Below are 72,089 nucleotides of genomic sequence, written 5' to 3'. Positions count from 1 at the left end.
ATTGTTTTATAGGTCCTGTGAGATTTATGCTTTAAGGAGATTCTATTTTGGTGTATTTTGAAGATTTGTTTCAAGACTTAGAGCTCTTTTTAGCAGCTTTTGCAGTACTGGCTTGGTAGTGGCAAATTCTCAGCATTTGTTTGTCTGGAAAAGACTGAATCTTTCCTTCATTTGTGCAGCTTAGTTTTGCTGTATACAAAATTCTTGGCTGATAATTCTTTCATTTAAGGAGGCTAAAATTAGGACCCCAGTCCTTTCTAGCATGTAGTGTTTCTGCTGAGAAATCTGCTGTTAATCTGACAGGTTTTCCTTTATAGGTTACCTGATGCTTTGCTTCATAGCTCTCAAAATTATTTCTTTTGTCTTGACTTTAGATTACTTGATGACTATGTGCCTAGGCAATGATCTTTTTGCAATGAATTTCCCAGGTGTTCTTTGAGCTTCTTGTATTTGAATGTCTAGATATCTAGCAAGGCTGGAGAAGTTTTCCTCAATTATTCCCTCAGATATATCTTCCAAATTTATATTTCTATTCTTCCTTGGGAACACCAATTATTCCTAGGTTTGGACTTAACATAGTCCCAAACTTCTTGAAGGCATTGTTCATTTTAAAAATTCTTTTTTCTTTGTCTTTGAAAGATTGGGTTAACTTGAAAGTCTTGTCTTCAAGCTCTGAATTTATTTTTTCTGCTGGTTTTATTCAATTACTGAGGCTTTCCAGTGCATTTTGCATTTTTCTAAGTGTGTCTTTGACTTCCAGAAGTTGTGATTGTTTTTAATCTGTGCTATTTCACTGAAGAATTTTGATTTCATATCCTTTATTTATTTAAGGTAGATTTCACCTTTCTCTGGTGCCTCCTTGATTTGCTCAATAATCAATCTTCTGAATTCTTTTTCTGGCAATTCAGAGTTTTCTACTTGGTTTAGATCCATTGCTGGTGAGCTGGTATGATCTTTCACGTGTTAAAGAAGCTTATTTTGTCATATTACCATAATTCTTTTTCTGGTTCCTTCTCATTTGAGTAGACTATGTCAGAGGGAAAATCTGGGATTCAAGGGCTGCTGTTTAGGTTATTTGTCCCACAGGGTGCTCCCTTGATGTGGTGTTCTCCCCATTCCCCTAGGAATGAGGCTTCCTGAGAGCTGAACTGTAGTGATTGTTTTTGCTCTTCTGGGTCTAGCCATCCAGCAGAGCTACCAGGCCCCAGGCTGGTACTGGGGAGTGTCTACAAAAACACTACAAAGATCGCTTCCTGTGATGCGACCTGTCTCAGGTCTTGCAGCCATGGATACCAGCAGCTGCTCTGGTGGAGGCAGCAGGGAAGTGAAGTGAACTCTATGAAGGTCTTTGGTTGTGTTTTTGTTTAGTGTGCTGGTTTTGTGCTGACTGGCCTCCAGCCAGGAGGTGGCACTTTCAAGAGTGCATCACTGTGGCCCTATAAGAAGGCTACAGGTTTGCCATGGGGATATCTGGTTAAGTGTTTGTGTTTCTCAGGCAGTGGGCAGGGCCTTAGCGCTGCCAAGAGATTATGACCTTTGTCTTTGGCTACCAGGTCGGGTAGAGAAAGACCACCAGGTGACAGCAGAGGTAGGAGTGTCTGAGTTCAGCCTCTCCTTAGGGCTTACTGTGGCTGCTGTGGGGCATAAGGGTGTGGTTCCCAGTCCAGTGGAGTTATATTCCCAAGGGGATTATGGCTGCCTCTGCTGAGTCATGCAGGTCACCAGGAAGGTGGGGGAAAGCTGGCAGTCACAGGACTCACCCCACTCCCACACAGCTTGCAGTCTTAAAGGCTGGTCTCACTATCCCTGTACATCCCCACAACAGCAGCAAGTCTATGTCCAGGTAGCCCATCACCAGGGCTGAGAACTTGCCTCAAATCATGAGCCTCCCCACTGAGAAGGAAAGCAGACTCACAGGTTTTCAGTGTCTCAGGGAGCCTGTAGCAGTGATCCAGTTTCTTCAAAGGGTCTGTGGATTCTCTTAGCTTTCTTGGTACATTCCTGTGGTAGTTCTTGGAGCAAAAGTTCAGTCTGTGAGTCTCCACGTGATGCTCTGCCCATCCGAGTGGGAGCTACAAGCGAATCCTATCTCCTATCCAACATCTTAATCCTTCTTAACCTTTTTAGCAACTCAAGTAAGATTTAAAATGAATGGTCATCAAATTTGTAAATTATTAAAACCTATGAGAGAAATAATGAATAATTTGGATACAAGATTCAGGATTGCAAAAATCCTATTGTTTGATCTCTAAGTAAAAGAAATTTGAATATAGGTCAATAGAATAGTGGAATATGACCATTTAAATACCTAATTGGGTCACACAATGCATCATTAGAAATATATATCAGAGATGAAAGATAAGATAGCCTAGTTTCATTCTGTTTGAAGGTAGACCAACTTGACAGATTACATTCAATTTAGGCTCATAATGCTTTGAAAATTTCTGTGTCACACTGAAGGAGTTTGGTTGCATGTATAATTAGTGAAATAGTTTTAAACTAGATGATGTAAATAATGTCATAAACAAAACTAGATAAGTTTTGTTTGTAGCAGGAGAAACTCACTGAGAAAACATGTAGAGATGATTTTTGTATGGAAGGTGGTTGAAACTTTTTTTGTGTTGCAACAGGGTAATAAGATATAGCTTGCTTAGCACAAAGTTTAATTATGTGGAATGATAAGCAATAAGTGTAATGGGGTGTTAAATCAAAACAGAATCATATTAGTGGGGAATCACCAACATTTATTCAATTTGATGGAGAAACCTTCTTTGGGTGATGTGACTTCAGAAGTTATTTTAATTACAGGTCGAAGAGGAATACCAAACTGTAGGAAAGGTAAAACAAGAAAAACATTAGCAGGAATAAAGGGTGGAAAAAATAGCGCATCAACTTAACAAAAAAGGGATTGTAAGTTAATTAGAAGATGAGAGAGTAGAGAGGTTTTTGAAGTAAAGGCAAACATTTCTCAGAGAAGGTAGTGAAGAGAATGAAAGTCTTGGACTGGAAGAAACAAGGCCCTCTATAGAGAAGCAGCAGATACTCACTTTGAATAATGACAAGACTCGGGCAGAGCTGGAGGGATAGAATCTTATATGAAGGTTGCAACAGTTCAGAACATCAAAAGCCTCTCAAAAGTATCTACTTTATTTTTCAAATATTCATTGTGAACATATACACTTCAGATGTGAATTCAGTGTTTAAAACTGTCCTGAGGGTGAGCGTTCATGATGTTTGCCATTTTAGAACATTTGCCAGTGACAATACATGACTACTTAATGAAAAGATCATAAATTTTAAGTGGCATAGAATCAATTTCACTGGTTACTTATTTATCTGTTAATTTATCTTGAACAGCGACTGCTGAAAATTTTTGAGGGACATAATATTGGACACATTTTTTAAAATAATAGTCTCAATGATCATTACATTCCTGGAAGTTACTGAACATCTTGGAGTTAGAATGGGCCTTGGAGATCAAATGTATCTGTCTTACAAATTCAGAATACTACCTAAGCCCTTCATAGGTGTTTACCTACTGCCTGCCTGAAAAGTATCAGTGACTTCATTGACATTAGTGTCCACTGTTACATAATGATATTGATGCAATTTATTCCTTAATTTTGTAAGTAATTATCATTTAAAACCAACTTGCACCTGGACACAGTGGCTCACGCTTGTAATCCCAGCACTTTGGGAGGCTGAGGTGGGTGGATCACTTGAAGTCATGAGTTTGAGACCAGCCTGGCCAACATGGTGAAACCGTATCTCTACTAAAAACACACACACACAAAAATTAGCCAGGTGTGGTTGTGGGTGCCTGTAGTCCCAGCTCTTGAGAGGCTGAGGCAGGACAATGACTTGAACCTGGGAGTCAGAGGTTGCATTAAGCCACTGCACTCCAGCCTGGGCAATAGAGTGAGACTCTGTCTTAAAACAAAACAAAACAAAACAGAAAGCCAACTTGCATTTTTTGATTCAACCATTTGCCAATTCACTAAAATGTATCCCAAGTGTGAAAAATAAAATCAATATGCGTTACTAATAATTGAAACTTGCAATTTAATTTTTTTTACTTGCCATTTGGAATGTATTTTACTCCCAGAGGAAACCTATCCACCCTGCATTCTGATAGCAAGACAGTCTCTCAAAACAGTGGTTCCCAGTCATTCTAATGTTTCTGAATCATTGAAAAGCTAATTCCATAATCTGAAAAATGTTGAAAGCTATGAGCCTTTATCTGAGAACAAATGGCCATAAGATTAAGATTTGCATATACTGTCAGTACAATGTCAAATGGACTGAATCCATTGTGAACTTCCAGTTAAGAATGCTTTGGATGTATGGGGAATTGAAATCTCCTAACTGGATCAGGTTAGAGATAAAGATTGCTCTCCCTGTGTGCTGGAGCATTTCCAGTTTCTCTCTTTGGGTCATTGTGTGGTTCCTCTGAATTTACCTTTTCAAGATAGTGATGGGCTTTATCAATATGAATGTTTGAAAGAATAAAATAGTATTAGTCATTCTATATAATTTTGCCATAAACATTTATGTAATAGAGTTTTTCTCTTGTTCCTAACAAGACTTACAAATTCAATATGGAACAGAGGTAAGGTAAAACATTATTTAAATGTAAACACAGAAGCCTATCTTAACTGCTGCTAAATAATTACAAAATTGGCCATAGATCCGAATATAAACTCTTTGCTTTGGGCCAGGCGCCGTGGCTCACGCCTGTAATCCCAGCACTTTGGGAGGCTGAGGTGGGTGGATCACAAGGTCAGGAGTTCAAGACCAGCCTGGCCAAGATGGTGAAACCCTGTCTCTATTAAGAATACAAAAATTAGCTGGGTGTGGTGGTGGGTGCCTATAGTCCCAGCTTCTTGGGAGGCTGAGGCAGAGAATTGCTTGAACTTGGGAGGCAGAGGTTGCAGTGAGCAGAGATCGCACCATTGCACTCCAGCCTGGGAGACACAGCCAGACTCCGTCTCAAAAACGAACAAACAAACAAACAAACAAAACTTTGCTTTGTAAAGAACAAATATAAAATAATTACAGTGGCATAAAATTGTAATAAAATTTAGTAGAAATTAATAACATATAAATTTTCACTTAAAAACACAATTAGCTGTAACCATATTTGCCCTTTAAAGGCAGGGGCCATCAGCTATCTTCATAGTCTTCTGTTTTCTTTGCAGAAATGATAGGAACAGGTTGAGAACTGGAGCACATCTTCATTGTTTAGAAAGGATGGAATGAAGTGCATTTTTGTTTTGATTTGTTATGTTTTCATGTGCAGTTCATATCTTGAAAGTTGGTGATCGAAAGAGCTAATTCTTTTTCTATAAGATGGGAATTTTTTTTTCTTTTCATTACCTTCTTTTGTTTTCGTAAAGGGCACAGACCAGGAAAAGAGAGGCAATAAAAGAAGGATGAATTTAGTAATGTAAAGCACAAGTAAATAGAAATGGTTTACAGGCTGTAAAGTAAGAGGTAAGTTAAGTATTCAATTTTAAGTTGGTTTCGTTACTTTAAATGTGAACTCCCTTCACCTTTCCTATGCTTGATATAAGTGGAACGTTATAAAATCAAAGCCAAAAGATAAAGTAATCTATCTGAATTAACAGGATGTACAGAATCGGGAACAGTTATGGGGAATGTGATAATATTGAGGACACCTTGTGGAAGCTGGAATTCGTAGACCAAAATGCCCATGAGCAAGTAAACCCTGAAAAATACATGGAATTCATCAAAAGAACAAGATTAGAGTGTTGCTACTAATACTTGAGTTACATATAGATAAAATGTATATGTGACATTAATTAATCTAGCATAACTATTCCATATTCTGAAATTATTAAATTTGAGCATTGGATTTTTCTAAAATAATTAAAAAGTTTATTCTCCTTATGAAAATATTAATCTATCTCTCATAAAAATTTGTCTGCAAGAATTAGGCAATAATTATAAAAATATGGCCTTCTTTAAGCTCTACCAGCAAACAAGGTGAGTAGCATCACTCAGAAAAATATTTCATTCAATTTAAAGATTCAAAAGTAATAACTAACATTCCCAAAGGAGAATTATTCCCAAAGGAGAAAAAGTAAATAGACCCTTTTAGATCTATATCAACATATATCTATAACATGTATCTTAGTGTAATCAGTTCTTCTGGTGTCAGAAATTTTTGTAAACACCTTTTATATAATGACCTATTTGTCTAAGATTTTTTAAAAAATAGACATTGTTATTTAATGGTCATATTTAAATTAGAAATATTCTGCTTTCTGGATACATTAAATGATTCCTTTTATATGAAATATCTAGACTAGGCAAATCCATAGAGTCAGAAGGTAACTAAGTGGTGCTTGGGGGCTGGGGGGGAGGAGCAAATGTGGATTGACTGCCTGGGAATATGGGTTTCTCTGGAGGGTGATGAAAATATTCTAAAAGTAGGCAATAGTGATGGTGACACAACTCTATGAGTCTACTAAAAATAACACTGAATTATATACTTTAAAGAAAGAATTTTATGGTATGTGAATTATATCTGAATATTGGTGCATAAAAATTTAAATAAACATTACAGACATCAAAGGCAAGGTGAACTCCTACAATCTGCTAACGTGGCCACCGACTCCATCAACACGTATTGCTGTGATTATAAATGTCTTGCAATGTGTTCTCTATCAGTTAAATGATCTAATCTTTATATCTTAACTAAAATAAGTACAATAAAAATAAAAATATATTTGTGATTTTTAAAAGGGATTAAAAAACCGGAAATATGTATACTGCTAAAGGGTCTGTCACCATTTTTCAGAGTTTGGATTTGACAGCTGTTTAGGCTATATTTTCTTTGAAGTGCAGAGTTAACCCGTGTAAATCTCAGACTCCAGCAGAAGACTGGCTTGTACTTCTTAACAAGTTTTTAAATATGTGGACCTCTGGGGATGTGTATGCATGCATGCTGATCTAATTGTGCATGTTAGCTATGTACTCTACAAGAAAGTTAAAATTTATACAGTGTGTGCTCAGAATGGCATTTGCAAATATTTAGAAATTTAATCAAATATATATAAAATACACACAATCTCAGGCATCTTATCTTCAACAAAGTATCACTTAAGTATTACAATTGTTTTTCTGTTTTTACTTTTTTCAATGAGGAGAGTATTTTAATCTTGGGTCATATATTTTTTATTCAGTCTGTTTCTTCATCTGTGTTTTAAGTGGCTTTCTTTGTGCAGTATGTAGTGATCTTGACAGAGAAAAGAATGAACAACAAAAATACATCTATCTCTGTTTACCTACCACAAAGCCTTGAAGGGTTTTGAAATAGCAACGGAATTAGATTGAAGGCCAGAGGAGTAAGATGAAGCTTGCAACTCTTTCTTAATATCACACTTTGAATATACTTCCTTCAAGAGTATACTAGAACAATCAATTAAATAGAGGGAGGGGAGGTGGATACTCTCTTTACTATTACATGCCTTTTTTTCCTTTCACAGATGATGTCTCATTATGTTGCCCAGGCTAGAGTGCAGTGGCACAGTCACAGCTCACTGTAAGCTGAAACTCCTGGTCTCAAGTGACCCTCCTGCCGAATCCTCCCGAGTAACTGAGACCACAGGCGCGTGGCTTTACGTATTTTTGAAGGTGGTATTCCACATGTGTGAGGTCTGTATCCTTTCTTTTATCTGGAATAAATATAAAGCTCATATGAGGTATCATGCAGTTTCAGAAGGCTATTAGGAATATTGTTATTTTTTTTTCCTATTTTGCCAAGTGACAAGGAAAGTATTTGGAATCTGTTAAGTCTCCTTTTGCTAAATCATAGATCCATTTTCAGAAATGAGGCGTGCTAAAAGGGTATGACATGAAAATGTCTATCTAAGTTTTCATGTTCAGAAATGAAGAATTGTGATTTCAAGATGGGTTAAGTGAGTGGCAGGTTGTATATTCCCAAAGTATGCAACCATTTTCCATTAAATGTCTCTAACATCATAAAAAAAATTAAAAATAAGGCTCTAAATATATAACATGGATACATATATAATATAGGTATTACCAAATTTTTTATTTTTTTATTTTGGCTTTTGGCATTATTAATATTAAATGTCTTATTTTAAAATGATGACTTTTTACCCTCAAAACCATGCACACGCACTGCCATGCACACAGAGACACAGAAATATACACACCCACACACATATGCATGCCCAACATGCATAAACACACATATGGATGCACACATATACACAGGCACTACTCTCTTGCACTCGTATCTTGGATTTTAAATGGAGACTACTGCAAATCAACAGATGCTTTATTCTGCAGGACCTTGCCTTTTGAGTGAACGTTTCTGGGTTCCAAATCTCCAGCACTCTCTATCATACTAGGCTCAGTTTCCACAAACTGAAGTCCAAAATACTTTGGCTTTTTCTAACTTCAACAGTAATAAAATAAATAATATTTGTCTAACATGGATTTGTGGTGAGACCTTGATTATATCACTCCTCTGTGCCAAACCAAGTCTTATCTGTCGTTCAGGATGAGCTCAGGTGGGCCCTCATGTCCCGCTCTCATGCCTACAACAAAGGTGCTGAGAACGGGTCAAACTACACAGCCCATTACAGTTTATTGCCCTGTACTTTTCTAAGAATGGCATCTTCATTAAATTTTTCTCTAAGAGGCAATTGAGAGCCTCTCCCAACTTACCCATTGCCTTGGCACAGAGCTAGGTATGCTGTAGAGACTATATTAGCCAAGGGGAATTTATTATTTTAGAAAGATCAGTCTCCCAATATGAAAACTTGAAGATTAATGCAGATATCAAAAGCTACTGAACAGAATCTAATAATTTTAAAATTATGAATTTGAAGGTAAAAGATTATTTGGCAATTTTATTAAGCCAAATATTTCATTCCTATTTAATTTCTAGGTGAATGTAGACAATGCATTCAATGCTTTATAATTTTAACATTAAAAAATGGATTAGCAGTGAAATTATTTTCTATTATTACCTACTATTTTATGTAATAGCTATTTTTTTGAAAACTGAAGTCCTGATAAATGATGTAATTATTACTATAGACAACTTTCTTATATGTTACCATAAAGTGGTGAAATGTTGTCCTGAGATTTTTCTATCATTGAAATAAAAATAAAATGGATATATTGCTTTGCTAAAGTGACTATTCCCATCTTTCCATATATTGTAAAACTTTCCCTATGGATTTTACTTTCTTCCATTCATTTCTACTGTTCGACTTACTTGAATTTTGTCTTAAAAGATAATAATCTTTATGAAAATATCTTATAAAATCAGAAATGGAAACCCATATATTAATTTTAAAATATAGTTGCTTGGCCACTACCAATATTCTAATATAAGATTAAATACATACATAGTCATACTTACTCTAATTATGTAACTATTAAAGATGATGCACAAAACTATATTTCGCTGCAATTCCCTTATCTTTGTGTCTATTTAGCCCATAATTCTCTTTTGAAAGTGCAAAATAATAATAATTATTATTAATAGTAAAAATTTTAAAACCTGGATTATATAGGTAGTATTTTATAATCTTTATGTTCTCACTGATGACCTATTTTGATTTTGGCCACATAGGAAATAAACTGTTATTTCTGTGAAATTGGTATGCTTTATTAGAGTTACATTTTTGTAATTACTTTATTAGAGAACATAGTGGAACATATACTATATGTTTTGACAATTTTATTCTTGGAAGAAAATGCAATAGAATATCTCTGCATGACACATTTTGGCTATTAAATCTTGTCTATAGAACTGGGTTCTATAAATTTAATGAATTGAGTTGATTCTTAATTAATTAAAAGCTCTAAGTACAGTTTTACTAGTTTTCTTTGGTTTTGTTATCACTGACATTTTTATGGGATTGGTTGGAGTACATAATCTAACAAGAATCCAGATGTCTAGAGCTCTCAAAAGTGTGTAAAACTTCTGGATTTCAAGTACAAATCATTCTGCTGTAAAGAATCCTAGGTCCTGGCCCCTTTTGCCTTCTCTAGCTGTTCTACTCTCCTGCGTGATCTCATTTGGTCTCATATTAATTGTTAACTTTAGGCTCATTACACATGCACACACACACACAGACACACACACACACACATATTTTTTTCAGCCTTATGTCATAGACTTCCATATTCTATTCTCTGCCAGGCTGTTTATTTGAATGTTGTGTAGATACCTGTTTTTATTTATTGTTTTCTGCCTGCCTCAAATCCCTTCCTCTGATTTCAAGTAAAGTAATTCTTCTTTTACTTTAAAATACTTCCTCAAATAAATTGGGACAGAAAACTAAAAACCCACATTTGCCACCAAAAAAGGGAAAAGGTGATCTAAGCAACATAGAGCCTTTTTGTTGTTGTTGTTAATTACAGACATAACTATTGCCATAGATTATTTTAAAACCAATCAACTGTATCGTAAAAATTACACCCATGTTACTGAAAATGATGGTTATAAACCGTGGTTGCGTTAGACTGAAATTATTACAAAATAAGTCGCTAGTATTTTCTTAGAATTCCCAACAAAATCAGCCCCATTCATTTACTAAATACTGTCATGGGCTAAAGTATAAATCAAGGGCTAAGTTTCATGTCATTCCAGATCCCAAGTCTCTTGCAGGCGCAGCCACATGCTTATTTTATACTGCAAGGTTGTACTGCTAGTGTTTGCGTTGTATTTTATCTTTAAGTAATACCCATCTTTCTCCCTTCAGTAAAATCCTAGTAAGTTAAATAGCTTTCTAATCCCAATTTTCTGCACTATTTGGTAAATCTCTTTTGTATTTATCTGTGGGGCCTGGCAGTTAGAGAGCACCTGTGCTAATTACATTTTTCCACTTAGAAATTCCCATTGACTTCACCTGGGGGACCTTACTTCTCTCATGAATTTATTCCTGGTGCTCTTACTGCCAACATCCTACACCATTGACCTTGGGCTTCCTTAGCTCCTTTCTGGAGGATCATACTTGTTAGAGTCTCTTGGGTCAATGTGCATTCTTTGTTTCACTCCTTTTTCTTAGCATCATGAACTACTTGTTGAGTCTGTTTATCTATTATTTTAAACCATACTATCTGACAGAGGTCTTTGCCATCCTGTCCCTTGCTTTTAGAAGACCCTTCTAAGTGTCCGTTATGAGCCAATAAGTCTTTTTCTTCAGAATACTTCTTTTCAGTAAAGACAAGTTTGGTTTTCATAAGACAATAGATGTGCCAATTTTGTCCCACTCTCTCTTAGAGCATTTTGGCCAGTATTGGTTTATCCACACTTGCTGCTTGCTGTCATTGAATGCTTATTGAGAATATTTTGAGTATATATTTCGGACAATAGAATTGTGATGTAAAATTTGAAGTTCCCTTGGAGGCTCTGTGTACTTGCTTGCTTATCTTGTTTAGGGAGGTATAGATTAATGGTTCTTTCTGGTTCAACTGCTTATCAGCCTAGCTTTAGTTACAGGAACGTGGATATTAAGAGACTCCTCAATAGGCTTATTCCAGGGAGCTAGCTTACCTAAAACTGAGGTATGTCTTACTGATCACAGGGGCTCATTATTCAAAGACAAAGAACATCCACTGTAGCTGAGAAAGGACCCTAATGAGCAGTGCATGGCAGTGTATTAATCTCTCCCTAATTGCCTGCTCTGTCTTTTCTCTGTTGTGCTATATCTTTTATGGATATTTATTAAAGCATTGTACATGTAAAACCTGTGTACTCTCAATTATTGGACACTGAATAAGTGATGTAAAATTCAGAGAGGTGGCTGGTTTTAGGTATAACTCAAACCAAGGGCTTGAATATCCCTCTGATCTTTTGTGTTTTGAGCTAATCTAACAGAAAAAAAGTCCATATTCATATCCTTATCTTGCCCTCAATTGAACTAGGATGATGTTGAGTTCACAGACAGTATCACATGGGTAGTAGACATCCATAAATATAGTTCAAACATGCCAAAGGGCTTCCATAGGCACTCTTGGTGATCACTGTGACCATGTTTGGGCCACCTTTCCTCCATTGTGTTGGCAAATATGGGTTGTTATATTTACTGTCACACTTGGTTTGAGGGGAAGTTCCAGAGTAAAAGAATAATTTTTTACTAGAAATCAGGGGGGAATAGATGCTGGGCAAGCAGAAAGAAAAAGGAAAATTTAAAAAGTGATATTTACTACCACATTTAAAGAAATAGATTAGGGAGAGAATGGGAAAGAAGGGTCTAGGGCTATCAGTGGTGGATATATAAATCCACTGTGTCACATCTAAACTGACATTGATCTCCATTTGCTTAGGATTCCTTTTTCCTTGTTACTTTGCATCCACAATAAGATTATCTGTAAGTATTAAGGCATATGATACTATGACAAATATGGCCCATAACAGATATCTGAACTTGTTTTATTAAGAGATCATCACCTAGATTAATAGACACACAATGGATTATAATCCCATTGAAGTACAAAGTCTTTTGAACGTATTTGAGAGGCAACAGTTCCTGTGTGTTACTTTACAAGATGGATTCTCCACAATAGATATATCTGCAAAACAGAGACCAAAAGACAAAGCAGCATTAGTATTTCAATTGTTCATGTACAAGTGTGATATTATGATTGATTCATATATATATATGTGTGTGTATGTATGTATACATATATGTGAATACATATATATGCACACATATAGGTATATATAGGTTTTTGTTCATGATTCCTGGCTCGTAACTCCCATAACCCTTGTTATAGTAAATAGAGTCTCTCTGTGATTTCTTGCCCTCCTTTTACCCGTCCAAGACAGAGCTCTAATCTTATTATATGACTATGGATCAGTCATAAGACACTCCTTTAAGAGGAGGTCCTATCCCATAACCTGGAGGAAGAAATGATGCAGAGAGAGGCCAAGAAGACCCTGAACAGATAGTCCTTGCTGTGTTTAGATCGTACCTTTTTTGTCCAGTCACATTTCTGCATGGCTGTCAATTGTGCCTATCCAATGAAGTCTCCATAAAAAGCCCAAGAGGACAGGATCCAGAAAGCCTCCAGATAGCTGAACACATTGAGGCTCCTGGAGTGTGGTGCACCCAGGGAGGGCATGGAAGCTTTGCACCCCTTCCCCCATACTTTGTTCTATGCATCTCTTCATCTGCATCCTTTGTAACATCCTTTTTAATAAACTAGTAAATATAAGTGTTTCCCTGAGTTTTGTGAGCCACTCTAACTAATTTATCAAACACAAAGTGGGGGTCATGGGAACCCCACCTTGAAACCAGTTGGTCAGAAGTTTCACAGGCCTGGACTTGCAACTGGTCTGAAGGAGGGGAGCAGTTTTAGAGACTGAGCCCTCAAACTGTGGGATCTGACACTACCTTCAGGTAGCTTTTCGTGTCCTCTGTAGAACTGATTGCTTGCTTGGTGCTGGGGAAAGACTCCCTCCCACACACACATTTGTTCACAGAAGTCTTCTGTGTTGATGATTGTTGTGGTATGAGAGCAGAGGAAGAAATGGTTTGAGTTTTTTTCAAACAAGATTATGTTAATGTCATTGAGATATATCACTGGATAACTCCAGGTTGAGAGATTATGAATGTTATTTACTTTTGTTTATTATAACTGCAAAGAATGAGTTTTAAAAGGAGTAATATAATTTGTTAAAAATTTGACAATATTGGATTAATTTGGGCAGATTTATTTATAAGATGGAAAAAGACTGGTGAATAATTTACTACAAAATGTTACACAGATGATATACATAAAAAGTAAAATTAGAATTTAATTTATACTCATTAAAATGACAGTGAAATCATTGTCTTTAAAGTGGGGAAGGAGAACAAAAGCCTTATTTCATGGCAGGTTTATAATGGTGATTGATTCAAGTAAATGTTGATTATTATATAAAATATATTTGACCAGTGGAAATGAAAAATGATAAGGACTGTAAATAAATCAATCATAATTATTTAATCTGTATAAATGAAATACACGTATTTTTAAAACATTCTCTTTAAATCTACAGCTTCAAACAAAAAAGATGTTTTCTGCATTCCAAGAGCTTCGCCCTTATTGGTATCTGCAAATATGCCATATAATCTCAAGACATACTAGATATTGTTGACGTCACATTTTTGCAATATCCAAATGGCTTTCTTTTAATTTGCAATCACATTCTCTTCTTTCTATTTGTAATTAATTTTCACCAGATCCTCCCTTCTAGGGTAGGACTGTCAGGTTCAGCAGGAGGACTGATCCATGGAACTGGCAGTATGAATATGGCTAATCATTTTCCGTTTGACCATTCTTAGTCGTGTGGAGTAATGTTAGACAAGTATAAACTTATGGTACTCTGGTCTGCTAGCTAAGAAAGAGACAGAAAATGTTAATTTTATCTTAAACTGTTAAAAAGAAGCAATAGCAATTTTGAACTCGTCATTCCTTTAGAAAATCTGGCATATCACTTAGAGGTATTGTGATGGTATCATGTGTAGTAATTGATTCTTCCTAAAGTGCAAATGTAACCCAGGTTTTGGCATTACAGAATCAGGCACAGGAAAAAAATTGCTTGCATTCTCAATATTTCAACAGCCTCAGAACTATTACATTTAATATCTAATGGTAGAGTAGTAAACTTCCTCTTCAATGTATGTGTTGCTTAATGCTGCACTTATTGAACAAAAGAGATTGAATGTTTTTCAGAACATCTATATTTCTGAAAAAGCTGCAGCTTACTGGGAGTCCTAAGTAAGATACAAACTGCGCAGAATCTAAAGTAAAGGAAACAGTCATTGGATTTTCCATTGGGTAGAATCTAAAGTAAAGGAAACAGTCCCTGGATCTCTCATGCGTAAAGTTCACTTTAATAGAAGCTTATCAGGAAGTTGCTGATAATCCATAAAATGGCATAGTTTTCGACTGAATATTCTCCTGTTTTAGTAATCTCTTGATTTTCTTTCTGTGAGAATTGTGAAAACATTTTGGTGATTATTGGTCAGACGAGGACCATATTCCATTCATTGGAGTATTGGTCCAACTTCATTTGGCAATCAAAATCTCCTTTACATATTGAATCACTAGCCATTACTTGGAAATTTTACCAACCTCAGGCTGCTTCTCAAGTATTTTCATTTTTGCCAAAGGAGCAAGGAGCAGCTACAATTCTTATTCTTGGCTGATTTCCTGTGTTTGAATTTCCTTTGTAATCTCCTTAACTGTTTTTACCAACCCTGGATTTACTATCTCCACCCCCAATTGATAAGCTTTTCTTCCCATTCATAATTGCACCACTTGGGCAACTTCACCCCAAGAGTAGGCAGCGACACATCCTCAGTTAAGGATCACCAGAATCCTGTTTCCTTTCCTTTCTTCTGAACAAAGCCTTAGCCATCATTTGAATTATAGATTAAAGTATTATTTAAAATATTCTGCTCACAGCATCAACTGCAAAAACTACACAGAGTTGGATAATTTTCAAAACTCAGAAGACTCCCTAGGTATACCTCTATAAGGCTTTAATGAGGGGTTTGGCACTACAGTTAAGAAAATGCAGGCAATTATCAGAGTATTCCAAAACTTCCAGTCAATGCTGCCTATGGTCATTTTAGTGGCAGAGAGCACAATTTGTCTTCAGATTTTGAACCACCAAGATATGTGAAAGTTATTTTAGATTCAGAGGTGTCTGGGACAATGTTTAGTGAAAGGTCTCTTATACACCAAAATCACATAGCAAATACCAGGCTGAGAATTGCTTAAACCAGGTATAAACCATTAATCTACACATCCTTAAGAGGACGTAGTTACACTAATGTTGGTTGCCCCAGGGGAGTTTTAAGCTTTAAACTATACAATAAACATTACTAAGTAGCACATTTCATTTTCTTTGTGCCCAACACTCCTTGACTTCCAGATTATCACTGAAAAGGTGAGAGTTGACTCAATTCAGCTGTGAAATAAGCCTATTCTTATACAACTTTTCATTTACATAAGTAAGGAAATTATAAATTTTGCTTAGCTGGTGTTGCAGACAGACTTTAAGGTCTCCACATGATCTTTGTCATGGTGTATTCACCCTTATATAATCCTCTTCTTTGAGTGTAGGTGGGACCTGTGACTTGCTTATAAACATTCTGTAATTGTGTTACATTATATAACACTCATTTTGATAGCAGACCCACTGACAAGTTTTGCTCCCCTTGCTAGCTTTGAAGAAACAAACTGCCATGCATACAACATCTACAGGGAAATTAATTCTGCCAAGAACCTAAATGAGCTCATGTGCAGACCTTCCCCAGCTGAGCCTCCAGATGAGACTACATACCTTGCTCCCATCTTGATTACAGTCTTGCAGATGAACTAGCTAAACGTTTCTTAGACTGCAGATTCACCAAAAACATGCAATAATAGTGTGTGTTTCTTTAAGCCACCAAGTTCATTGTAACTTGCTATGCAATATATAAAAACAAATGCAGGTAGTATGATGGGCTTATGTCACTTGCAACTAAAAAAAGTACTATCAAATAGAAATGTCTACTGGAATTCTTAAATGTAGCATGTCAAAAACAAAACTCTGGGATTTCCCTACAAAGCCCTTTATTCTTAAGTCTTCTTCATCTCAGTAAATAGCATCACCAACAAATAGATTTTCAGGCCAAAAATTTATGACTCCTTTTTGATTCCTACTTTTCTTCAGGTACTACACAAAATCTATTAGTAAAACATGTAATTTTCTTGCTCTTCATTTCCTATATATTAATCTAAGCATTTTCATTTTTGGCAATTTGATGTCAATCAAATCATATTACCTTAATGCTTAAAATTCTTCAATGGCTTCTCATTATTCTTTTTTTTTTTTTTTTTTTTTTGAGATGGAGTCTTGCTCTGTCACCCAGGCTGGAGTGCAGTGGCGCAATCTCGGCTCACTGCAAGCTCCGCCTCCCAGGTTCATGCCATTCTTCCTCAGCCTCCCAAGTAGCTGGGACTACAGGCACCCACCACCATGCCTGGCTAATTTTGTTTTCATATTTTTAGTAGAGATGGGTTTTCACCGTGTTAGCCAGGATGGTCTGGATCTCCTGACCTCGTGATCTGCACACCTCAGCCTCCCAAAGTGCTAGGATTACAGGCATGAGCCACTGTGCCCGGTCTGTTCTTAAAATAAAATCTTTTAATCTTTCACAGGCTCCTCAGGACCTGCTTGATTTGGCTTTCACCTACCACCTTGTCTCATTTCATACTATTCTTCTCATTTTTTGTTGAACTCCACCTATTCAGGCTGCCTTTCTACAAATTAGTTCTTGATCTTTTCTCCTTCTGAAATACTCTTTGAAGCTCTGCCCAGTTATTACCAGAACAAAGAAGCCCAATTTTATTTTCTCTATCACACTTTATTTTCTCTGTTAAAATGGGCACAGTCTGGTTTTTCTTTTTGTTTCTGAATGTGTTGCTTGTCTTTTATCTGTGAAGGTTTTCACTATAATTTCTGTTCCATGAAGTCAACACCCTAATCTTGTTTGTTCACTTTGGTATCTTCATTCTTACCTCTGTTTCTATGTGCCTAGCTTCATAATAATACCTTCTGTCTCTCCCTCTCTCCTCTCTTTCTTCCTCTCTCTCTCTCACACACACACATACACACACATATGTATTTGAACATGTATATTCAAACATCTTTTAAGACTATCCTTAAACATTGTGGGCAGTTCTATCAATTCTTCTCATTGTCTGGTGAGCTTTGAAGCCACATATTTCAGATGATGTCTCTACAAGAAAGGTAAGGGTCACAGGTTTAAGATAAAACTACATGTAACCAATAAACAACCTTTTATAGTCAATCACTGAAAATTTATTATTGATTTATTGTAACCCCATATTCTAGCCTAATATTAATACAGAGTGCCCAATCGATTACATATCTTAATGAATGTGCTAATCCTGCTTGGAAAGCAGAAAGTGTGTCTGATATTTCTTATTCTTCCTGCTTAGTACTCATATGTTCATGCTCATTCAAACCCTGGTTTCTTTATAAAGGCTTTTATAAACTCACAAGTTAAGGTAAGAGCCATATTTCATTTTAGTAAGAGACAACAATCTTAGCACCTGCAGGACTTTAGATAAATTACCAATTTATGTGTTTATAGAAGCTACTAGTTCCAGGGCAGGTACAGGTCAGAAACTGAAAAGAAACTTAAGGAAAACTCCTGCTTCTGATCATGACAGAATAAGTGGGAATGGACTTCACCGTCTTGGCAGAAAACTAAGAAACCTGATAAAATATATGAAACATATATTTTGAGATATTGGACACAACCACTGGACTGTGATTCCTAAAACAAAGAGAAACACAAAAAAGTAAATGCTATAGTTGTCTTGGATATCTTCTTGGAAGCACTTTTGGGTTCATGGTGGAGGAAAAGGAAACTTTGATTTGAGGAAACAGATCAGAGTTTAGGGAGAATGAGAAAGATAAAATTTGTGGAAAATATGCAGATGGGAGAGGGAAATGGCAAGTTATTTAATGGGTATGGAGTTTTAAAATTACAATATGAAAATCTCCTAGAGATATGTTACAATGTGAATATACTTTACAGTATTGAACTATACATTTAAAATTATTAAGATGGTAAATTTTGTAGTATGTATGTTTAACCACAATTTTAATAAGAAATAGGACAAGATGAAAAAAGAAACAAATAACAGATGGAACGGATGGAAAAATATTAGCAAGATGGCAATTTTGAACCCAACCATATTGGTTACACACATTGAATATAAATGGCTTAAACATTCTCATTTAAAGGCAAGGATTGGCAGACTAAATAAAATAGCAAGACTCAACTAATGTGGTATATATATATGGGCAAAGTCAGGTTAAAAGTAAAAGGATGGAAAAAGAATGGTTCAATGGTAATCAGAAATTGGATGCTGAGGGTCCTCATCCACGCTCACTGATTTTTGGCAGAATTTGATTTCTTATAGTTGTAAAACTAGAGTCTCAATTTTTATGTTGGCTTCTGGTCCTGGACTGCTCTACCTCTTAGAGGCTGCCCTGGGGTCCTTTCCACATGTCCTCTCCACAAGCAGTTCATTTAGAGCATGGCTGATTGCTTCTTTGAGGCCAAAAAGGGAAGGGAATATCTGTCTTTCTCTGTCTCTGTCTGTCTCTCTTTCTCTCTCTGTCTCTTTCTCTCACTTCCTCTCTCTCTTTCTCACTTCATCTCTCTCTCTCTTTCTCTCTCTCCTTCTTCCTCACCCTCTCTCCTCTTTCTCATGTCTATTTTTCTTTCTTCTTTTTAATCTTTCTGACTTATCTCTAACCTCCTAATTCTCTTTTAAAGTATTCTCATCTGATTAAGTCACACACATCCAAGAGAGTTCCTTTAATTAGCTTAAAGTGAACTGATTAGGGACTTGAATTATATCTGAAAAATCCCTTCATCTTCATCATATAATATAACATAACATAATCATGAAAATTATAGGACATTACAATCACAGTCAAGTAGAGAGGATTATCTAGGGTGTGCACACCAGAGGTCAAGAATTTTGGTAGCCATCTTAGAGTTCTGCCTACCACAGCCAATATGCTTATTTTCTGGTCCTGAATAGCTTTACTGTTCCCCCCCTTTCTCCATATATGTCTCCATTATATTAACTAAATCTTAGATTTCTTTTGGACAAGGCTGGAGAATGAAATTGCACTAGACACTAACATTAGACTTAAAACAAGAAAGTGCCTAACGTTTAGTAAGCGTATTAGGGACAATTAATGCAAAGATGGTAAATGAAACACCAAATCGACTAAAAAGTTTAAAAGCTCCTAAAATTTATAATAATATTTACTAGCCTAGACCAAATTTTATTTTAACTTGTTTTTATTTTTGTTTTTGTTTTGAGACAAGGTCTCTCACTGTTGCCCAGGCTACGGTACAGTGGCACGATCATGGCTCACTGCAGCCTCAACCTCCCAGGCTCAAGTGATCCTTCTGCCTCAGCCTCCCACGTAGCTAGGAAAACAGCTGTGTGTCACCACACCCACCTAATTTTTTATTTCTATTTTTTGTATAAATGTGCCTCACTGTATTGCCTAGGCTTCAATTTGGTCTTATATGTTATTGTAGAGTGGTGTGTGGACCAGCAAGTACAAAATTTTTCAAAATAATTCTTATAACAGACTTATTAAGGATGGGCAGAGACAAAGTTTGATCAATTTCAACCTTTCCCATTTTCCTACTTTTCATTTCTAGAGTAGCCCCCTTCTATTTCTGAACAGTCTCCATTTAGGAATGCTGTCTCATATTACAAATTTAATGACAATGGCATTGACTCTCAGTCCCTCCAGGTTCCCAAGCTCCTTTGTAATATGTGTTTGGAGAATAAGATAGGAGAGACTAGAAGTGGAGTGCTCAGAGTTTTAGGGTCTTCTGCACAGGATGGATATAACTGAAACTTTCAAAGGGCCACCCTGTCTCCCGCTGTGTCCCAGCAAGGCTAGTTTTCTATTGGCCCAGCTAACCAAATGTTACATCAGAAGGTACAACTTATTACGTATGCTTGAACTCAGTTAAAGTTTTCAGCTGAAATTGATTTTTATTTTCTATTTACCATTTAGACATTATCCAGAATGAAAAATCTATGTGATTGTGTCACTATTTTAGGCTTGTTCTAGTGAATTTAACTAACTCATGATTTTAAATACTGAATCTTTGATTTTTTCCCTTTTCGTAGCCTCTTCTCCTTTTTATATATTGGTTTGTTCTTTATGACTTTAATAGTTCTCTCACTTTTATTCTTATTCTTCTTGCTTCCTTTTCGATTCATTTTTCTTATTATAGCTTTTCCTTTAACTTGTTGCTTTCTGTTACCAATATCCTATGCAGTTAATGAAAACATCTTCTTTCCTATGGATATTTATTAGACAAAATGTGTACCTTAGCTTCTCTGTGTCTTCTAAGAGCAAGAACATAGTTGGAGAAGAAGGCAGGTCTTTTCCCTACTGTTTTATGAGAATTAACCACATTTCTATCAGCCCAGATCAAAGGTAGATGTCATACATACATTAAACAATTTCAACACATATACTAAACAATTTCACCATCCAAATCTTACAAGTGAAATCAGTAATTATTCATTGAAGGCATACTCTGTGCCTTACAGTGGGTTTTTAAGCCTGGGAAACTTGAGGGAAAAAAAAGCATGAGAAAGTTTCACTTCTTTCAAGAAATGTATTGTTTTATTTGAGAGAAATAAAGATAATTTTTTACCAAAACAGTCTAGATTAATGTGAGTGTTTAACTCATATTACCATGCAGATTACAGGTCATGAAAACACTTATAAGAGAGAAAATAACATATCACAAAATGTAAATGTCATAACCAAATCAAGTGAGTAAACATTTTAATGCCCCTAAAACAATGGGGAAGGAAAGTCTTCAGACTAAAAATTTAGAAACATACCATAGTTTGAAGCATGAGAATAGGCTAAAATTAAACTTTCAAGGAGTTTTTTGGACCTTTAGTTTTGTAAAGGCTATTTGATTTATCCCACTATCTATCTTTACATCATTTCCCCTGATTCCATTTATTCTCAAAAAGAATCCAGCTACTAAACAATAAAAAAGACAAAAAAATCAGAAATTTTTATCTGTTCCAAGGCAACAGGTGAACATTTTTTCAGACCCTGGGGAATCCTATTAATATCAAAAAGGACACCGGAGACAACATGTTATTCCACCTGTGAGTGCTGCAGGTAAAGACTGGCCAAAATCTTCAATAAAAATATGAAGAAAACACACACAAACACCCACATCACACACACACAGCTGTATTGCTATGTACACACCAAACATACATATACACACAGACTCATGCATGGATAACCACCGCACAGCACATGCACGCATATGCGTCAAAACCACACACAACACACCATACATCACATATATACATACTCCCAAATTCTCCAGAGATCAAATGACTAAGACTAAAATATGTGTTTTCTTCCTTAATTATAGATGAAATGCTATAGTTTTGGAAAGTCAAGTAGATAATTTTAACTAAAAGTGCATGAATTCTCATTCATAGAAAATGTATTTTATTTTCTACATCTGTATATTAAAGTGAGCTAAAGTGCTTTATTCTTGTGATTTTTACAATGCATCTGTAACATAAGTATGTAGATCAATAGAAGAAGTACACTTTAAAATAAATGATAGAAGCAGGTACTCAGTCAATCAGAAAAAGAAGACTTATTAAAGAGATAAATATCATATGGCATCCTTTCATGGCTGAGGAAGTTTAAAAGCTGTTAGGTCACAGAGAATTTACAAGCTTTATCCCTGACATCAAAAGTTACCTTTTTACTGTGTCTTAAAGGCCAGAAGAGTTAATGGAAGTCCTAGAGAGTTGTTTAGGCACTAAAAGAAGTCGTTTGGGCTAAGAATTCCTAGGTGCAAGCTGAAAGGGCAATACTTATTCTCTAGTTTCCTAAATTATCAATGTCATATCATTTAACTGCATATTGACCCAGGCAACTTAGATTAACTGACTGCAATCTAGGACCTAATGTCAACAAATATGATCTAAGGCCCTGGAATTTCCCAAACTAATCTGAGCACAAGAATCATCTTGGACATGAAAATAAATATGTCAAGGCTTTTAGAATCTCTGATTCACTTAGTCTGTGTTGATCCTAGAAATCTTTATTTATAACAAGTTCCCAAGGTAATCAGTAAGACCGGGCAAGTCCAATCACACTGCAAATAGCTGTTATCAGATGTTTAGCAGGATTATGTTATTAATATCTTTCCCTAAAATTCCAGCCCTGGCAATATCCTCCTTGTTTATTCTTTCCCTGCTCCACATTTCACTTATTTTTCTACCACTTCTTTCAATTTGATTCTGACTGTTAGTTGATCTGATAGATTTTCAACGGCCTCTCAGAGTCACAAAGTTTTTATCTACCTATTTTAAGGAAAATCAACTAAAATTTGATGATACTGCCTTATAAACCCAACAAACTCCCACCAGGTTGCTCTACAGACAAAAGGGCAAAGTGATGGTGGACAGTTCTCTGAGTGGCCCTGGACTGACCCAGTTCTCCCCAATACCCTTACTTTTCTGCATGTAGCTCTCAAAATATCCACAGCCCAGGCTTTGATCTCTCCCCTAAAGCAGGATGCCCTTTAAAGTTTTGCCCAGTTCGTCGTGTAGCCCCTGAGGATGGTCTGCCTTTTGGAGTCCTTCAGCTGTGGTGCAAGTGGTACATATGCAGTGAAGACTCCATCCACCCTGCACAGCTTTCTTGAGCCTTGGGAGACAAGCTCACGATGGCTCTGAGTCTTCTTTTGTCCCTTGCTGTGTATTTTTAAGTAGTGACCCACTTTCTACAACTTGATATGTATGAGTGCGTTCTGTGTCTCTGGACTCAGGCAATTGGTGAAGCTGTAGCCCAAATTGCAGTGGGCAGAAATGTTTGTACTTTTATTCCTGGATGTTGGCATAGTGAGGATCTTTGCTAACTTTTATGAAGGGGAAGTCCTCTCTTTGGACTGGTAATTAGAGAAATCTCTATTAAGTGACACAGTCAAGACTGCTGAGGATGGCGAGGCATAAAAATATTTGTAATTATTCTTGTCTGTCCAGCATCCGAACCTCCATCTTAAGTTTGTAAAATCCCTTTCCTTATTAGACAGAGCCTGGGTTTTGTTTGTTTGTTTGTTTTTTGAGACAGAGTCTCACTCTGTTGGTCAGGCTGGAGTGCAATGGTGTGATCTTGGTTTACTGCAGGCTTCGCATCATGGGTTCAAGTGATTCTCCTGCTTCAGCCACCCAAGTATCTGGGATTACAGGTGTGTGCCACCATGGCAGTGGATTTTTAATAGAAATGGGGTTACATCATGTTGACCAGGCTGGTCTCAAACTCCTGACATCAAGTGGTCCGCCTACCACAGCCTCCCAAAGTGCTAGGATTACAGGTGGGAGCCACCATGCCCAGCCCCCTGGTTTTCAATATAGATACTGAAAGTACCAGATAGTTCTCTTTCTAGCCTTTCTGTAGCTACGGCCCAGGCACATGAATCAGGGCCCTCCGGTCAGACCCATCCACAATAGTGGGAGTGGTAGTGGCCTCAGAGCTTGTGGCAACATCTTGCTTTTAAGAAGCATTGGGGACAGTGGTCCTAGCAAAAGCATCCATGTGGTATATGCAGTGGTCCATTTCCCAGTCTCTGGATTAGACTTCAATAGGTGCTAATGGAAGAATTTACTGCCCAAGCTTCAGAAGTAAAGATGAAGATTAGTACTTTCCTTTCCAACTCGATATCTCTCATTTTCCTAGAACCTCTGATCTGAGACCTTTGTCTCTCATCCTCTGGTAGGTCTCAAACTTGGTTTTGCAAATTGGCCCTTAATTCATTGTATGCAGCAAACAATAAGGGTAAACAAGAGCTAGTGAAAAAATATTTTTTATTTTCAAATGGCAAACTGATAAAACAATAAGAAATTAAAAAGGATTAACTATTACTGTTATTACTGCTAATAACATTTTTTAATTTTTCCAAGTATTATTTATATATATTCTTCATATTGACTGCCTGTAGTTCACCAATTGTTAAGATAATTTTGTGCATGTGTTTTCATTTTAGAAAACTGGATTGCTAGAAGTTTCTTCATGTTGTAAATATATAGTGTTATTTTACATTTTCATTTCAACATGATTTTAATTTAAATTAAAAGACATCTAAATTGGCAAAGCCTAAAAATATATTCAGAAGAAATATTCAGTAACAACAATGATGTGATATATAAGATAATTTATATTCTTTGCTCATATCCTTTCTCTCTCCCTCTTTTCCACCTTTCTCTAGCTCTCTCTTTCTATCTCTCTCTGTTACTGACCCCATTCTCTGACACACACATACACACACACACGCACACACAAATAGCCTGCCTTCCGGAGGCACAAATTCTCTCTTCCTATAAGTAGTGCCCTCTTGGGCCGTCTATGGTTTTATAATACTGGCTGCGACTAAATAAGACTGACTAATTGACAAAAGAAGTACATGTATACAATAAACCTAAGTTCATATTTTCCTTCTGCTTTATCCATAATAAAAATATATTTTGATATCCATCAATCTGACTCCTTTGTCATCTCATAAATGATTCAAAATCTGGCTGGGAAAGACGGATATTATATATAAGATCTCTCATATCCCCAGACTAATAGAGAACTCTGGGGCAGGCAGGGAGTCAGAACATTTTTGGTTTTTTATTAGCCTAGCCTCATAGAAGAAGACTGTGTCACTGGTCCTCCTTGTCCTTGTGGCATCTCCTGCTAGCCACTGCTGAGATGTAGCTGTTCCTTGTGTGTGTGGTTTCTCAGCATTAACATCCGTCACTGGGTCCTGACAGCATTCAGTCACTGTCCATACAGGCAGTCTGCATGCTGCTTATCCAGATCCCAGACAGTTACATCCCTTGCCCCATTCTATGATATGTACCCAGCTCTTTTAAACGGGGCTATAGGAACCTGTGGCTGCATCTGCCATTTCAAGTTAGGATGTTCTCTTATTGATCTCAGGACATCTTTTAGAAGCAAATATTCAATTATTCTGAATCTATGCTCTATGTAGACATTCTTCAAGAGGTTTTCAGTCTTCCTAGCTACATTCATGAAAATCAATTCTTTTCTATTCATTACACATATTGTTTTCCGGAGAAGAGTGCTTTTCAAACTGAAAGTTGTAGCTCATGACGTCAACCTATTGGGTCATACAGTTTAACCAAAATTTAGAAAATAGCCCGGGAAACACCATATTTGTCACTGTAGGACCAACAGGATGTTTTGTAAAATGACTGTTTTGGGAGTTTTTTGTTTTGTTTTGTTTTTGTATTGGGTTGAATTGTTAGGTGAATTCTAACTCTTGGTCCTGGCCAAAAATTTTTTTAAAGGTGATGTAAACTACCTTATACTTTAGAATTTAACTCCAGTAATGGGCATACTGCTGAGCTCACACAGAAATACTCAAAACCACCATTATCCCCCTATATTACTCTCCTTTGCTTATTCTCTTTCTTCTCACCTAGGGGATTGTTGCTGCAGCAAGGTCTGAAATCATTTTGCATCTTTCCCCACTTAGTGGTTTATGATGCAAACAGTAGATTCTGAATTCTCCAAAATCTTTGATACACATATATATGTGTGTGTGTGTATATATATACACACATATATATGTGTGTGTGTGTATCTCAAACAAAAAAATGCCAAAAAAATATTATTTTCAAGAATTTTCTAAGAGCACAACAAATGGACTTTGGCTTTCTAGTCAGTTCACTTTCCCTAAACTGTAACCATGCAGTAGAAAAGAAACTTAAGGGCAAAAGAAAAAAAATGCAGAAGAGAAAAACATTTTTTAATTCATTCTTTTCCTCTTCATATCTAATAACACTGATTTTGTTCAGACCCTCATAATCTCTCATTTGAATTTCTCTGAGGGCCTCCTTATATCATTACAGTATTCATACTCAAACCCAGTGATTATATTCTTCCCAGTGTCACAAAGGCCAAGGGCATTGTATTAGTCCATTCTCATACCGCTATGACCAAGACTGGGTAATTTATAAAGGAAAGAGATTTAATTGACTCACAGTTCCTCATGGCTGGGTAGACCTCAGGAAACTTACAAATAGGGTGGAAGGCACCTCTTCCTGGACTGGCAGGAGAGAGAATGAGTGCCCAGCAGCCCTTTATAAAACCATTAAATCTTGTGAGAACTAATTCATTACCACAAGAACAGGATGGGGAAAACTGCCTCCGTGATTCAATTATCTCCACCTGTTTTCTCTTACAACACATGCGGATTATGGGAGCTATAATTCAAGATGATATTTCGGTGGGGTCAGCCAAACCATATCAGGGATAGATATGTATAGTATGAAAATCAGATCTTGTCACTTCTTTTAATTAAGTTATTTATTGTTAAAGAACACACTATCCCAAAACTTAGCGTGTTGAAACAACTGTTCTTTTTTAATAAAATATTCTAACATTACTGGTCCCAAATTCAGGCAAGGCTGAGATAAATGATTCTCGTTTACATCTAATGTTGGTGGCCTTCACTGTGGGCTTAATTTTAGGAGATGTTCTAATCTAGAGAATCCCAGCCATTGTCATTCACACGTCTGGTACCAGGGTGGAGAAAACAGAAAGACTGGGCTCAGCTGGGATCATCAGCCAGAGCATCTGGGAGAGGCCTTTTCTGCATAGTCAGACTTCTTTCAGCGAGGCTTGGGGCTCCCAGAAAGTGTCCCAAGGGATTGGAAGTGGTTACTAACAATCCATTAATGCCTGGGCGCCAAAACTGGCACATACATTCTGCCACATTCCTCTCATCAAGGTTGTCACTAAAGCCAGCCTAGATTCAAGAGGAGTGGAATTAATATACTCCACTCGGAAATGGGAAGAGTGACAAAAGATTTTAGTTATCTTTAATCTACCACATCACCACTCTGCTCAAAATAACTTTTCTTTTCTATTTATCTTTTTAAAGAAATTGAAAACATTTATGATCTGGCCAACTTGTCTCATGACCTTTTAAATTTTTGTGTTTCAGAAAACTTGAAGTTTCCAAATTTTGTTTACTTATTTTTGTTTAACAAACACTTAGACATGCACTGTTATAAACAGTTCACATGCATTAACTCATGCTATCCTCATGATAACTCTATGATGCAGTTCCTATTTTATAAATGAGGAAACAGAGGCTTAGAGAGTTTACGTAACTTTTCCTAAGTTTTCACTTAGTAAGTTGTGGAGTTACATCTGAACCTAAAAACTGTGGTCTCAAAGTCCTGGCTTGTAACCATTACTATTGGCTGCTAAAAAAGTCTCTTTCCTCTGAGTGTTTATGTTTTCCTCTGAGTGATATGTTTTCCTCTCTCTTGGCTTATCCATGTGGCAAAAGCAATGTATTTTTTTCAATACCAGCTTAGTTAACACCTCCTCTCTGAGATGTCTTTGGTGCTTTCCATGTACATCTAGTTTAGCAATGATTGTGTTTTCTGCTATACATTTTGCCTGTTTGCACAGTAGCAGGCAGCAAATTTGTCCTCTAATTTCCATACTCCAAATTTCAGCATAGTGCCAGGCACGTGATTTATGCTCCGTAATTACTTATGTAAAAAAATGAATGACAAGACATTTCTCAGTGAATGGCCCTTTCATTCTGTACCTCGAAAGCTGACACTGAAGCCAGAACAAGTTTTCTGCCATTCTATTCATACTAGAACATATTTTAAGAATACCTATGAGGAGATGGACAAATATTCTCCTTTGGTCTGAATCATAATGTATACATTTTATAAATCTTATGAATTTTCCTTCATGTGAGTAATGCTTAAAGTGTTCACTTTTGAAAGGAAAGTTTTATTTTAGGAGCTCCCATTTCGTGTGAAGAGATCATAAATGTTGTACGTTTCTAGCTGAGGTTTCACAGTGAGACATTGACTCTATAAAAATTCAGTGGCATTGGAGAATACTAAGAATATTATTACAGTCAGGGTAGCTATCTGGAGAATGAGCTAAGTATAAAAGAAAATCCATATTTAATTAAAACTAAAATTGCAGGGCATATTATGTGTAAGAAAGAAATGATATACATGCACAGTACTCATTTAATGCTTAATGAGAACATCTGGTCATATTTCTAGATTTTAAATTTAGACTGCAGAGTAGGGAAAGGCCTTCTTTCCCACAGGCTACAATAGAAAGTCAAAGCTTAAATGATATAATGAGTAGATTTATGCAATCCAATTGTGGTGTCTCTAAACCTTAACATGAAATTATACTGCAGAGGATGAAAGGTGTTCAAAGAAGACAGGAACCAATATTTATCTGGTAATCAAGAAGCTATAGACAAAAAAAAATGCACAATACAGACAAACTCTCACCAGATTATTTATTTTGGTCAGTAATTCTGCATGAAGAAATAGAGAATTTAAGAGAGTTTAGTGATAACAAAAAGAGAAGAGAGAGCTCATAGAATTATATTCCCAAAGTGGTGATTTTTTTTAGTGACTTGGACTTCGCTAACAGGATATGTGTGCAACAATATAGACACATCTTTCCCAGGACAAACTTAATAGAAATGCTTGGGAATATCCAGATGTGATTTTTGAAATAACCTATCACACAAGTGGTGTTAATTCATGGTAAAATAAAATTAGTGGTGGCAAATATAATGGATTTTTAAATATTATAGGAGATAAAAATTTTAAATTATTTCTCAAAATTCCAATATAAAAAAAGAATAAAATTTGATATAAAGTAATGGTGGTAATCTTTACTTTGGTAATGAGGATAATATTTTATACAGAGAACAAACTAAACACAAAATGCTTCTGTATTTAGGTTTATGTAGAATAATTTTTCAGTGGAATCTGTCCTGCAATACTCTTATATTTTATATGTTTAGTAGATCAATGAGTAAATTACACAAGCAATTTAAAATCATAATCTTAATAACCAAGAACTAGAATAATCGAGGGAAAGACATCAATTTTATTATTCATTCTTTAAGTAGCCATCTTTCTCATTAAATTTTAAATACAAAGCTTATAAAAATAATTTTATAAAAATTATCTAGTTAAAAAATGCTTACGGTAGGTTAAGCAAATGAAAGATATAATTAGCATTTATTTTGGTTAACATAAACAAACTTAGACCAATTATTGCTTACATTTTTTCACTTATCAATTCAGTGTATTTAGGAAATAATTTGTATAAATTCAGAGTTTTATTTTTTTATTTTATTGAATGAAGGATTTTACAAATTACCTTTCAAATTATATTTCAGGGTTCCTGTGCTTTGCCAATTGTCTAAATTTAAACAGAAGGAAAGGTTTCCTTCATTTTAGAAAGTCCATAAAAGTTTAACATTTGAAACTATTATTTTAGTTATTTTAATCAAAATATATTTGGCCTAGAAAAATACTAATAGTAACAAAATTGACGTCTTCCTTTTACCACATTTAGATTAAAAATAATCAAAGTGGACTACTTATGCCCAATCATACCTTTGCTCTTTTCTTTAAAAGGGGTGAAAAATTAATAAGTAAAGAAAGTAAGTGCCACGTTCACTGATCATGGATATTTTATTTAGATACGTTTTATTTAGATTAAATAGCCCCTATACCCACCACAGCAGTTGCTCAATAAATATTTATTGAAAGTCGAAGTGAATAAATGACATAAGCAAGGAATTCTGATTAAATTCTAGGAAACTATTTTAAGGAGCTTAAAATGAGGTCCACAAAATACCAGGCTTTTGCCCAGGGTGGCTGGCTATACTGGTTTACTTAAAGGTGTGGTTAACCTTTGTGAGTTTTTGGTAAGAATGTTTTTTTCAGTTCACTTATTACTACATAAAGTTTACCATTGGGGAAATTATTTAGTGATAATTATCATTATTATTATTATTTGCTGAAAGTGTTAGTTTCATTAGTCAAGTGTTTCATTGCAAAGTCTATTCTATGACTTCTGCTTGCATCCATTTCTATACTAGTGTTTTGAGAATGAAGTTCTTGCATCCAGGTCTTGGGCAGTCTTTTGGACAGTGGATTCATTGCCTACTTGAACAAGTCCCTTTTAAAATATGCCTTATTTTTATACACCTGTAAAACTTCATTAAATTATATCCTGGCCTGAAAAATTCTCTATTTCTTAAGATTACTTTATGTATTTCCAAGTATGTATATTTATTGTTGCTCTTCTAGCTTCACTTTTGATTATAGATATCATTTCTCTTATTTTGTTGGGGGTGAATGACTTATTTATTTCTTACGAGAGAAAGAAAGAAAGAAGGAAGGAAGGAAGGAAGGAAAGAAAGAAAGAAAGAAAGAAAGAAAGAGAAAGAAAGAGGGAGGGAGGGAAGGAGGGAGGGAGGAAGGAAGGGAAAAGAGAGAAAGAAAGAGAGAAAGAGAAAGAGGCAGGCTCAGAGAGACACACACACATACAGAGAGAGAATGCATGTATTAATATACACTTACCCACATACAATTTGGCAGGGGTTTTGTGAACATACTAAAGTTTATATTTATATCTTATGTCATGGAAGTTGAGGGAACTGCAACCTGCGTGAAGAAATTTAGTATCTACTGAAGATGAAAGAAGGGAATATAAAAGAGTGAAGGAGAAACATGAGAAGAACACAGCAAAGGAAACCTCTCCTGCGATATCATGGGACCAAAGTGTTCTGTAGTCAAGCACCACATTTTCTTTCTTCCAGAAATTTAAAACATATTTCCTCCCCGCATCACCACATCTTAACATTTCCTACTTTCAGAAAATTCATGAGTGTTCAGGAACAAAGACATATGTAGGTATATTTTGGCCAAAGATCAAGACAGACTACTTTTTCCTTGCCAGGACCCAGCTTAATCAAAAGTAGCATATGAGAGCTTTAGAACTCCAAGGGACAGGTATGAATACAAACAGATTTTCAGTAAAACCTCTTTATTCTCTTACTCAAGTTTAGTTAAATAAAATCACATACTAATTTGCAATAATTGCTCAGGTATTGCTCTACTCAAACAGCTTTGAAGCTCTAAACAGAATGGGAAAACACTCCCTGTGTTTTGTCTCAGCAAGGCCTTCTGTTCTTTCGAGCTCCAAAAATGAGACGGGGTCACCATTTTGCCTCCTTCTGTTGACTATTCTATACTCATGATTGTTTGGCGTTGGTAACACACAATTATAATGTTGCCTTGTTAATTTCAGGAATTGCAAAGTTTTCTTTATTCTTTAACAAATATATTACAAAGCAACAAGCATGTATATTTTCTCCCATGTTGGTCCAAGTTTTACAAACAAAAGATGTATTATGTGTAGATTCACTTTTCTTGTTTTAACATATGCATTACCTCAAGTGTGATGTATCTTGCTTTAACTTTTTTACTTTTTTAACTTTTAAGTTCAGGTTTGTTATATAGGCAAACTTGTGTTATAGGGTTTTGTTGTACAGATTATTTCATCACCAAAGTATTCAGGATAGTATGCACTAGTTGTTTTTCCTAATCCTCTTTCTTCTCCTACTCTCCACCCTCTGATAGGCCTGGTGTCTGTTGTTGTCTTCCACGTGTCCATGTTCACATCAGAAGACATGGTATTTGTTTTCTGTTCCTGTGTTAGTTTGCTAAGGATAATAGCCTCCAGCTCCATCCATGTTCCTATAAAGGACATGATGTCATTCTTTTTTATGGCTACATAGTATTCCATGGTGTATATGCACTACATTTTTTTAATCTATTCTACCTAATGGTGGTTTACAAACTATATGTTCACGAATGAACAAATTATTTTCTCATGAGGAACGCTCAAGAATTCCCCTCTATCCATTGAGATGGGACCATTCGAGAGGATCCCTGCCACAGGGGTTTGGGGATAAAAGAAAAAATTACACAGCTTGTCTAACTCCTGCATTTAGGTTTCAATAAATTACTAAATTTTATCTATCACCCAAGACAAACTTAAAGTGATTGAATCTTACCAAGTGATCGATTAAATAGAAATTAAGCCAAATTCCTTTGTTTGCTGTACAGAATTTGATTCATTATGAGTGAAATGATGATGTAAAGGAGAAATAAAACTGAAAAAAAAGAATAAACATTGCTAAATATAAACATAATCTGTTGCTACCAGGCCAACTGAAGACAAATAAGCCTACCACATTAATAACTAAAGGTAACACTAAAAACTATGTGAAAGGAATCTGACCTACAAACAACTTGAATATTTATCACACAAAGGCATTTCTTTTCATTTGTTGGTAATAATAAAATATTAATAATAATAGTAACAAAATGTAACAATTTTCAGGCTTTTCGTAAAGCAACCACAGAGGAAAATATCCGTGAATTATTATTATAAGAATGCAGGACTAATTCACTAAATCTTGCACTCTTCGTTGGACTGTCTCAGGTTCACAGAGCTCTACTTTGTGGAGGAAAGTCCTTGTATATATATCATTTTATATGCCACAGTCTTCCAACTTCCAATTGGGACAGAATTTCATCTCCTATTTTCCTCTGTGTATTTGATCATATCACCATTTCCAACAAATGTGTTACCTTCAAGAAAACTATTGTTATTATCTGAAGTAACACTGAATATCAACCTCCACCATCACCTAAAAAGGATTGTAATATTTTTTCAAATTGGAACAAAATACATTAAAATTAATAAATACTGTTTACAGTCAATAGTATACTGACAACATAGACTTGTTTGTTTATTTCTAATAAGCCTACATTATGGACTCTGGGCCAGAAGCCCTCAGTGTTAATATGGAAACGCTGCCTCAATACAAAGAGCGTCTGTTGGATGGCAGATCGTGGTACTTAGGAATATACCAGTGATGCTGCCTTTTTCCTTTTTACCCTTCACAAAGACAATAGTGAATGACAAAAGCTTTTTCTATGACTACTATATGCATAACTTTAAGAACTAGAATCAGCATAACCAAAAATATGAGCAAGTCATTCCTCCTCTCATGGAGTGGATATCAAATGAGACCTGATGGTTTGGCAGTGTTCCCACCCAAATCTCATCTTGAATTATAGTTCCCATAATCCCCATGTGTCATGGGAGGGACCCGGTAGGAGGTAATTGAATCATGGGGGTGGTTACACTCATGCTGTTTTCATAATAATGAGTTCTCATGAGATCTGATGCTTGGCACTTCTGCTTGGCACTTCTTTCTCTTGCCACCATGTGAAGAAAGATGTGTCTGCTTCCCCTTCTGCCACGATTGTAAGTTTCCTGAGGCCTCCCCAGCCATGCAGAACTGTGAGTCAATTAAACCTCTTTCCTTTATAAATTTCCCAGTCTCAGGTATGTCTTTATTAGCAGCATGAGAATGGACTAATACAGTAAATTGGTACCGCAGAGAGTGGGGTACTGCTATACGGATACCCAAACATGCAGAAATGACTTCGGAACTGTGTAACAGGCAGAGATAGAACAGTTTGGAGGGCTCAGAAGAAGACAGAAAAATGTGAGAAAGTTTGGAAATTCCTAGAGAGTTGGAGGGCTCAGAAGACAAGAAGATGTGGGAAAGCTTGTAACTTCCAGCCAGGCATGGTGGCTTATGGCTGTAATCCCAGCAATTTGGGAGGCTGAGGCAGACAGATCACCTAAGTTCTGGAGTTGAAGACCAGCCTGGCCAACATGGTAAAACCCTGTCTCTACAAAAATACAAAAATGAGCCAGGCATGATAGTGGGTATCTGTAATCGCAGCTACTTGGGAGGTTGAGGGTGGAGAATTGCTTGAACCTGGGAGGTGGAAGTTGCAGTGAGCCGACATCACACCATTGAACTCCAGCCTGGGCAACATAGTGAGACTCTGTCTGAAAAGAAAAGAAAAGTTTGAAACTTCCTAGAGATTTGTTGAATGGCTTTGACCAAAATGCTGATAGTAATATGGACAATTAGGTTGTCTCAGATGGAGGTGAGGAACTTATTGAAAACTGAAGTAAAGGTCATTCTTGCTACTCAAAGAGAGTGACAGCATTTTGCCCCTGCCCTAGAGATCTGTGGAACTTTGAACTTGACAGAGATAATTTAGGGTATCTGGCAGAAGAAGTTTCTGTGCAGCAAAGTGTCCAAGAGGAAGCAGAGTTTGGAAACTTTGCAGCCTGACAATGCACTAGAAAGAAAACCTTATTTTCTGAGAAGAAATTTCAAGCTGGCTGCAGAAATTTGGGTAAGTATTGAGGAGCCAAATGTTAATCACCAAGCCAATGGGGAAAATTTATCCAGGACAAGTCAGAGACCCTCACAGCAGCCTCTCCTTTCACAGGCCCAGAGGCCTAGGAGGGAAACATGGTTTTGTGTTCCAGGCCTAGGGCCCCCTGCCCTATGCAGCCTCGGGACATGGTGCCCTGAGTGGTAGCTGCTTCAGCTCCAACTGTGGCTTAAGAGGCCAACGTACAGTTCAGGCCATTGCTTCAGAGGGTATAAGCCCCATGCCTTGGCAGCTTACATGTGGTTTTTAGCCTGTGGGTGCACAGAAGACAAGAACTGAGGTTTGAAAATCTCTGCCTAGTTTTCAGAAAATGTATGGAAATGCCTGGATGTCCAGGCAGAAGTTTGCTACAGGGGTGGATCCCTTATGCTAGGGCACTAGCCCTTATGCTAGGGCACCTATGCTAGGGCACTGCAGATGAGAAATGTGGGGTTGGAAACCTCACACAAGAGTCCACACTGGGTCACTGCCTGGTGGAGCTGTGAAAAGAGGACCACCATCCTTCAGACCCCAGAATGGTAAATCCACTGACACCTTGCACTGAGGGCCTGGAAAAGCCGCAGACACTCAACTCCAGCTGATGAAAGCATCTGGGAGTGGGGCTGTACCCTGCAAAACCACAGGGTTGGATCTGCCCAAGGCCATGGGAGCCCACCTCTTGCTTCAGCGTGACCTGGATGTGAGACACAGAGTCAAAGGAGACCATTTTGGAACTTTAAGGTTTAATGACTGCCCTATTGGATTTCGGACTTGCATGGGGCCTGTGGCCCCTTTATTTTGGCCAATTTCTCCCATTTGAAATGTGAATATTTGCCCAATGTCTATACCCCCATTGTATCTTGAAAATAACTAACTTGTTTTTTATTTTACTGGCTCATAGATGAAAGGGACTTGACTTGTCTCAGGTGGAACTTTGGACTTGGACTGTTGAGCTAATGCTGGAATGAGTTAAGGCTTTGTGGGACTTTTGGAAGGGCAAGATTGTGTTTTGAATTGTGAGGACATAAGATTTGGGCAGGTCCAGGGCAGAATGATATGGTTTGGCTGTGTCCTCCCCCAAATCTCATCTTGAATTGTAGCTCCCATAATCCCCATGTGTCATGGGAGGGACCTAGTGGGAGGTAATTGAATCATGTGGGTGGTTACCCTTATGCTATTCTTGTGATAGTGAGTAACTTCTCATGAGATCTGATTGTTTTATAAGGGGCTTTTCCTCCTTTTGCTTGGCACTTCTTTCTCTTGTCACCATGTGAAGAAGGACATGTTTGCTTCCCCTTCAACCATAATTGTATGTTTCCTGAGGCCTCTCCAGCCCTACAAAACTCTGAGTCAATTAAACTTATTTCTTTTTAGAAATTACCCAGTCTCAGATATTTATTCATAGCAGCATGAGAAAGGACTAATACAAGACCCAAACTCTTTCTCTACACATAAAGGTATCAGAAGGGAAGAAATAGTTTCTCACCCTACAAAGAATCACAGTTAACATGTAGTGAGCCCTTACCATAAGCTAAATACCTTATGTAAGAGACTGAAGCAACTTATACATTTATATACCCTGCTATAGATTTTGTATTCCCCTCTGAAGTCTACCCAAAGACACACAACTATAAATAGTAAAGAATGATCTCTTATCAATAATTCCACATCAATATCTACCACTTCTGTAATTTGAATTTTTCCCACACCACTCCACAGAAATGGTTCTCACTAAGGGTACCAGTAAAATTGTTCATTTCCTAAACCAATAAGTAACTATTTTTCTTTCATTTGGAGTATTCCACAGAATGTGCTCTTATTAATTTTTCTAGTTGAAAATTTATTCTTTTGATTTTCATGACAGTAGCATTTTTTGCCCCTTTCCATATACTAAGATGCTACTTGTTTAAGGAGTTCACTTTTTTTCACACTCCTAAAATATTGGAAGAACCCTGTAATACTTTGTCAGGCTTAACCTGGGAACTATTACCTATACGTTAATGATAATTCTCAGATCTGCATATCTAGGTCAGATCTTTTGTATGATCTTTAAATCAATTAACATAACTACTATGTTATATCACTACTTGAAATTCACAGAATCATCACAAATACAAAATGTCACAAATAGCATCATCCTTTGAAACTTACTTGCCCTGCTTCTAGTCCATACACTTAGCCTAATGAATGAAAACATCATTCATGCATTTGCTCAAGAGATATTTTTGGAGGGTTATTGCTTTTCCCTTACCAAATATCTCCTCTGTGTCTTGTTAATGTTCAGCGCCCCACATTTCATATAAGGCATTGTTAACACTGTGCCATCATAACCCTAATGTCCTTCTAGAAATTCTAAGAGAGGTAAGAGTTGTGTACTTGAATATGTAAAGAGACAAGTTGATGCTTTTCAGACAATCAATATCTAGAAAACACCTTCTGGAGTCAGTAATTTTGACAGAGAGTTATATTAAGCTAAATGTGAAATAGTCTACTTTAGGGTATATCTATATGGAACAGAAGTTGTTACAGTTTTTTGAGAGGAAAACAAAATCAAAATATTTTTGAACTTATTGAGGAGGTGCTAGAATATTGGCAATGAAGAAACCTGAGTTTATAAGAAATTAAGCAAAAGTCCAAACAAACTTACCAAAAACTTAAAATTCAGACTTACTTTGACACTGAAACTAGGCTTCCAAACCAAGATATAAATTAAATGTAAAAAGGCATGCCTTATTAAGAAAAGATATAATTATCACACTCTTTATCTTTATTCTTTAAAACTGTTTCAAAAAATTATCTTTGAGCACATTGCATGAAGTTTAATTTCAAATGTTTTTAAAGGTTATCCAGTTCTTTGGATATAAAGTTACATGTATTCTAATATCTAATACCTAGGGACCTATTCACTGCCATCTGGTGTTAATGTAATCAAATTGCAATGGCAGGTCCTTAGACTAACACATTTTTTACCTCTTATGAGTTGAGACTGCAAAAATAAATATGCAAAGAGACAAGCTTGACATTAAACGTTCTACTACACTCAAAAGTATTATAAGTTTAAGCAAAGACAGACAATTAAATCATTTTCTTATAGTGCCGTACAATGCAGCACAAGCACAGTGAAGTAACATTTATGTTATTGAAAGGCAATGGCACAGTAAATCCTACTTCATTGCCAATAAACTGAAGATCAAAACAATCAACCAAGCTCCACTGGTAATAAATTGAAAGTCAGTGGACCACAAAATGTATTACTGTTAGAATTAATTTTGGCACAAAATGAGTTGTTGAGTTTCCGCTTTTCTTAAGGCAAATCAACCCCAAGCAAATAGTTAATAGACTTGAAAGGTAAATTCAATCTGCTCATGATATTCTGATGAAATTCCAATTTTACATTTGATTTTTAAGCACAATGTAATCATTTGGACTCCATTTTAAATCTGTTTTGGAGAAATTTTTTACCATAGCTTCATGAATAACTTGCATCTTACAAAGTCTATTGAATTGCGTATAAATTGTTTTCACACATTTACCAAAAGCTTTTAGTTTTCCAACACTTACCAAAAAGCTTTTAGGGACCAGCAGTCAGTCAAATCTCTGATTATAATAAGCTAGATTGATATTTTATAGACTTCTGTGATTTAAAATTTACTAACAAAATAAAACTATGCCAGAGGAAGTTGTTTGGATACTGAGAGAGTTTATAGCCATACAATATGAAGCCAAATGAAGACTCCTTACATGTTTTTAGGATCCTCTGGAAGTGTAGAAATGAGAGAGCGAATCTCAGGCACTATGGTGAACTTAAGATTCTGGTAGAAATTGCGGAGATGAGGCAAGTTTATCACTCTACGGCTACTGGTTATCACCAGACTTTCATTGCTTCTATTCTATTTCCTTTTGCTCAAGACTAGCATTTGAGCAGTGTCATTTCGAAAGACACTCCATTACTTAATTTTTACCATTAAAATAAAACTGTTGCCATTGATGAGGAGGTCTCTATCTGTATTTATTTGGAGATGATAATTTCCTCTAATATCTAAAATAATAGACACACATTTTATCTACTGACCTTTAAGTAAATGAATTATAGAAAAAAATATTTAATATTAAACATAATGTAGAAAGTCTAATAAAATAATCTATAGGGAAAGAGAAGGTTTTTTTTCTTTCTAATCTTCCTCTGACACTGTCTGGTCACATCTCTTTTTCAAAGACTTTCTGCAGAAGTAGAGATTTCCAAGTACATAACTCAGTTTGTTATTGAACCCAAGTTCCTTAGGTCCATAAAAATCACATAAGAGTGATGCCATGTTTTAAAGTTCATAAATGTGCCATATGGATCATAAATTGTCTTTCTGCACCTCACTAAACCCAATAGAATAAACCATGAGTCTCTCGGAAATAGTTGCATGATATTACACTGACTAGGCTAGCCTCTCCGATTTACTATCGGTAGTAGAGAGAGCCTTAAGTAATCAGTGGGAGAATATTTAGGGTTTTTTTTTTAATCACTTTGAGAAAATAAAATTGTCGTTCAAAAATTCCTAAATATTATGATGAGAGTAATTGCTAGAGAAGTATATCTATTTCCAGAGTTGGGAGAGATTTTCATTCAATATTTTCATTCAGAATGAGGTAACTAACATGTTCAAGCCCATATGGTAGCAGATTCAGAATTTTACCTCAAAATTCATAACTCACACAAAGATTACTTTTAGGTACAAAACATCTCTCATGAAGTAACCCTCATTCTGAGCATATTTTAAGCATTTGGTAGTACCTGGTTTACATCATAAAAATTCACGACAGATATACTTTTACTTCAAACTCTTTTTTTCTCATATTCTAAAGCTGAATCAGTTGCTTGTAAATTTTTGTAAAGTACAGAGGAGATTACTATATTATATAAATCCATTTGGAAATCATTCATGATTTTATTTATTCATGTCTACAAAGTTAAAACTGCTCCTTGATCACAGAGAGAATTGACGTCCATGGTTACATTAGGATATGGTTTAGTCTTGTTAAAGGTAGATAGCAAGGTGTGTTTACTGATAATGGTATTATAATCAGTCATAAATAATCCTTACAAAGAATAATCTATTTTAAAAAGTACATCTGGTTTTCCTCCATCTGGTTTTTATGGTAAGGTAGAGTATGTAAACTTAAGTATCTGGACCTACAAGGCAGGAGCTATTAATCAGGGGCTTTATTGACTTGGTAAAATGATCTCTTCAAAATAAGTCTACACTCTTGTGATAGTGATGATCATGATGACAGCTACCAATAATAAGATGGAATTTGTCCTTCTAAGTTATGGATAAGTTTCCATATATTTATCTTGGTATGACTTTCAAGCAATCACCTTAACCGTAAATAAACAGATATCCAGAAATAATATAAAACATTACTAATAACTGATACTGCTACCAATTGCTGACAAATATTGGCAGGCATAATTTTTGTTTTTTTTAGATAGAGTCTCTTTCTGTTGCCCAGGCTAGAGTGCAGTGGTGTGATCTCGGCTGTCTGCAACCTCCGCCTCCTGGGTTCAAGCAATTGTCCTGCCTCAGCCTCCCAAGTAGCCAGGACTACAGGCATGCGCCACCACGCCTGACTAATTTTTTTGTATTTTTAATAGATACATGGTTTTGCCATGTTGGCCAGGCTGATCTCGAACTCCTGACCTCAGGTGATCTGCCCACCTTGGCCCCCACAAAGTGTTGGGATTACAGGCATGAGCCACCGTGCCTTGCCAGTAGGCATAATTTTTATAAGAATTGTTGACATTTCATAGCATTTTAAAATTACTTATTTTGAACAAAATAATTTATAGAATGTGTATGAATAGTATGCTTTTCAGTAAACAATGCAAGAAATTACTAAATTTCTTTATTCTCTTATCCATACCTTAAATATTTTAAGAAGAGTAAAAATGGTTGAAATGAGTGAGAGTTCTGAGAACTCATACAAATAATGCTAATAGGTCATTACAGGAAAGATCAAATAGACTACTATTGAAATAAAAGCCTAAATAGAATGAAGCTGAACAAAGAGCCTTGGAAAATGAGAAAAGAGATTAGAAGTGAGATAAAGAGCAAAGTGTTATAAGGCTAATCAAATCATATACTTGATTCGAATAACCAAGAAGATTTAATCAATGTAGAAGGGCACGACATAGAAAAATGGTCTTATAACTGTGACTATTGCAATAAACTTACATCCTGTTCTTCTAGAACATCTACTTTTCATTCTCATCTGACAAAAAAATGGATATCCTATTCTACAGGCTATCAACAAATCACTTTACAGTCTCTGCATGTATATTCCTAAGAATGTATTTGATCACTTTGCTCTCTTAAGAGTGCAAACATCATACTTCTAAGTGTCATACTTGAAAAACAAATTAATATGCTTATAAAATCTAAGTTAATTAAATTCTTAAAACTTTTTAAGTACCCATTTAAAACTGCTGGAATGACATATGTTGTATGCCATACAACATACAACGTATTTTCAAGCATAAAGGTATATAATTATAAACGCCATTCTTTGGTGTTCTGATAACACATTTTAATTCCTACTTACATAGATCTGTTTCTTGGATGTGATGCAAACCTTAATAAATGCAGCTATGGAAAAATTCCCCAATCTCCAAATGCCTTTCTCTCATGTTTGACAGAGCTCTTTATTGTATCTTACTACAGAACAAGTCCAAGGATGAGATCTATCTTATATTTAGTGTCATCAGTTGCAAGAATCACTTAGTCATGTCATTTGTCATTACTGTGTTTGCTGTGAATGTTATAGGTTAACTTTAAACATGGTTTTTAATAATTGATTTTTATGAAACGATTTCATCTAATAAGTGATGCAAAATTTTTACTGCCTTCATTAACCACTAAAGCAGCAATTGCTTCTCTTTTTTCATAATTTATGAGTTCTTTGTCAATGTGTTATTTTTGTGCTATGATCAGCATTTCTTTAAGATGAAAAACATTTGTCAATTATTTTTAGTCTTGAAATCACAAAATGCAGTTTTATTATTTGATCTCTGTGTGGAAAAAGTCATATCCTAATATTTCAGCTAAAAATAGATTCCTGAGTTGTTAATTGACATATTTGTATGATACAACATTTCACTGGTAACAACATTTCAGTTATTATCTTACATTTTTCTGTATATGAAATAAAAGTAATTCACTCTGCCATTCTATATCTCATCCACTTGACACACATAAATATTCACGTGTACATACACACACTCACAATTTATCTCAGGAGAAAAGATAGTACATAAAGAAAATTGAACGATATAATATCAGAATTGATAAGTTCAGTGAATACACTAAAACAGAATGATGTAATAGACAGTGATTGGGAAAGAGGTAATTTAAACTAGATGGTAAAGGCATTTTTAAGGAAGTGTAACTTATGTTAAGACTGGTGTAACTTGTCATTGTGAATAGTGCTGTGATGAATATACAATTGCACATGTATTTATGGTAGAATGATTTATTTTCCATTGGGTATATACCCAGTAATGGGATTGCTGGGTTGAAGGGTAGTTTTGTTTTAAGTTATTTGAGAAATCTCCAAACTTTTTTTCACAGTGGCTGAATTAATTTGCATGGAATTAACCTACATATTAATCAATGGTGGATTGGATAAAGACAATGTAATACACATACATCATGGAATATTACGCAGTCATAAAAAAGAACAGAATCATGTCTTTGCAGCAACATGGATGCAGCTGGGGACCATTATCCTCAGTGAATTAAGAGAGAATTAGGGCAGGAACAAAAAACCAAATACCACATATTCTCATGTATAAGTGGGAGCTAAGCACTGGGTACATGTGGACATAAAGATAGACACTGGGAACTACTACAGAGGACAGAGAGGTAGTGAAGGAAGGGTTAGAAACTTCCTATTGGATATTATGCTCATTACCTGAGTGACAGGATCATTTGTACCCCAAGCCTCAGCATCACTCAATTTACTCATGCAATAAACCTACACATGTACCCCTTGAATCTAAAAGTTGAAATCACTTAAAAAAGAGAGAGAGAGAGAGACTGGTATACCACAAAGAGTTTATTGAAACAAAAATCTGTTGACAGTGCATTACAAATTAAACACACACACAGACACACACACACACATAGCAAAAACAGAAGTTTTAAATGAATAGCACAGTTTCAAAATACAAGTAATTAAATATGATATAAATAATCCAAAGTAAAAGTCCTATCATCTTTAAGTACTTGATCTTCTTAAAAGGTACTTGCTTTGCAATGCATCTGGAAATATTCTGTGAATCTGTGCTATCTGAGTGCGGTAGAGAAAACTTAGCTCTCTATGTACATAAGAGTATTTCATTCTATTTCTGATTATGGTATTAAAAGCTGTTGTTCCCATCTTTGTGTGTTTACATTGGTATGACTGTTATGTCACCACTTTTCTCCTGTCTTTCAAGTTAAACTAAGCCTGAAATTCTCCTGAAAACACTTGTAGCTGGAGAATGTTGCACATTTCATGGCCTTGGCCTCATGCAAGCACCATTAAGAAGACACTCTGTTGTCATCACTTGCATTCACCTCATTAAAAGAAAACTGCAGATGAAGGAACTTTATGAAAGAATATATAAAATACTTAAACTATTAGCAAACATTTAAATGTAATATATAGATAAATACATCATGAACAATTGAGCTTCATATAATAAAAAATAATATAATAAAAAAGTTGATTTCAACATTTGAACATAGAGAGATGCATTTCCTTATATCCATATATAAAAGATGCACTTCATTATACCAATACACTTCATTATATCAATACATGAAAAAAACACTCATGTGATTATCTCAACAGATACAGAGAAAAGATTTGAGAAAAATTGACCATCCTTTGTGATCATCATTTTCAACAAACAAACAATAGAGGAGAGCTTCCTCAAGGTGATGAGGCACATCTACACAACAGCAACAGGTAACACATTTAATGATGAAACACTGAATATTTTCCCCAAAGATACTGAAGAAGAGAAGGATGTCTGACCAATCCTATTCAGCATTGTTGTTGTACTGAGATTCTATACAGTACAATAAAGAAAGTGTGAAGAAAAAGGAAGGAAAGACATGGATATGAGAAAGAAAGAGAGAAGTAAAAATATTTTATTTACAGACAACCTGATCCTCTGTGTGCAAATATCCTTAAAAATCTACAAAAATTTCACTGAAGTTAATTATCTGAGTTGAGCACAAGATACTAGACCAAACAATTGCATTTCTATACAATAGCTAATAGCAATCAGAAATTAAAACTAAAACAACCATTTATAAAATAAAATACTTAAGGATAAATATTGGCAGAATTTACACAATGCAAACTACAAAAACTCTGATGAAAGCTTAATGAATACTTAATAAAATGAAAGTATCGACCATGTTTACGGGTTTAAGCAAAGACTTTTATATGAGAGACAATATTTTAATTGATAAATTGGACATAATCAAAATTAAAACATCTGGTCTTTGTAAGACACTGTATAAAAATGAAATGAATCTGTCAGCTGAGGGAAAATATTTTTAAAACACATATCTGACACAGGACTCGTATTCAGAATTAAAACAAATGCTTACAGCATATTAATAAGACAACAAGCATTCCAACTGAAAAGACAAAACTATCTGAACAATTACTTCAAAAAGAACAGTACAGATGGCAAATAAACATATAGAAAATATAATTAACAATATTGTCATTAGGGAAATATAAATTAGAATCGCTATTCAATACCTGAATATAAAAATTATCCATCCTATTAGAATGAATACATTTTAAAGTAAAACTGACAACTTCAAGTTCAGGCAAGTATGTAAAGTAATAGGAAATACTTATACATAGCTGGTGAGAATGTGAAATGGTATGGTAACTTTATAAAATGATTTGCAGCTTCTGATAAAGTTGGATATATGCTTGCAATATAACGTAGTGAGCCTACTTCTATTTATACAAGATAAATAAAAACAAATGTTCACACAAAGAACTCTATATAAATGTTTTTAGCAGCTTTGTTCATAATATACAAAAATTGGTAAATATCCAGAGTTCCTATAACTGGTGAATGAATAAGCAAATTGTGGTACATTCATACAGTGGAATACTACTCAGCAATGAAATGGAACAAACTATTGATACATTAAGAGTGTGGGCTTTCCCCCCAAAACTACAAAAACACTGGAAGGCAACCTAGGTTTCAGAGAAAAGGGAATGCTTATACGCTGTTGGTGAGATTTTAAATTAGTTCAACCATCATGGAAAGCAGTGTGGTGATTCTTCAAAGAGCTAAAAACGGAACTACCCATAGAACTGCAATTCCATTACTGTGTATGTGCCCAAAAGAATATAACTCTTTCTACCATAAAGACACATGCATATGAATATCCACTGCAGCACTATTCACAGTAGCAAAGACATGGAATCAACCTAAATGCCCATCAGTGACAGAATGGATAAAGAAAATGTGGTACATAAGTATCTTGGAATACTATGCAGCCATAAAAATGAATGAAGGCATGTCTTTTGCTGGAACATAAATGGAGCTGGAGGACTATTATCCTTAGCAAACTAATGCAAGAACAGAAAACCAAATACTGCGTGCTCTCACTTATAAGTGAAAACTAAATGATGAGAACTCATGGATGCAGAATGAGAAACAACAAACAGTGGGCCTATTTGAGGGTGGAGGGTGATAGGAGGAGAGGATCAGAAAAAATAACTATTGGGTACTTGATTTAGTGCCTGCGTGACAAAATAATCTGTACAACAAAACCCTGTGACATGAGTTTATCTATATAAATTAATTAATTTGTTAATAAATTAACACATGTATTAATTTATTTTAGCTACCACTGAACCTAAAATAAAAGTTTTTTTAAAAAAAGAAATAAATATGTGAGGATTGGAATGATTAAAAAACAATTTTGGTTTGCATAAGCTGGTTGTGTACATTAAAAAAATCAAAACAAAGCAAATATAAGACAAAGATAAATGCAAAAATCAATTGCACCTTTCTATACTATTAACAAAGAATTAGAAAATATAAGAAAATCAACCATTCACAATAGCCGCAAAATATAAATGGTAGCAGAGAATAAGCTACCCATACAGTTATGGTTTATTTCTTCTTCTCTTCAATCTTTCCTCTAAGTTCAGTTTCTCAATTTGACCTAATTTGACCATCTCATTTAAAATTGCACATCCCACCCCACAAATGCTAACTAGTTTTTTCTCTATTTTTTCATTTATTACCTTCTAACAAACTTATAATAATTATTTGTTGCCCATTCCTACATCTTCTCTCTCCATGAAGATAGGTATTTTTTGTCTGCTTTGTTTACTCTTGTATTCCTAAAGCCTAGAACCTGGTAAGTGTGCTACATACCTAGTACATAGTAGATGCTCAGTAAATATTCACTGAATAAATGAATTCATTGAAAATTAAAGAAAACATAGGTTTATAAAGTGCATTATGCTAAGCGAAGAATGCCAGGCATAAAAGGCTACATAATGTATCATTCCATTTATATAACTTCTACAAGAGTAAAAAAATATCGAGTAAAAAAATCATATCAGTGGTTGTCAGCAGGAGCAAGGGTAGCAGAAGATGGTTGACTAAATAGGAACCTGAAGCTTTCCCAAGCGGCTGCCGAAGATGGCGGAGGTGCAGGTCCTGGTGCTTGATGGTAGAGGCCATCTCCTGGGCCGCCTGGCGGCCATCGTGGCTAAACAGGTACCGCTGGGCCGGAAGGTGGTGGTCGTACGCTGCGAAGGCATCAACATTTCTGGCAATTTCTACAGAAACAAGTTGAAGTACCTGGCTTTCCTCCGCAAGCGGATGAACACCAACCCTTTCCGAGGTCCCTACCACTTCCGGGCCCCCAGCCGCATCTTCTGGCGGACGGTGCGAGGTATGCTGCCCCACAAGACCAAGCGAGGCCAGGCCGCTTTGGACCGTCTCAAGGTGTTTGACGGCATCCCACCGCCCTACGACAAGAAAAAGCGGATGGTGGTTCCTGCTGCCCTCAAGGTCGTGCGTCTGAAGCCTACAAGAAAGTTTGCCTATCTGGGGCGCCTGGCTCACGAGGTTGGCTGGAAGTACCAGGCAGTGACAGCCACCCTGGAGGAGAAGAGGAAAGAGAAAGCCAAGATCCACTACTGGAAGAAGAAACAGCTCATGAGGCTACGGAAACAGGCCGAGAAGAACGTGGAGAAGAAAATTGACAAATACACAGAGGTCCTCAAGACCCACGGACTCCTGGTCTGAGCCCAATAAAGACTGTTAATTCCTCAAAAAAAAAAAAAAAAAAAAAATAGGAATCTGAAAAGACTATGTGAGATGTTAAAAATGTTCTCTAGTTTGATTGTGCTGCTGGTTACTTCGTCATGTAGATTTATATTATATATATATATACACTTTATATATACAACATTTTATATGTATACTTTATATATAATATTTTATATGTATACTTTATATACAATATTTTATATGTATACTTTATATATAATATTTTATATGTATACTTTATATATAATATTTTATATGTATACTTTATATATAATATTTTATATGTATACTTTATAATATTTTATATGTATACTTTATATATATTTTATATGTATACTTTATATATATTTTATATGTATACTTTATATATATTTTATATGTATACTTTATATATTTTATATGTATACTTTATATATATATTTTATATGTATACTTTATATATAATATTTTATATATACTTTATATATATAATATTTTATATATACTTTATATATATAATATTTTATATATACTTTATATATATAATATTTTATATATACTTTATATATATAATATATATACACTTTATATAATATTTTATATATATACACACGTATATATAATACATTTAAGAAAGATGAATTTTACTGAATATAAATTATACCCCTATTGTACTTTATTATAAAATACTAAATTTGTGGAATGTTAATTTTTACCTCAATATCCTGTCTAAAATAATTAGAATGAAAGAAGAAAGAAGAGGAGGAGAAAGAGGAAGGAGGGAGGAGGAAGAGAAAAAGGAAACGAAGAAGAACAAAAGAAAATGCGATAAATATTCAATTGTGGAAAGTAAGAACCAACATATGAATAATGGGTTTTTTTGAAAAAGGAAACAAAAGCAATAGAATTAGTACTAAAAATATAATTCAAGAGAGCTTTCAGAATAGAATAGAAACTACATACTGAAGGATTGCCACGTGTACCTGAAAATATTGAACCAGAAAAGCTGTTACCAAGAAATATGCTAGTGAAATTACTGGATATTAAAGAGATATTTTATAAAATCATTTGTGCATCTAGGAAAAGATAGCATTCAACTTATAATTCAAAGAAAGTATTTTATCCTCAGACTTTATGAAAACGGTTTAAGACCAGAATGAATTGAAGGTACATATGTAAGTTACCCAAGGGAGAAAAATGTGAGCCAATAATTTAATGCATGAAAAAGTAATGACTTACAGGTATAAGGGTAAAGACAAACTGCTATTAATGTGTGAGGACTCAGGGAATATTGCGCCCATGAGCTCCTCCTGAGACTTTTATTAGTGTGCGATCTTTAGATAACATCATCAGATAATGAGCATTACAATTATAGTTATTTGTGAAACTAAGACTATATAAGGAATAAAAAGGGCAGAGTATAGTATGTAATGGCTATATGTTCTAATAACGTAGATATAGTACAACTATAAAAAACCGAGTGGACAACACAAAAACATATGCAAAAAGTATTTTAACTCTTCTCAGTAACTCTGTTGAGGGAATCATGTTTAGTTTTGTCTATCTAATACTATTGTGTGTGTGACATGACAGAAAAAAATAGTAATTATAGGACATTCTATCTATGCCATCCTTTCTGCCCGTGAGAGACAGAATTTGTAGTATGTAATAATGGGGAAATAGATGGAATACTAAATAGATGGAATACTAAAGTGGTTGTTGTGGTGAGTTTGGGCAGTTCTAACAGTATACTGTAGATTGGGTAGATGAAACAAGTTAAGGTTATTTCTCACAGTTCTAGAGTCTGGGAAGTCTAAGATTAAGGTATAAATAGATTCAGTGTCTGGCGAGGGTATTTTTCCTGGTTTGCAGATGGTCGTCTATTTGTTGTATCTTTATAGGGCAAAGAGTAGAGTGAGAACACCCTAGTCTTTTGGTCTTCTTTAAGGACACTAATCCTATCCATGAGGACTTGACCTTCATGACCTAATTACCTCTCAAAGGCCCAACCTCCAAATGCCATAACATTGGGAATTAGGCTTCAAATTACAAACTTTGAGGGGACACAAACATGCAGTCCATATCCCCAATTAAACAGAAACCTAATAGTCCTAACTGTGGATGAAAAGTTACCAAATAAACTCAAGAAGTATTTTAACATATATAGAATACATGTAGATATACATAGCAATATTTTACATGTATATTAATATCTCTACATGCTTATCTACACATACTATTTTATCAAATATAATATATATATATATATATATACTTTCTTAAACAAAAAGTACAAGGAACAATGCCAACAGAAGCAATTAGACTATAATCTCAAAACATTAATTTCAATCAAAAACACTCCAGAATTCCTAGAAAAAATACTGACTTCACAACTGAAGCTGGAAATGTACAATTTGAACCTGGACCATCATGTCATCATAACAAATAGTCAGGAGGCTATCAGGACTACCAGGTTATGTCAAAAGGACTTGAGAGCCAATGTGAAGAATCCAGAATTAGTCAAAAATGGGGTCACCTGAGCTTCAGAAAGCATACTAATTACAATCAATACATTTATAATTATATTTTTAAAAATTTTAGATAGTATTGGGGAATAATTCATTAACTGGTAAATAAAGGGTAAGTGGGTAAGCATTAAACATTTATCCTTCCTTTCTTACATGAAGTATACACTCAGTCTTAAGTGCCTCCCATTGAAAAAACACATCACCTATATGACTTCCAAAAAGACTAAACCCCAATTCAGGATTCCGTTGCCAATACCTAGGAAATATGGATGTCAGTAGAACATATTGAACCATGTAAAGAGAGTGAAATCAGTAAGACCCAGACTGTGAGACACTCTGCAGGTCAAAGAGCCTAGGTTCTTCAACAGATAAACTATAGTGAGAAGAGTAGGATAAAGGAAGAATGTGTAAGTAAAGAGACTCAAAAGCTCTATCATGCTTTATGGGGACAACTGAGTTACAGTGTCTAGAATTGCACACTTGACAGATAAAATGAAAACACACAGAGAAGTGTTTACTACAAAAGTCCAGAGAGGTGGCTACTATTTTGCAAAGAGACAGGACTATAATTGGGATGGGACACATGGAGAGGGTTCTGGGGTCCTTAGCAAATTGTTATCTCCTTATCTGGTTACAAAGATATTTACTCAATAATCTTTACAGTTGTTTGGTTTGGTTTACTGTATCTATGTATTATCTTTCAATAGAAGAAATAAAAAGGCTTAAGATATACCTGTTATAATGAATTAACCCATTAAAACACATTCTTCCTAGTATTTTGGTTACCCAATTATCCCATTCTGCTCCCTGGTAAATATAGTTCACAAGATCAAGTGCTGAGCTGCATGCTGCAGACCATATCCTGGCATCATATTACCTTGAGTAGGATTGCAAGATATTACACCAAAGTGTCACACTGAAACTACCTAATGACAAACTGAAAAGGAACCATAGTTTCCAAGTATTTTTTTCTTCACCTATTTGGAAACAAATATTTATCTTTTTTAAATAGCAACAGACCATCTATGTTACTTTTAGCTGCTTAATCCTTTTCTGTGAATTCTAAAAGAGAATTAAAACACCTTTTCAACTCTTTCCATCAGTGGTCTAATATTCATTGAAAGCTATGTTAGCCCACAAATAAATGTGAAAATTAGAAAATTGTCCAACCTCAAAAGCGAAGTAAACAAATCAAAGAGATACCAACATGGAATGTGCCTGATAAATCCTAACCTTTATTGAGAGCCCATAATGAAAACTGATTTTAGCTATAAGCTGCTTCAAACAGAAGCTACATCGAATGTAACTGTATGCCAGAATTCCTTTAAATTTATTCTTTTCTTTAAATATGTTTCACTACAAACTATTCAACCATAAGGATGAATGCAAACTGAAAGTACTATTTTATAGTGATATATATCCATAAGAATATTCAGTGTAAAATGTGTAAGATATTCAATACTTTGATTATTTGGATAATAGTGAGCACACTTACAGCAGTAAATTATAGGTCTATAAGTGAACAATTCTTGTTATTTACTTTCTAAATATACAGATACTGGAAAAGAGTCCTTGCCCTAAGAAGTCTTGATAGTACTAAGTGAGGGGTGGGAGGACATGCTTCATAATTGAAATCGTCTTATGTTCTTACATTACATTCACTTGTGCAATATACCAAATAGACATATTAAATGTATTAAAAATGTCAACTAAATATGACAATAGACTGAATTATAAAGAATGAATTTTAAAACAATTCAAATTACAAAACCAAAGTGTGTATTTCTCACCCCAAACTATTTTTATGCTAAACTAGTAACTCATTTATAGCTAGTTATAAGGAGAAAAAAAGAGCTGTCAGTGTTTTGTAGCTGCCATTTCCTTAAGGGATTAAATTTAGTGCAAAGAAGCTGGTTTGCTAAAATTTCTAATTTAAACACTTGAACAACCATATTGTTGTTAGCACAACTTTGCCTTTTACCATTTCCATCTGCAATGTTAATCACAATTCTGGGACCCTTATCAGTTAAACATGCCAAGTTCTATCAGTTTGTGAAGTAATTGAGGATGGCAGCAAGAAGATTTTCTCAGAAAGAGAGACGAATTGGAATTTTCTAAAATCTTATCAAATTTAACACGTATCTCAGCTGAAATATCTCACGTACGCAGAAAAATGTAGACATGTATGATATTTAGATTTCATGAGATAATAGCGTAAAAAAGCACTGTCCCAATATACACGCCCACAATCAAATCAATCAACAGCAACTAAAGAATATAATCTCTCCGTAGGAATTACAATAAAGTAAATCCTTAATTTTGACATTTTTGTGTTTACTAAGGATCAAAATGTCTTTGCATATTTTCAAAGAAAGGTAAACATTTATTTGTGCTTTACGTCTCTATATAGACATCTTCAAAAATATGCTAACACTGCATACCTTTTTTTCACTATATCTTATGATTTCATCATTCCTTAATGGGTTTTTTTTTTTTTTTTTTACCAATTTATGATGAAAATTTGTAGTTAAGGTTCCATGATCCAGTGTTCAGTTAGTGTCCAAATATACTGTATACCATGTCTGAGGTCCATTTGAAAGATGATGAAAACATTGCAGTAAGAATAGGGGAATTAGATTTCCCTGGGCGGTCCCCATATCTAAAATATCAGTTCAAATGAATGGGAGCAACAGCAAGCACTATAAATCATTTAGGAAAATGATGAGTTAAAGAAAAGTTTCAGTGAAGAAAAATGTACATACACCATCATTTCTACCAAGGTCAAAGATTCATTCAACCTTCAACTCTTACTTAAAATATCAATATTACAGTGAATTTTGGAAGACAGTTTCGTGTTTTGGAAAAACCTCAGATTGGCAAATAAAGGAAACAATAAACTAAAAAAATTTATGTCTAAATGTCCTGAAGCCTTGCTATTACATGACCTATTATAAGATGAATTTCTGTCTGAGACATTACTGTCTTAGACTTCCTCCAGGAGGATTCATTAAAGTAAGTAGCAAAAGAATGTAGTTGTAACATGTTTTAACCTATAACAGACTAACGTGTTGTTGAGCATGTTATATACTCCAGTGTCCTTTTTGAAAAAGAAAATATCAGATCAGGGAACATTTTAAGGTTACAGTCAAAATAACTATTTATAAGAGTATCATATAAGATGTATGCGTTCATTTATTTATTCCTTATCCAATTAGTCACGTGATACATTTTTAGTTGCTACACATACTTTGAAAAACATAAAAAATTCTAATGAGGATTCTTAATGAAGGCATATTTATTAACAAAATAAAATATAAAATAAAAAAGATCCATCTTTTGGCCAGGCGTGGTGGCTCACGCCTGTAATCCCAGCACTTTGGGAGGCCGAGGCAGGCGGATCACGAGGTCAGGAGATCGAGACTATCCTGGCTAACACTGTGAAACCCCGTCTCTACTAAAAATACACAAAAGTAGCCCGGCGTGGTGGCAGGCGCCTGTAGTCCCAGCTGCTCAGGAGGCTGAGTGAGGAGAATGGCGTGAACCCGGGAGGCGGAGCTTGCAGTGAGCCGAGATCGTGCCACTGCACTCCAGCCTGGGCGACAGAGCAAGACTCCGTCTCAAAAAAAAAAAAAAAAAAAAAAAATTCCATGTTTTATAAGCACAGATCTAATTTTCTCTATTATGCTCAAATCTTCAATGAATGAAATGAATTCATCCTGTGTCATGTGAACTGTTATCCCAGCAATATTGAGAATTAGCAGAAAGTATTTATTGAAAATCCTAATAGTGAATACAGCACATATTAGTCCCTGGGGTAGTTATAGGAATAGAACACAAGAAACATTAAAACATCATATGTATAGCAAAAAAAAAAAAAAAAAAGTAAGACAACAGATAACAGATAGACAACAAAAAGACAAATACACATGTAGATTGTACAAAGTGGTCTACCTAAACCCACATATAAATCATTTAATAAGATAAAAATGTTATTTTTCAGGCTGGGTGCGGTGGCTCATGCCTGTAATCCCAGCACTTTGGGAGGCTGAGGTGGGCAGATCACCTGAGGTCAGAAGTTCGAGACCAGCCTGACCAACATGGTGAAACCCCATCTCTACTAAAAATACCAAAATTAGCTGGGTTGGTGGCACACATCTTTATCCCAGCTACTCAGGAGGTTGAGGCAGGAGAATCGCTTGAACCCAGGAGGTGGAGGTTGCAGTGAGCCGAGATCTTGCCACCGCACTCCAGCCTGGGCGACACAGCAAGACGCCGTCTTAAGAAAACAAACACACACACAAAAAAAAAGAAAAGAAAATGTTCTTTTTCCATTCCTTTGTTACAAAGTAGTGTTAAAGATCATTAATTCTTTTCTGATGAAAAGTTCATAGATTCACACAATCCTGCCTAGTAGTGCCTGTTTGTCTTTTACTACATTGCCCTTAATTGTATAACTATTCAGCTCCTCATCATATTACAAGTGTGATTACTTTCAAATTTCTGACTCCATATAAAAAGTTATTATTCTGCACCTGTTCTCTAGATTTTATAGTTTTTTCATTCTTCTATAACAATCAAGTAAAATCTTATCTGTTTCATTTATTTGCAAGAGATGTCATGGCTTCATCACAGAAAAAGTGTCGTATCATGACTTATTACACTTTCAGGATAAAATGCATAAATTGGTAGATTTTTTTTCATGTATTTCATACCTGAGACACTACCAGATGGTACTGTGCTAGTCTCAGGTTAATCATTATGTGAGAGAATTGGGCTCACAGCCAGACCCAACACACCATTGACAGAGAAAACAATGTAATGCTGAACCATACGTAAAATCTCAAGTGGCACTTTTGTACTTTAAACAGACATCTGCTTTCCACATGTCATGTTTATCTGATATGCACATATCAAATATTATATATATTATATAAATATCAGCCTATATAGATGTCAGCTATTCCTATTTCTCACACACATAAATACATACATTAGAATTTTTAAAAATTTAGGCATTTTTCTGTGCTCTCCTTCTAGGTTTTTTCCCCTAAGACTTTCTTAAGGGTGATGTTATTTTACTTACCCAGGAAATTTCCCAGCTTAACAAAGTCATCGTCTAGACACAGCGCATGGGTAAACTCCCTGCTTTTTCTGAGAGAGGATTCTTCTATTTGTTTTGGGAACAACTTCTGCAGAGATATCTTCTCATTTGAATTTTTTTTTAAGTACAAATGTTTCTATTTCAACAAGCAAAAAGAGAGCCTAGTTTTCTCCTAGCTTTCTTCTCTTCTCTTTGCTTTTACCTTTTTCTGTTTTTTGTTTTTTTGTTTTGTTTTGCCAATATCCTCAATAGCATCTCTGATTATTTTTCTTGTATATGTAATCATTCCATTTACTGTAATTGTCTTCCAAGTTGCAAGAGATATGGGCCTCAGGGGTTTTGTTTTATACCTTGCTCTTCTTCTACACTCTCATTTTTGTTTTGAGAGTCCCAGCTAAAGTGAGGTTCCGGTAATGGAGCAGCTAGCCACCCTACCCTAATGGGAAATGAAGGGGAGATGAACATGGGTGTTTACAAATTGCCTTTCATGGGATACTTCTTTTACCTGGTGGAAGGCCAGGTAATTTGCTTATTTGTATAAATAAACAATAAATAATTTTTGTTGCATATTCGCTTGTTTGTATAAATAATAAAAAATAATTATTATGTATAAATAAATAAAATTTGCTTACTGTATAAGCAAATACCTAGTTGCCCAACTCTTAAATAGGGACCCCCACACAGAAAACTTGGTTACACTGGCCAGTGCTCTTGTGGGTCTCGTCTGACCTTTGTCTGACCATCACTCTGGTGCGGGAAGCCCGACCTTGGGTTTCCCCTCCCCTTATCCACATCCTGCGGAAAAACCTGGCCTGGGGCAGCCCTTAGTTCTTCCCATGAAAGGTGCAGATTCAACATACTACCACAATAGAAAACAAGTTAAAAGATTTTTACTTACAGACCCTGGGCAAGGAGGGTGCAATAAGTCAGGAGGATAGTCCTCTATTCCCAGTCACAGGAGCAGCAAGAGAGAATAAGAGAGAGAACGTGACAACTAGCAACACGTATAAGTGAACGGGATGCGAGTCACTTTAAGTTCACGGACAAATGCCTGAAGGGTCCCTTTGAAGAAAGCAGAAGGAAAGCCTGGATCACAATCTGCTAATCAGGAGAGATGCTTCTAATTTCGTATCTCTGGTCACTGGCTTGAGCCTTTTATATGTGATGTAGAACTGAAAATGTGTCAGGGGTGACTGAACCCCACTTCTGGTATGAGAAAGTTAGACTTGTATGGAAAACAGATGCCAAGGAAATATAGAATTGTAAGAATTCATTGCAATCTTCTAATCTCTCTTGAATTTTTGATCATCAGTAATACAACTATGAGAACACTGTTAGTGTTTCAGATAATAACTTCCAGGCAGATTTTATACCTCATGGAAGACATTTAACAAGAAGGAAAGCATCACAAGAGAATTTTAGTTTCATTTTGACTAGTTTATTATGTAGAGTTCCTTTTCTTTGGAAAATATTACACAAATGATTTGGTTAACTTGGCAAAACTTAAACCTCTCAAGTACAAATATTCTTAATTACCCTCTTAAGTTCAGTTTCATAACTAGAACAAATCAGAAAAACATATATTATTGGAGTTTTATAGAGAGCACAAAAATAATGATCAGTAATAAAGACTTAATATTTACATGATAATATAAGTATGACTTAAAAAGGTAATTAATCTTTAGGTAAGCACAATTTGTTCTAAAGACTTTAAGCTTATAAGGGCTGATTGCAAGAGCAAATAAGCTAGGCTTGTTTCTCGGGATCTTTGCTTTCATTAGCTTTTACTTTGGGTAGTTTAACTTAACAGGTGTTTTACTTGCAAATGTATACATTATGTGCATGTTATATAATATATTTGCATATACCAAGTCATATATATGTTTGTGTATGTATAAATGCATGCATATTACAAAGTGTATATACATACTATTCCAGTCACTTAAAATTTTTATTTATGTGATTAGGAGAAAATACATCTCCATCTATCTATCTATCTATCTATCTATCTATCTATCTACACAACACACACACACACACACACACACACACACACACACACCCCTAAGTAAATGCTTTATACATGTAGATGACTTTTATGGAGGTAAGTTTGAAAAGATTTTTATCATAGTAAAAACACTTAACATGAGATCTATCTTCTTAAGAAATTTGTAAGTAAACAATATACTACTATTAACTATAAGCCTACTAGACAGGACTTTAAAATTAATCTTACATGTACACTGTCGGAAAACTTTCATTTATCACAGTTAAGGTTTAACTTTATGCAATTAGCTAACGAAGTTCTTTTCAGTAAGTAAAAAATTACATTAACTTCAAGATGTAAAATTGGAATAGTAAATCTTAAAATATAAAAAAAAGTAGAAACTTGATCTTTACGATGGAATTGATCATCATTCACAGACTTCTTTTGCTCTTCCTTTTGCAAAATCTGAAAAGTAGTTCCTAATTTCTTAGGTTCAAAGTGAAGGAATAGCAGTAGAACTAAATATGAATAGCAATGAAGGCATACATTGCGTTTCCTCAAGAGGACGGCAAATCTCTCAAATGTAATATAAAAGTCTTACCACTTGGTCAGATCTATCTTTCTTTCTAAACCATTGTATAAGGCTACTACTACTAGGCCATTCGGTATATCATTTTTTAGGGGGGGTTAGTATTTATTCCCAGTATATCTAAATCTGATTGTTTCTGTCACAATAGTTTACTTCCTAAACCAATATTGAGTTGTATGTTTCCAGTATTATTATTTCTGGGGAAGCACTCAAAATACAAATTGTTTAATTTTAACTATTGGAAAAAAGTGGTTATGTATGTGTTGATGAGTTTCAACATTAAATCATGGTAAAGAAAAATGACATAGTCTCTTCTAAAAGTGCTTGAAGTAATGAAATTTGTGCTTGGAAATCATGTGAAAACAGTAGGCTCTAGGAAATAGTTCCCATTAAATGCCAAGTCAACTTTGTACTAGGAAGAAATAAGTGTTGGGCCTGTCTTCTTAGATTGCTAATAATAGTGGCAACTATAGGAAGATACATGGAAATTAGTAGCAAGTCAGATTTCCCTGTTTTATTCTGTGGGTTTAGAATGGAGAAAAGATGGAAAGTTAAGGAAGAATATATTAAAAGATCAAACCACAGAAAAGAGGGAGCAAAAATGCGACCTCAAAATGGTTTAATGGACATGCCTGGATAAAGTCATCTAGATTCAAAGATTCTAGGGTTTTATTTTCAGTTTTTTTTTTCAAATGCTATTACAATATTAATACCATAGATCTTAGGATCATAGAAACAAATAATTTTTATATCTTAGATGAGAAGTAAAATATTTTCTAGCAATTAAAATACAATTCTGAGAGGTCTCCAGGATTACTAAGTCAGTTACTGACAGCTTGCAGAGTTAGGCCAAGAATACAAATTTAGGGTCTTTTTCATTATGACAGAGTCTTTTCAAATAACTCAAGCTTATTTTAATAAAAAAATAAAATCTATATTTCATTCTATCTGTAATAGAGTAATTTCTAATGAAATAATAAATCTAGTTTTAGATATCCTCATTGTGCTGTTTGTATGCAGAAATATTACAGGAATTTAGATTTATCATTTTAATTTCAGAAATGAGGTCTGACACAAAAGTCTTTAACACATACATAATACTGGAAACCACAGATGCTAATAAGGGGGCCTGGAGACAGAGATAGTGAAAGGAGAGAGATTACAACAGAGCCCCAAAAAAACCCTCTTTATTATTATCTTTTGCCTCTGAATCCATAGAACCTACATGAGTGATAAACCAATGGATAAAATAAGTATAATTTGTTGGAGGAGGAAGAAGCAGCAAATGAAGGTCCGAAAGAAGAGAGAGATGGTAAAAGAACACCAGAAGAACCCAGTGCCAAAGAATCCAAAGGAAGAAAAGATTACCAAGAGTGATCTAGCAGGATAAAATGCTACTGATATCAAACTTTGTGAACTTGAACAAATTGCATTGGATATATGGTCCTCTTGCATCCTAAGTAATGTAGGTTTGAGTAAAATGTGGGAGATAAAAACAAGATTATAGAAAGAAGTCTTAATCCTCCTTTGAAGGTATCCATAGTACAACAAAGGGGGGAGAAAGAAAACAGAAAAATAAATAAATAATCACAATAGACTGAAATAATGCTACAACAGAAAAAACAAGAGTGCTATGGAATCCCATATGTCATCCACATACATCAGCCACATATGGCTTTTTGGAGGAAGTAATCCCTGTGCCGGGTCTTAAGAACTGGAGAGGTAGATTACACAGAACAGGCACAGTTATGAATGAGCAATGAGGATTGTTACTAGTGCATTTATTTCAGTTAGAAGGGTTACACACACAGAAACAGAAATGAGAAGGTAGATTTAGTGAACTTGATCAAGTAGTTCTATAAGGTTCTAATTTGTATAATCAACCATAATGCCAGGAACTGCCTGGTTTCCTGTCTTTGCTCCTCACTAATTCAGTCTAGTCTAATATATTTAACTTAAAATAGAAATGCAGCTTTATTACTAAACTTTCTGAGCGGGAGTTAATTCTTTTAACAGATCCAAATTAATATTCCCTTTATATAGAAAGGAAATTATATTAAAGGAGTATCCGTGTCTTTCCCAACCTGTAAACATAAGTGAAAAGGAAGACATGCCCTTTTCAGCTTCTTAATATGGAAACATATAAAGTCAAACAAAGGTAATAGTCACAATGGTAGAAAAGAAATGCACACTAAAGTAACCGTTACACATTTTAGGAATAGTTTCCCTGAAAATTATAGTATTTTTATTCATCTACTAGAATTTCTGGTAAATTTTGTTCCCATCGGTTTATAGTAACTGGCTAAAAAAGAAAATTTGAGAATGACTCACAGTTATGAGAAAGAGAGCTATCTTGGTAATGGTATCATTATTATAGAATTGTGGGGATTTAACAGTAAAATGATCTTGCATTTATTTTGTGAGGAGATAGTCAATAAAATTCATATTAAATTTTAAGTTGTTAATGTGTACAGAAAAATGAACAAATACATCTCTAAAGGAAAATAACACAAATGTAAGTGCTACTTGGGAATCTATTCAGCAAATACCATTGAAGAAGGGTACTTATAAAAATATGTAGCTTGCCAAAAATATGTATTATAAAGCTTGAAGTCTTGTGGGTATATTCAAGTTTTTCTTCATATACTGAATTTGATACCAGAATTACTTATAACTAAGACTTTGAATATGGTATACTTTACATAAATTCAATACGTATATCTAACTTTTCTGTCCATGCAATGTGCATTGCATAAGGAAGATAAAGATAAACCAGAAATACATGTCTCTGAGCATCTCAGCACAGAAATGAAAAATTATACAACTCATGTTCTAATTCAGTCACAAATTACTACATTATTTTCCACTCATATCTGACCGTTATCAAAAATTCAATATTCTAGGACCAAACATTTATTTTAGAATACCTGATGTATATAGCACTTTATAAAGAAATTTCACGAGAGCCAAACTCGATCTCAAAAAAATTTGCATGTGACCAATGCAAGAGAACACTCATCTCTGATAGACATGGTTCCCGCAATTAATAGTTTTCAATTTTTGAAAGATAGATGAAAGCCTTAAAACTTAGAAATATTTGATGGGAATGAAAGAAAATTAAACAGGAAGTTATATCATTATAAAAGCAAAAACAAAAATTACATTAGGGTGAATGGAAAGTATTATATTTAAATTTTTTAAAATGTTAAACATATAATTTTAAAAAGCCTTAAATTTTAGATAACTATGAATAGCATAACTGTGAATTCAAAAATCACTAAAAATGCCATACAGTCAGATTAACATTATGGCAGCAAAAGGAATTATGTACTTGAGATTTTGAAGGTAGACAATTATACCATACAGTTGTCAGATCTCAAATGGAGTCTACTTCTAGGCAACAGATTTTTAAAATGACTGTGAGTAATATAAAAGTATTAATAATTGAATTCAATAATTTATTTGAGTGATCTGCTTTTCATTTGATTAGGTTCATTTGACTAGCTACAAAGATATATAAAACAGAATCTTCATCTGTAACTTTCAGTGTGTGATAATACAAGTCCATAGACAAATAACTCCTAAGCATGTGAGAAATGATATAGAGAATATATACACTGGAACTGAATGTAGTTGACATGGAAAAGCACACTGCACACGTTGTAACCGAAAGCCTTACTGTAACTGGACTCATATGCTGGTAGCATTATGGGAGCGGGTAATGGGAACACATCATACCCCACCTAAAGAAATAAGTTTTGGCCGGGAGCGGTGGCTCACACCTGTAATCCCAGCACCTTGGGAGGCCAAGACAGATGGATTATCTGAGGTCAGAATTTCGAGACCAGCCTCGCCAACATGGTGAAACCCCATCTCTACTAAAAATACAAAAATTAGCCGGGTGTGGTGGCGGGCACCTGTAGTCCCAGCTACTCAAGAGACTGAGGCAGGAGAATCGCTTGAACCTGGATGGTGGAGGTTGCAGTGAGCCGAAATTGCACCACTGCACTCCAGCCTGGCGACAGAGCAAGACTCCATCTCAAAAAAAAATAAAAACCTTCACAGATAATTACATTGATGTTTACAGCAGACTGCATTATCTTTCTCAATTCAAACCACTTTTTTCCATCAAAATTAAAACCCACTTGTTTAAAAAAATCAAAAGTGATTAGAAGTGTAGTCCTACAAATGCAAGCTTTGGCCTCAGTTTGGAACAGTTTATTCACAATAACTTCACTCAGTTAAGTGATTTATAATTTTGTGGGATCTTTCTATCTTGAAGCATACCACCCAAACATAAAAATTTTTTAAATCCTTATTGTCCAAATCTTGTCATGAAAAAATCACCCCAAATGTATTTCATAAAAAAATCTTGATTTAATATAACTGTACACATAGTATAAAGGTATTTAAAATAAAAAAGAAATGCAAAAAGATAAGTGATACGTGCACTGTATGAGAAGAGTAGAGAGAAATAGACTAGAGGCTAATCAGACAAACTACAGAAATTCTGTCTGCTTAGCTGGGTGTCCAGCGTAGTCCATCCTTACTCCGTTTGCATACCTCCTTATTTTAGAATTTTTGCCGATGGAAAAAATTGTGAATATTTAAATTATGAAACAGTCACAACTTGATATTTGTCCTCAAATATTTGAAGATGTCCTTCTAAAAGGGGATGCAGGTATATTTTATGATAGCGTATAGACCAAACTGGGATGAATATAAATAAATAGTTAGAGAGATAAAATGATAGATAGATCAATCTACATATCTATAGAGAGAATTTAGTAATAGATATCAGTTTTTTATAAGGTAGGACATAATAATGATTGCAAATATTATATATTGCAATATAAATAACATTTATTATAATGTATTATTGTATTTATCATAATATAATGTATTATTGTAATTATATATATAATTTCAATAATGATTGCTCATGTTATATAATAATTATTGCAAATGAAAAAGATTTCTCTCTTTTTTTCTCAGAACCAATGAACACCTTTTTCACTGGATGTATGCATTCTCAAGTGGTACGCTTATATTTCAGTGCTTAAAATAATTTTAAACACTGGCTTTAAAATATATTCTCACATAGAAAATCTATAATTCTTGAAACTGGATACAAGAAATAAAGCAATGAATTTATTTTTTAAATTTAGCAGCTCCTCACTATTTTTATGAATATATTCACAGTTATCTGTTGTTCTATTTAACTATAATGAAAGAGTAAAATTTTGCTAGTTCTGCTTGATCAGAATTTGTTTCAACTCAGTGAGGATGGTCTAAAAATTATGTACAACAGATGAAGAAAGGGTTTTTACAGAAAATTAATGAACTCACAAACTGCAAGGGAATTGCCGTAGCATTTGAGGAGCTTATTTCTCTCAAGGGTGCCATTGTAGCTGTTAGTACCATGGTCATAGAAAAAGTCCTCGACTCTGCCCATTAACCAGTTAAGAGGTCTTGAACAAGCTTCATAGTCTCTGTAGGGCTCAGTCCTTTCATCTGTGGCTGAAAGGATTTAATCCAGATGATCTCTAGAATTATTCCCATTTCTATGTTTTTATTATTTCAGCTACCGCATGGAACCATATCAAGAGGAGAATATTATTTATTGAGTTTGGTAACATTACCATAAATAATGACTTACATTAAAAGCATCTTCTCTGGCAGTAATTTTTTTCATATTATCAAAATAAATTAAATAAAAATACAACTTTAAGAATCATGTTTTTCTGTTTTATTTATAAGCCTTAGTGGATAAAAGCATGTTTCATGGCAAGAGATTATAAGTAATACTGCCGTTTTTACAGAAACACAAATATATATATTTTTAGATATTTTCCACCCGATCTCAGCTATAAATGTTTTTTTCAGCGGCTTGGAATTAAGTCTTTTGAAAAATAAATGTTGTAGACTATTTAATGCTTCCACAGTCGTAGGTGTTTATAACTTATGGGAAGTTAAAATGTTTTTATTTCATAGTCATGCTAAATCTTTATTGTGTTTTTGAAACAGATTTTTCAAAACAAAATTTATGTTACTTATCATCCAGCCCAATTTTGGCATTTTTAAACCAGGACCAAAAATATTTTTCATCCCTCCCATCCAAGAGGTGATAGCTGAAGTCACTGCTCTTAAAGCTCTGAGGCACCCAGTGAGAGTCCCCCTGCTCTCAGGGACCTGTTACTTTGCCATGCTGGAGAGGTTACCTGCAGAGATTCTTCTTGACGAGTCAAGGTGAGGCTGGCCTTCCAGCCATTCCCAATGAAGCATCATGTGACTGAAATAGTTTTGGGCTTTTCATTCCAACCCGTCTGTCAGCCGAATACCCTTGAATGATCAGTCAACACTACATGAAAGAGAGCAATTAACCATTTGGATGCTGCTGAATTATTGATTCACAATATTATAAGATAAAATAAATTCATTGTTGTTTTAGGCAGTTCAGTTTTGGGTAGGTTTTTAAAAAATGCACGAATAGATAAACATAATTTAGTACCTTGTAGTGAGGTGCTACCATTAAAAAATCTAAACTGTGTGGCTTTGTTTGGGAACAGGGCAGTGTGTAAAAATCTGATAAGGACTGAAGTGACTAGTATGAAAAGATTAAAGGAGATTGAAAAGAAAAGAAAATACTGGGAGCTGGCATAAAGTTCATAATACTGCCACCTGAAGTAACCTGAAAAATATAAAATGTACTTAATGAACTTGATAATCTAGTTAAGATGATTTCTGGGCATAGTGTTGAAGATACCACCTGGTTTCTTCCAGCTGTCTATGACAAAATAAGAAAAAATAGAAATGAACTAAGTAATCAACTGTTTGATTCTAGTACAATATGGAGTTAATATAAGGGGCTTAAGAGAATCTTTCCAACCAAGGAGTCGCTCTCAAATAAGAGATGGCCCCAGGGTAAAGATCAAATAACTATAGGGCACTGCCAGTGGAGCACAGCCTTAATGAATCCAGGCTGTGGCTGTGAGATCCTTTGTTATGACTTCTGAAGGATCTAATGTTGTATCTCATATACACTGGCAGTTACCAAAAGAAAAAGAGGCCTCTAAGAGCATGTCACTTGGATGCTTTAGGGTGGACAATAGATCTTTAGATTCTTCAGTGCATAAACAACAATCTCATAGGCAAACCAAGACAAAGAAGGGTGTATCTCAAAAAGATTCCTGAGTGTGTGTGTGTGTGTGTGGTTTTTTTTTTTTTGGTCAATTGACTAGATTGGGAATTAACATGCAAAAACCTCATGAGGATTTTTTTTTTAATTATAGTAACATAAACTGAAAGAGACAGAGTAAACAATATTTAAGGAGGCCATTAGATATCCCAATATCTATAGGCAGTAAGTAATCTAAGAAAACTAGTCATTAAGGGAAATGTTTTAGTGAAAAAGGCTATATTATGTGGAAAAGGAAGTTTTCAGAGGGCCAGAAAAAAGCCAAGAGTTATACATAGGAATCGGGAATGAGTCCCAATCAAGGCGATGTAAGCATGTGCCAGGATGTATTTAAGAATTGCCATGGGGGCCAGGCACGGTGGCTTACGCCTGTAATCCTGGCACTTTGCCAGTCTGAGGTGGGTGGATCACCTCAGGTCAGGAGTTCGAGACCAGCTTGACCAACATGGTGAAACCACGTCTCTACTAAAAATACAAAAACTAGCTGGGCGTGGTGCCAGGAGCCTGTAATCCCAGCTATTTGGGACGCTGAGGCAGGAGAATCGCTTGAACCCGGGAGGTGGAGGTTGCAGGGAGCTGAGATAGCCAGGAGCCTGTAATCCCAGCTATTTGGGACGCTGAGGCAGGAGAATCGCTTGAACCCGGGAGGTGGAGGTTGCAGGGAGCTGAGATAGTGCCATTGCACTCCAGCCTGATCAACAGAGCAAGACTCCATCTCAAAAAAAAAAAAAAAAAAAAACTTGCCCTGGGAAAGTGATGGCTGCGTGCTTTCCATTTCTCTCCTTATGGAACAAGAGTGTTTACTGTAGTTATCCTCTGCTTTTCTCGTCTTTGGGCATGTTGGTGGAAAGATTTGTCTCTTCAGTTCACCGGTCTTCAGACTAAAAGTAACTTTATACTCGAGGAAAAGAATCCAAGGTACTTCTTATGAAGCTAGACCTGATTTTGCTGATGAGATGCTGGACTTTGAATCTAAGCCTCATATCATAATAGAGAGACTTTTTACGTTTCTTCCACAATAAAGGAATATCAATAATTTTGTGGCCAGGTCAATAAACTCTAGTGGTTTTTCAGCATGGTAGTGAATTATTTGAAACTTCTTTTGTGGACATTCATGTCTATACCCTCTGCACTTGAGTATGTGCATGGCTGCGACTGCTTAAACAAAATAGAGTATGGAGTAAGTGATGCTAGATTGTAAAAGGTCACACAACGAGAACAGCACCCAAGGGGATGGTGTTAAACCATTAGAAATTGCCCTCATGATCCAATCACCTCCCATCAGGCCCCACCTCCAACACTGAGTATTAAAACTGAACATCAAATTTGAGTGGAACACAGATCCAAACCATATCAACTTATGAAAGTTAACAATGTTTTTGTTAGTTCTTTCTTCTGTTTATTTCCATTTATTTCCTTTTCTTCTACTAGGTAGCTAACAGTTTTAGATTCTGCTCACATATGAAGATAATAAACATAATTCTAATTCTTAGTGGACTTTGAAATAAAAATGTGTTATTTCTGTGATGGAGATTTAAAGCCCTACATTTTATCTGCCCTCATTTAGTCTCATTCCATATAGTTATAACGAGAAAAAATTTCACACTATCTTCCCCACTAGGGTAAATCCAGTTCCAGGATCAAGACAGATTCCAGCCATATAGAATTTTAAAGCTCCAGTTCAGCAAATCAGCATTTCCACACTGAGGTAAATTTTTGCCAATTCAGTTTTTCCCTCGTAGTCATATCCTCCTTCCTGATTTTGTTTATTGAGATAAAGACATTCACCTTGTTCACTGAAACAATTACTCTTGGCACCTTGACCCAACATGTAAGTTTATGTGACTACTTTGTGGCTGCCATACTAAAGGGGCCAAATCCAGGTATTTTGTTGTCAGCCCCAGCTGGACTCAATCTTTTGTATATACCTAATGAGTTGCCAGATGTGTGAGTATGCCATTTCCACCCTTCAGTCCAGACTATGTAACAGCTGAATTTTATCAAGTGACCCATTATACTACATGGAACAGTAAAATTATCTATCTGAGCTATGCTGGATAATAGGTAATTTTTTGCTGATCCCGTTCTTTTCTCGTAGTCATATTCTCCTTCCTGATTTCGTTTATTGAGATAAAGCCATGCTATATTCTATATAAAACAACTCTCTCTCTCTCTCATTGAATCTCATGCCTAGGTCTTGGTTTGGATTTCCTGCACATTTCTCCCATCCTTTCAGCATTTTAGTACCATCATCTTAGGGAGTCTCTATTCCAATCTGTCTTGAAGTCAGAATTATGATACTTTTCTCCAATTTCCTTGGCACTCTTGTAATCCTCTCTAGAATCTCTGCTTTGGTACTTACTTTTAAGTTACTTGGCACCTAACACTTACACTCTTGCTGGATTTCCCTGACACCACTATGATGCCTGCCTATCTGTCTGCCTGGCTTGATCCATTACTGTCCAGTATTCATGCTTGTATTCTCTAGATAAAATGCTTTGACTGTGTAACCGGATTTTCATCATTTGATTCTTGTTCAATTTCCAAGAGCTGATTTTATCTCAGTGTTGATTTTTAGTCTCCCACATCTATCCAACTTAAACTCTTTCTCCACTTACAAGTCTTAGATTGGCTAGAGAGCAACTGCTGTATGATAGCTAATAGAGAGGCAATTATGTCACTCCAATAAAGAAAAAATGCATTGTAAATCAGTTGTACTGATACAATTTTAAGAAAAATTTACCTGTATTCATATGTTGAACAAAAAATGTGCTGTGCTTTCTACCTAGTCTCTAATTAGAATACTATCTGAAGGCTATAAATTTAGATATACAATCTCAATATTTTTCATATACACATATTTACAAAGGCTCTCACTTTTGATTCATTACTACTTAGGTGAAAGAAGTAGTTTTTATACTTGCTTCTAAATAACATTCTTCTTATAGTATGAAAGTATGACATCCCATTTATATTTGAAGTCAAAGCTTTTCTCAGTGATACAATGAAATAAAATATATTGTCACTATGTGTATGATTGTTTTCCCCCTGGAGGAAAAATGCTTATAATTCTGAGCTGGATTCCTGACCTAGGACTTAACATCACTTAAAAAAATGCATGCCAGCTATTATAGCCATTTATGTCATTAAAAATTGTCACAAATTTAAAAAGTGTTCTTTGTTATATTGTATATGGACAATATATGTGTCTGGATCAAATCGGCAGAGCCACATAGTCATTTAAATAAAGTTTTTTTATATAAAAAATTACTAAGCTATGGTAGAATTTTACCATAAAGAGGAAAAGATGACTCAAGTATACCCTAAAATGTTGTTCTACCTTTTCCTAGGGCTAAGAAAAAGTACCTAAGGAAGTATATACTTAGCAGGGCCTCCCACAGCCACCAGCACCTTGCCAGGATAAGGTTAAGACCTAGTTGGTCAGTGAAGAAATTCATTAGGTTGTGTGGGACAAAGCTTGCCTACAGTTTTCAAGCAAGCAGGGGAAAAAAAGTCCTCTGGGCTGGGGCTGCATTATCACCAACATGTGCTCTGGGTGCACAAATGAGCCAGTTCAATACCAGATGTCCCCACGATGGCATGACTCAATGGCTATAAATAATGGGCTTAGCCCAGAAGATTTCTGATAGCTGATGCTTCTTTGGTCTTTACCATTATATTTTGCCCCCAAAATACACACATACATGCTAACCTTTTGTTGGTAAAAGAAATTGATGAGACCATTTATAATATTCCAATACATATCTCCTAAATGTTTTCTTTTTCATTTTTCTTGGAAGGCATGACACATTTTTTGTTCTAAGGACTTCAGGGGTTAAAATTTCACAGTGGCACAGGCCAGAAGAGTATTTACCACTACAATGAATGAAAACTCCTTTGACCTTCTTGTATTAACATCAATACAAAAGCTAATTTAATGTATTTTTTTCTCGCCAAAAATTAAGGAGTTATTTATAATAGGGATCATTAACATAATTACATTTTAAAATCAAAGCTGTGTTTCTAAAAGATTTCTTCTCCCAAGAGCAAATGAAACTCATCCTAGAATAAGATTTGTGTTCCTCATTTTCATATAAAATAACTGTTTTTGTTCTAGAAGGTTAGTCACATTGTTAGCCTAGTTTGCTGGTTTTAGGTGTGAGGTGTGGAGAAAAAAATTTGAATTGTGCAATTGAATTTTAGATTCACCTATTTATTCATCCACTTACTCTTTTAAACAATATTTACTGAATATAAGACATTGTGCTACATAATGAAGATATAGCAATGAGCAAGGCAGATTCAGCCCCTGCCCTCATAGTACTTACATTCTAGCCCAGAAAAGACACACATTAGATAAATAAATAGCAACTGAGTTATTGGAATTTCTGGTAGGCACTTTGAAAAAGCATATAGAGTAGTCTGAGAGACAAGAGATGGTCTAATCTCTGTTGCATGTTAGGCAAGTCTTGCCTGGGAAAATTACAGGTGACTTCAGGTCTAAATAATGACTAGAAATTAATCAAGGTAGGCATACTGCAGTTAGGTGAGTTTGGAGGGAGAAGCCCTTGAGGCCTGGAATAACCTGGAGTGCTAGAGAACTTAAAAGAAAAACAATGTTCTCAGGAGAACATGCTGTGAGAAGAAGCTGCTGAGGAGCCAGGGGCTTCACCATGCATCATTTCAGATTATTTGGGAAGTTATTTCATGAAATAAACCTATGAACCTCAATTCTCTCTTCTGTAAATGAAGAAAATAATGCCTCTGTTTCAGAAATGTCATAAATATTGAATAACAACATTTATCAAATCTTTGGCACAGTCTTGCCGTACTAAACCCTCTGTAAAGTATTTCCAACAGCAGAAAAAAATGCAGTTTATTTTTATTATTTTTCTAATCTATAGTTTTTGCATAATTGCAACTCTAAACATAAATCATCAAGGATGTGCTATTATTTATGTATTTATAAATGATGAAGTATTAGAGAGGTGAGGAAGGCACCTCTTAAAATATGAATAAGTGGCTTTATTTTTAAATATTAGGATACTAGGATGTATATATTTTAGAAACTAGATGTGTAAGTATTTCAGTCAATTTAGATTCTAATTTGAAGAATTTCAATTTTAGGCATCTTATTAATATATTCTTATGTTTTTCTTGGAAACATGGAAAACAGGATTAACCATGTGGCATTTGTTTTAACTTTTCTCCTTGGGTGAGAGCAAAATTACTTATCTTTTAAGATGCCTTCCAATATTCAATTAAATAACCTTTCAGGTACAAGAAACAGCAGTCCTCCTTCTTGTAGCATTTTTAAAAGAACACTGGGCCTGGTTGTCAAGGATAGCTTGACCTCATTTTAAAGGTGAGATAGAAAACCATGGGAAGGTGTCATGGTGTTCAGTAGTTCCTCAATAAGCATTGCATTATCGAAGTGTTGTCAGATTCAAATTTGAAGTGGCTGTATTCTTCTCTTTTACATGTTTTTGATAAAAGTTAGAAAAATCCTTTTAAACAACAATTCTTTTACTTTTGTATTTGTATTTTTTCTTCAAGGAGCATTTAAATGGCATGTTAATGAGCATTCCCTTTCTCCCATTTGGATTCCTTCCTCTACGGTATTCTTTTCAGTTGTGTTTCACACAACAAACCGACAGTTTTGGACTTGTTAAAAGGATACATTGTCTGTTTTTCTCTGATGAAAATAATTCCACCAATGTTCCATCGACCTTTCGGATTTTTCCTCTTTACCTCTGCTGTTTTATGGGTGCAATATGCACCCTCTTTCCCAAATAACCTATAAGAAAATACATGTATGACAATAAAGAAACAAAAGCATAAAAAGCAGGTGCTGTGATTCTGGCCTGTGCTACCATGAAATGCTAACCCCTGGTGTTCTTGGAACCAAAAAAAAAAAAAAAAAGATATCACACCTTCCAAGAAAAATTAAAAAGGAAAACATTTCAGAAATATGTATTGGAATATTAAGAATGGTCTCATTAATTTCTTTGAGGATACCAGCAAAAGGTTAGCATATGTGTATATTTTGGGGGCAAAATCTGGTTATGAACAAGACCAAATAGCCAAATATCAGAAATTATTTGACTAAATCTGTCTTTTATAGGTGTTGAGTGATATGTACAACAGCACACTTGGTGGTAGAGTTGGAAAAATGCCTAGCCTCTGACACCATGGAGTAATCTTTCCCTGAGCATGCCATGGTTGCCTCATTTAAGAAAACAACTACACTGTTTGCCTTTTAGACTTTGTTGTTGTTGTTAATTTTGTCTTTACTATTATTGTGGTGCCCTCTATGGTAGTATTGTAGTTAAGGGAAAATGAGTGAATTTTGAAGGAAACACTAAATTACAATCAATTCATGAAGACTGTCTTTTCCTATGTGAATATTATGAGATGCTATGGGAATGATTGTATGGACAAATAAAAGTTAGCACAGGGGCTTAATTTTCCCAGTTGAAAATAAAGGAAGAGAATTTCCTTCCCAGTTTCTTAGAGCATTTAAGTTAGAAAACTGGTAACTGTATATACGTTCTCCTTCCTCAAATGTATATAAATCCTTTCAAAAACTAGATAGGACTTTGTCAGCTTTAAAACCTAGGAATGCTGTTCTTAAGGATTTGAGAGTCACCCATTTGAAATGTAAGCATCAAAGTAGATACACCCATATATCCCAGTTACTGGGGGAGGGTAGGAGCATAACTTTAGTGGATACCTTGATCCTGATAGTGGTAGGAGGCAGACAAATGCCTAGGCAGATAGGGGCAGGTCACTAGTAAAACCCCACCTTCAAACCAAAGGCAGTTTAAAGACTGAAGGCCAAGCTACAAGTCTCAGATAAATCCACGGACCGGATTGAGAACCTCTCTTTCCATTTGGCATGCTATCCTATGATTGATCCTCATCCTCCACCTATTTTACATATACCTACCCTCCACAATTGGCTTTTTACACTGTCATGCTGACCTTTGAGTGGTGCCTTTGTTTTAGCCTTTTTTGCACACTCACAAAGCAATTAGCACACACTCCCCATTCTGAGCTCATAAAAGCCCCTGACCCAGCCACACTGGAAGAGAGACCACTGGACTTTGGGTGAGGGACCACCCTTGCATTCTCTCTCCACTGAGAGCTGTTTTGTCGCTCAATAAAATTCTTCTCCACCCTCCTCACCCTTCGATTGTCAGTGTAACCTCATTCTTCTTGGATGCAGGATAAGAACTCGGGACCTACCGAACATGGGTACAAAGAAGGCTGTAACACTGTGCCTCCTCTGACCACCACTGTCAGAGGGAATCTGCCCCACACAATGGGAAGCAGCAGGGCCAAGCCAGCCCTGGAGCCACAGGCCATAGCAGAGCAAGGGGATGACAGAGATGTTAATGTGCTGCCATCTGTCAGGCTGCAGAGGGAGGGAATAAAAGAGCTAATTAGCACTCTGTAACACCCACTCTGGGGCTTCAGGGTCATGGGCACTCCTGCCTGGGAGCCACTACATTCCCCTCATCTGGACGCC

At 35.3% G+C, this 72,089-nt stretch overlaps 1 protein-coding gene and 1 long non-coding RNA gene across 2 annotated transcripts in view; one reads left to right on the top strand and one right to left on the bottom strand.

Moving 5' to 3' along the window:
• Positions 1 to 42,903: 42,903 nt before the first annotated feature.
• On the top strand, positions 42,904 to 47,209 carry LOC129136833 (large ribosomal subunit protein uL13-like). The gene has a single exon (XM_054665340.2). The coding sequence runs from the start codon at positions 46,541 to 46,543 to the stop codon at positions 47,150 to 47,152; it is 612 nt and encodes a 203-aa protein (XP_054521315.1). The 5' UTR covers positions 42,904 to 46,540; the 3' UTR covers positions 47,153 to 47,209.
• A 16,243-nt stretch (positions 47,210 to 63,452) lies between these two features.
• Positions 63,453 to 72,089, bottom strand: part of LOC134808216 (uncharacterized) — an 18,903-nt gene continuing 10,266 nt past the window's right edge. The window contains exon 3 of the long non-coding RNA XR_010150765.1: positions 63,453 to 63,721. This is a non-coding gene — a long non-coding RNA (uncharacterized LOC134808216). The remainder of the gene's footprint in view (positions 63,722 to 72,089) is intronic.

The sequence above is a fragment of the Pan troglodytes genome, chromosome 14 (assembly GCF_028858775.2).
Source record: "Pan troglodytes isolate AG18354 chromosome 14, NHGRI_mPanTro3-v2.0_pri, whole genome shotgun sequence".
In the NCBI taxonomy this organism is placed as follows: Eukaryota; Metazoa; Chordata; class Mammalia; order Primates; family Hominidae; genus Pan; species Pan troglodytes.
This window is presented reverse-complemented; position numbering and strand designations above follow the sequence as displayed.

Excerpts from the sequence above, each read along its gene's own strand:
- LOC129136833 (XM_054665340.2), top strand. The coding sequence starts at position 46,541 with ATGGCGGAGGTGCAGGTCCTGGTGCTTGATGGTAGAGGCCATCTCCTG.